The 72,089-nt window shown below is 40.6% G+C and overlaps 2 protein-coding genes across 2 annotated transcripts; both read left to right on the forward strand.

Annotated features, from left to right (window-relative positions):
* Nucleotides 1-15,031: 15,031 nt before the first annotated feature.
* Nucleotides 15,032-38,598, forward strand: sema3ab (sema domain, immunoglobulin domain (Ig), short basic domain, secreted, (semaphorin) 3Ab). The gene is made up of 17 exons (XM_054619181.1): nucleotides 15,032-15,149; nucleotides 24,695-24,855; nucleotides 25,297-25,359; nucleotides 27,979-28,098; nucleotides 29,192-29,282; nucleotides 30,081-30,200; nucleotides 31,121-31,263; nucleotides 33,064-33,178; nucleotides 33,298-33,367; nucleotides 33,465-33,609; nucleotides 33,730-33,949; nucleotides 34,175-34,266; nucleotides 34,360-34,401; nucleotides 34,985-35,142; nucleotides 36,516-36,583; nucleotides 37,646-37,791; nucleotides 38,065-38,598. The coding sequence occupies exons 1-17, from the start codon at nucleotides 15,032-15,034 to the stop codon at nucleotides 38,596-38,598; spliced, it is 2,406 nt and encodes an 801-aa protein (XP_054475156.1).
* A 24,654-nt stretch (nucleotides 38,599-63,252) lies between these two features.
* sema3e (sema domain, immunoglobulin domain (Ig), short basic domain, secreted, (semaphorin) 3E) lies at nucleotides 63,253-72,040 on the forward strand. The gene is made up of 16 exons (XM_054619364.1): nucleotides 63,253-63,363; nucleotides 63,673-63,732; nucleotides 64,087-64,206; nucleotides 65,802-65,895; nucleotides 66,180-66,296; nucleotides 66,708-66,850; nucleotides 66,948-67,062; nucleotides 67,786-67,855; nucleotides 67,940-68,084; nucleotides 68,369-68,594; nucleotides 68,851-68,942; nucleotides 69,372-69,413; nucleotides 69,648-69,814; nucleotides 70,175-70,245; nucleotides 70,769-70,902; nucleotides 71,511-72,040. The coding sequence occupies exons 1-16, from the start codon at nucleotides 63,268-63,270 to the stop codon at nucleotides 72,015-72,017; spliced, it is 2,199 nt and encodes a 732-aa protein (XP_054475339.1). The 5' UTR covers nucleotides 63,253-63,267; the 3' UTR covers nucleotides 72,018-72,040.
* The last annotated feature ends 49 nt before the right edge of the window (nucleotides 72,041-72,089 follow it).

A 72,089-nucleotide genomic window follows, 5' to 3' on the forward strand; every position in this document is an offset into this window, starting at 1 on the left:
AATGTTTGCTGGCAGTAAAATATGTCTCTTACCAGAAACCCTTTGTTAAGGAACCAGACAGAATCAGTCATCTGTCAATTCATCTGCTGGGTAGTTTCTAAAAGAGGTCGACAGAGGAATTCCCAAAGATGGCTTTTAAGCGTTTTTCTTAAACTGCACCTACTATACCTTATATAAATATTTTTTTTCAGCATTGGCAGTACTACCTTGAATGATTTCCAGAGAAAACCCAAATGAAATTAAATTATACAATTTGAGGATTGTTGGGGTAGTGAGATGCCTAGCACTGTTGCCTCACAGCAAGAGGGGTCTGGGATCAATTCCCAGGCTAGACGGGCCCTCTGTGTGGATTTGCATGTTCTCCCCTTGTCAGCGTGGGTTCTCTACGGGTTCTCCATCTTCCTCCGTCAGTCCAAAGACATGCAGCGTAGGTTAATTGAAGACTCCATTGCCCGTAGGTGTGGATGTGAGGGTGAATGGTTGTCTGTCTCTATGTGTCAACCCTGCGATAGTCTGGCGACCTGTCCAGGGTGAACCCTGCCTTCGCCCGATGACAGCTGGGATCGGCTCCAGCCCCCCGCGACCCTGAACAGGATAAGCGGTTACAGATAAAGAATGAATGAATTTGAGGATTGTGCATATAACCTATACTGCTAATATTTAACAGAGATCTCCCCTAAATAGATAGAAATATGACAGCACAGCAGTCTGATTTATATGTTTGCATATGTCGGCATTAATGCAGTATTATTGCAGACATCAGACAAGAATGTACTCAAGCCATTTAACAATTTTTTTAATCCTAATAGAACACACGTGTTTTCCTGTTATATCGTACTGATTGATTAGTTATTGTTGAAACATTATCCTCCTTTTAGCTCACATCAATGTGATAATGTTTCTTTGCTGTGTCTAAATCTTTGACCCTCTGTCAGTTGCTATCTCCAAGGTTATCTTAGAAAAACAACCCTGCTCTCACAAGCTCAGATTTCCTTCAAGTCACTGCCTCCAACTGTGAGCAACATAGTAGCTCTCCTTTAAAGCACCCTTTCATCTTGAAAATAACAGTAGTTAGATTTAGTGCAAACACATGTTTGTGTAATTTGCTGTAAGGTATTTGTTTTACAGTGTTTGCTAAACTGGAGTTTCCTCAGAGCTCCTTTGTTTTAGTTTTTTCTTGAACCTCCATATACATCTCATTCACTTCCCCATTTATTCACCTCAAAACTAATTTTTGGGGGATTATTTGCTGCCTCTTTTGATGCAGACGCTCTTTTTCCAGCGCTCAGCTTCATCTCAGCCGCACAACATCCTTCCCACCCAAAGCCTTTCCTGGTGCTGACACAGATGGGTGCTCTGCTAGTTCATGCTAGCTGACCCATAATGTGATCCCGTCTGCCCCACCGGACGCTTCTGTTTGCAAACTGTGACAAAGTATCAGATTTACCCTTTTCTGTAGGTGCAGGCAGCGTGGAGGAACAGGGGATCTGGGCATGTTCCTCCATATTACATATCACACCCCCATCGCACCACTTGGTGCACACATTCACTGACAGATGTAGACATGCTTGCACGTGCTCACACACACACACACACACACACACACACACACACACACACACACACACACACACACACACACACACACACACACACACACACACACACATTCACCAAACATACATTCCAGGAAAACCAGGTGAGTGAAACCCTCTGTGGTTAGACTCCTGTTCTGAATTAAAGTAAGCCTATGTCAGTGAAGGACAAAGCCTTATTAAATTAACGTAAGCGATTATTCGGCATTTGCTAAAGTCGCTCCAAGGCACAGAACTCTACACACACAGATATCCTAATTAGCTAAATGAGTCATTAATTTTAGCGGAGCGTTATGAAGATAAAGTTAATGAATGTAAGACTAATCAAGACATGATGAAGCGACATGTCTGTTGCACTCATTAACACAATATCTATTCCCTCTCTGTTATCACTCTTATCTGCTTTTACAGCAGAATGGCGCCTGGAAGTTAAACATTAAAGTGTCATCCAACTGGTTTTATCTTAAAGATTTATATTAGTAGGGAACTTTGAGGGAAGTAAGTTTTTTTTAGCTTACCGTGGTACTTTTACATATAATCATCCTTATTTCCATTCAGTAACAATGTCCTACAGCCCCGCCATAAAAGCAGAGTGCAGCTTGTAGCATTAGCTACATACAATAACGTATGTTATTGAACTGCTGCTGCCAGAACACAACAAAGAGGTCAAGCATCGTTGAATTCCCACTCAAGAAAGATGTACCTGAACCAGCTTGTGAACAGGTGACCAACACCCTTTAGCTTGCTAACTGCTGTTGAAGTGAAGCAACTCATCTCACCAGAGTTATTGTTTATGTTTAATTTAGTTTTAGAGATAGTTGGATTCAGGTAAGAGTTTGGTGAAGCTATTGCTGCAGTTTCCAGTTATTTATCATAATTTTACTGTGTGTATTGATAACTCCAAATGACTCAAATTATTTTCTTGGTTGGATTGACCCTGTCAGAGACAATTCTGCAATCAGCTCTCTTGTGGGCCGTGCAATCATCATGCTCCGAACGGGCACATGCACCAAACTGCTACTTTCCCTGACAATGCTGCAAGCGGCAATACCCGGAGCCAAGAAATCGTCTTGCTTCGAATGGCCATGCACTGTGAACAGCCATAAGGGAAGGAGGATCCCTCTTTATGTAAGTGTATCTGTCCTTCCAGTGTTTGGACAACCATTCATCCGATTGACTTTAACACTTGGCAGGTTTATTGCTGAGGACCCAATGAAATGTAAAATCGTTTGGATGAGCCGAGCCGTTCTTGACAAAGTACTGGGGGCCAAGTTATCGGCCAAATCAACCCTGCAGTAGTAGGATCATTTGACAATGCACTGACTTGGCCAATGCATGATGTGCAAACGTACATTAGTTGTATTTAATCTTTTCACCGTACCTGAAAGACCAGCAGTGGGACCAGTTGAGCGAGTTACCTGTTGAGTATGACATGGTTGAATGATAATAGTTATTGACCTGTTTGACCATGTAGAGATACCTTAAGTAAGTGATTGTAGACAACAGAACCTGAGTGGTATGTCATTTCCATCCATATTGTTCTGAAAGGAAAGGTGACTTTGTAGAGCAGAGTGTCATAATGACCCTGATGTCCTGAGGTGTGACTCACTTTGTCATTAATTCCCACTCCTCCCCCTCATACTGCTGACCTTCCTCCCCATGGAGTGCAGGGTGAAGGGGTGTGGCTGGGTTGTGATAAACTTGTCTGTGCAAGCAAGAGTGACAGCAGTCAAAGGGTCATTAATGTCTCCAAAAGCGCCGTAATACTTACATTTTCTGTCAATTAAAAGTTAGTCAGTGTTAAAGAAAAAAGTTAACAAGAATAGAAACCTCATGTTAAAGCCGTGGCATGAGGACATAATACAATTCATAGATATACATCATAAATAAGCGAGTGTTTGTGTTTGTTCATAACATTATTATTGTTCTGTGGTGTAATAAGGTGTTATGTGTCCCTCAAGCTGTTCTTTCCAGATAATATTGAGTTGGAGTTGAGCCACTTCTTTTCATTTACTGTTTACTCCAACTCAACGCAATATATAATGCAGCAGCATTGCAGAGCACATACCAGACAGAGAGGGAGCCAAGCATGGCAATACACTGCTGCTGGTTTGGTTAATTACTCAATTTAATAATGTAGCTAACATTGTGTTCTTAATTATGCTTAGTTGCATAATCAGGACCCTGAAGTTCACTCTGTCCCTTTCCACTCAATTTGATTGTTTTAAACAAACAAGCCAAAATATCCAGAAGTGGTACTAGGTGTGGAACTGTGCTAGTTTGTAATGCATCTCCGGATAAGGGCATATCATTAACAGCTGAGAGACTGCTTTATTTTTTATATGGAGTAGTTATTCACATACAGATGGCTTCATAGCTGCAGTATGTTGCAGAAACTTGAAACAGTGAACAGTGTACTGAAATAGATTAGAAAACTAAGCCCTCATTAGCAACCGTTTAAACCCATGTTTATCAGACCTAAAGTGGTCATACTCAATGGAGCCACCATAATGATGACAACAAAATAATGCATTTACACAATGTTTCCTATTTGGCAACATGAAAGATGCATGAAAGATGCCGAACTCTGTTGTATGATTGGAAATGGCAGCTTTGGCACTGTGACCCTGTTTGATCAGGGGCAGTGGGGCAGAGCCATCGAAGATAGAGGCCGAGGGGGCACAGGCAGAAAAAAAACAATGACTGTACATGTGTCGGCATGGTTTTCTTAGGTCCTTTGTTTGTTTTTGTATGCAATCACCAGCATTCCCAGTATGTGTCCGCTCACTGTAACAGTGGCTGCCTTCATCTCCCTTCACCTGTGGGTCACTTAAGGCACCCAAGCACAAGAACATGAGGCTTGGATGAGGATGAGATAAAGGGATTAGGGAAAGGAAGGGTGGATAAAGGAGATTTTGAACTCGGAGAGCAGTAACTGCGTTGTGATTGATGCCTTGGCAGAGACTAGTGCCTGACTAATGTGGCGTGATACACTGCGTATTGAAAGCAGGGCCAAAGGTTCCTTCCTGGCCATGAGTTTCTGAGTTGGAGCTGCTGCTTAATTGGACAGCTGGACCATTTTTCCTCACATATTTTCACAAAAGAGGATGCTGTAAGCTTCTTTTCTCCTCCCTAATGATTTCTGCACTCCTCTTTGCTCTTACCCAGGTTTGCCGGCCCAATATTGGCATTACTTCAGCGTAGAGTGCTCGCTATCAGAGCTGTGATCAGAGATTGAGAGATGGAAATGTGTTGTTTCTCTCTTCCCCTCAGGTAACAGCCTTTCTCACTCAACCATGACAAGCTCAGCAGTTATTGATACTTTGGTTAAGAGGGTCAAACAATAATACCCCCTTCTCTTTCTGCAAGTTTCAGAGGTTCTCCCTACCTAATTTAGAGCAGAAACTCTTGGTATTCAGTGAGTGACCTGTATTAACTTACAGGAATGCAGGCTTTCTACTTAGAAGTGAAACTAAACACACTGTTCTTTCATGATTACTTGTTTGTGTCTGTATGCCACTCCTTTTGCTAAATGCTTTTTATTTAACATGGAATTTGATCCGTTAAAAACATGATTATCAGAAGTGTTTGCATCAATGAAATATTAGGGTAAGTGCAGGGCTCTGATTGTGGTGAGGCATTAAACAAATGGAACAGGACATCATTTTAAATGGTACTTGGCACAAGATTATGAGACGGATGTTAAAAATCTTGTTAAATTTATAGCTGCACCTGGCACACTGCAGCAGAAGTTAAAGCACGTTTGTCTAAAGACATACCTGTGAGGGAAAACAGGGACAATATAGGAGGACGGAGGTGGAGTGAAGGGTGGAGTTGTTAGTCTTACATGGGGAAAAATATGCAAAATATTCATTTTAGTGAAAAATATATATTGTTCTTTGAAAATGCAAATGGGAATGTACCATGGCAAGTTTAGAGTCAACACCTGGGCTTACTGGGCAGGATGGAAGACATGTTGTGTCACATTTCTGCTACGTGTCCAGCAATAAGCCAAAATTAGGTGCAATTTCCTCTTGACTAATTAGTGTGGAATTGGTGCTGTTTTATCAGCCTCCCCGGGGCCTCAGCGAAGTGAGCTTCTAGCTGGAACTACAGAACGCTGGAAGTTGTCTGGATGAGTGAAGACAGACACAGACAAGACAGGGGCAGAGGAGTGTGATCAAAAAAGGGAAGAGCAACAGAAGACATCAGCCAGAGGTTGTTTTATGTAGGTTCTGTTATCCTGCCTGAAACATAAACCCTGTCTTTGGTCTCATAATGACCTGAGAAAGATGTTTCTCACTTTACATAATGTTAAGAGTACAGATGGAACCGTCAAGCCATGCAGTAGGCCAATAATGACCCCACTCTAAGAAACTTTTGCACAGCGATAGAACACAGTCTTAATTAAAGTCAAAAGCAGATCCTTCTATTTCCTAAAACACATCGGTTAATGAATGATCCTGTCCTCTGGTCCTTTTTTATTAATCAGCATAATTTAAGGGTTTTGAATTTACTTTTTTCTCTCCTTTTTCACACCTTTGCTTCTTTTCCTTCAGTTTTGTTGCTGCCAATGTTTTGTTCTCCCTTTACGCCTTTCTCTTCCTTCATGTTTTGTTGGCCACAGTGATTTAGAGTAGGTAGGGATGGTATTCAGTCAGGACAGAGCAGTCCAAGGCTGAACAGAGATTATTGGGTTTATGTCAGAGTCAAGGTTCCGATTGAAGGTGTAAATCTAGGGGGAAGGACTGAGCTCATGGATCCCTTCTGTTTGACCTCAGCTTAACACCAGAAGCCCCATTAAAAGATATGCCCCAGATCGATCGATCAAGCCCCTCCTTCACCTAGTCTCCCTTGCTATTGACAAGGTCAGTTAATCCATCGGTAAATGTCAGAACACATAATGTTTATGGGCTCAACTGACACTGCTGATGTGCACATTCAGGGGTCAGCTGTGGTAAGCGAGGCGATTTGATTAAAATGCACAAATGATCATCACAAAGACATGTAAAGATTTTGGGAAGAACAGTAATCAATGCACTAGTGTTCTTTTTATTCTTCTCTGGTATTCATTTAGACAAATATATGTCCAAAAAAGTATCTCTGACATTGGTTTCAGCTTACCATGACCAAGCAGTTTATGGAAATGGCTTATCAGAAACACTCAATAAAATTTGTAATGGTCTTATGGACAATTTTGAAGAGAAAAAACTAAACAAATGTTTGCCGATTGGGGGGAAATGTCAGAGCTATTCTTACAGATCTAGCAGGTTAATTTTAACAACTTAACAACAGGTTAAGATGTTAAGCTTAACCTCTAACACAGGGACACAGGGTGAGGCTGGGTTAGATGACCCCCTTCAAATCAAAAACTCAGCAGGGATGTAATCCCAATGCTCCAGTATTGTTTTTTAATTAAGTCTGACATTTGACCCCCCTAAAAAGCCCCAGCACACCATGACAGTAGTCACTGAGTTTTCATGTCATGTTGTGTATAATAACAGTCAGAGAGTAAAGTAGCTCCCTTTTAACTCTCACATTTTTCTTCCTTGTGGAGTAAAACCATTTGAAAATACTGAATGTTGATTATTATTTCTAGACTTAATATGAGTTGGCAGGAGCGGGTTGGCAGGGAAAGATGCCTCTGTCCTAAGAATAGTGTATCAGCAGGTTGGAACTTTCTGAAACTGCAGAGACAATAGTTCCTGTGTGTCTTATGAACTACTTAGCCATTGGCACTACCCAAGTGGAAAAAAAGAGGTTTGAGTCGCTCACATGTTTGCCTAGAAGAAGTTATTGTTATGTCTACTTCCAGAAAGTATACCATTACATGCTGGGCTATGGTTTAGTGCTTTATGGTTCTACTCTCTTTTTCCCCCCCCCCCACACACACACACCTCAAGCTATACAGAGCTTACTGTGGTAACCACCAGAAGTGTGACAGAGACAGAAAGTGAAGTGTATGGATCACATCAATTCGGTTTGTTATAGCATGAAGCGAGTGAACTGTGTGATGTCTAGACCGCTGTCACTCCGTTGAGCTGAGTCAATAAACAGCATCAGTGATGAGTTTCAGCTTGTCTGTCTCCACCGCACACACAAACACCGACACACGATGTTAACTGAAACAAACTGGTCTTTCTCTCTCATTATACCCTCTCCCCCTCCCTGGAAAGTGAGACTGCTTTGCCACATGAGCTTTGCAAACGTAGGTGTTTCACTCTCAAGGTCTTTATTATTATTATAATTGAACTGTAAATCTGCGAAACTGTAGCAGTTTTACAAACCTTGTAAAATACACAAATTATGTGACAGATGCTGGATTTATCACTGGAGTAAAAATGCCAAAACAACATAAGATATGGACAAAGCTTCCAGAAAGTAAACACTATGTTTTTAGGTTTGGTTGTGCAAGTCTCACTGTTGTTGATTTGCTTCTTGGTAATAAATTGTATATTTGTTGTAATCTTGCTATTTGTAATAAAATACAGGGCTTGCTTTGGTTTGATAAAATCTGATTTCAGAATATTTAAGAAAAATCATGCATATGTCTAAACTACGTCTTCATTTTTTGTATGCTGTTACGGTTAGTGCAGATAATGATCACCTAGCCATTCAGCAAGAGGAAGAGTTTACAGTTTCCAAACTCAGTTTATGAAAGAGTATTTGGAAAAGTCCCACAGGAACAAAGCAGAAGTGTGATGGTTTATTTCTAAATAAGCAATAGCACTAATACTATTCTCCAGTTGATGCATTAAAAGATAGCTAAGGCAGTAATGGTGTATGACTTAAGCTTCACTGGATGTCTGGTTTGTATCTCCCAACCATAATAGCTCAGTTGGGACACGTACAGTTTAAAACAGGAGCCGATTCACCACGATAGCAGATTGCTACAAAGGGAACACCTCCAGAAGTTTAAGCATGGAAAGGACTGTCAAGGAAATGAAATGTGTCTGCCATGTGGTGCTGAACAACTTCAGCAAGGAACTTGGAAAGGTTTTGGTGATGATCACCTCTGCTCATCTACAAATAGCATTCATATATCTGAGATAGGTTGGAACTTTAGAACTTAAGGGATATTTCAAACTTTTGGAAATGGGGTTGTATTTATTTCTCATCCAGCCAGTGAATGACCTACCGTAGATGGTGGTGGGCACAACCCCAGTTTGGAAGAACCTTACAGTACTAGCACAGTAATAAGGCAATGGACTGCTGTGGACGGACGCAGCAACAAAACATATGTTAGCCACCTAAAAAAGGACCACAAAAACAAAAAACATCAATAATAGTGTACACTATATTTAGAATGTTTTCATCAATTTACCTTGTCATCAGAGAGCCCTTTTGGACGGGGAACTGAGATTGTTATCTATTCTCTCTTCAAAGCACCAGACTCTACCAGTAATGTCACATAAGAGTTCAGTTAGTTAGTTAGTTTGTGTAATTGTATGAATTTGGTGTTGTAAAGGGGTAGTTCGGATTCACCAAAGTCCCACAATTACATAAAGAAACTATCCAATCAAAGCAGCAGTACACCAGCAACTTCTATGTGCTGCTAGTTTTTTCTCCTCTTACAACCCTTCATGTAACTTCACTAAACTAAAACTAAACTAAAAAAAATCCAAACTATCCCTTTAAAGTGCTTGGAGGCGATATCCTGCATTGAGTCCACACTAATAAAATGTTAAACAAGACTCCTGCTCCTGGGTCAGTGTACTGCAGCTGACCCTGCACTCTAACCTTCAAGAAGGAAGGCAAATAAAGTTTATTTTTCTTTATATTAACAGTGGAGCTTTAAGGCTTTTCATAAAGTCACCAAAAGTTCTGCTCACAAATGTATTTGGTTCATATTTCACCCACTTTACTCTCTGCTAGTCTGTACTGTTTTCCACATTGTAACATCTTACTTTTTACACCAAAACGTCTTGAATTACTTGAAGACATGCCTGCTGGTTGGTTTCTTTTCTCTGTATAGTTCTTGAGTGTATGACTGAGCTAAGGAGCTGTCACAGCCCCTGTCCTTGTTCGTGTAATCTCTGGCTGGCTACATGTGAGTCGGAGAGCGACTGTATGTTTTTGTTGTTCCCTGTGGAGGTGAGAAGCAGGTAGCCTGAAGGTTGAAATATTGATGGATGATGATAAATTAATGTGGCTGGTGAAAGAGTGAAGCAGGTCCAAACAAACGCTGGGTCTTTTGATCTTAGTGTTAATGCCCATCTGTGAAAATGGGTATTGTCCTCTAGAGGAGCGATGTTGTGAATGAAATTGAGTTTGCATTCTTGTTAATATATGAAGTGAAATTTGAGAATGCTGTATCGCTATTTTTCAAATTGTCATGGGCTTACAGAATGTATGTTGAGATGAACTGGCAAATTGCATCCTCTCAGATTTGCTATAGTGGACCCTCTGGTTGCCACAATGAGGGTGTGGTTGCTTTGGTGTTGAAGACGATGCTCAGTTTCCAGTAATTTATTCATAACTCTAAGGTTTTTGCTGTATTTTTCATCCATTTTTCATTAAGAAAGAGTAAATCACCAACAGCATGTGGTTTATTCAGTCATTAATTGTGCACAACATACTCTGTCTGTTTATGCCATACTCTCATGAGTCTGCTTACATAGCAGAGTTGGAGTGGAAAATATTTTTTGTTTGATGCAATGACAGATACACTCAAATATGATTTTACCCTGTCCTAACTAGTGCTCTAAATAATATTATAAGTTTTCAGTAGTGGTCGGACTTCATGTGTCTTCATGTGTCCCAGTGGCTGCCACGGTGAATTAAGGCCTTCCTTTTTTAATTTCATACCAGGACCTGCATGCTCACACAGCTGACTTCCATCGCTGCATGTGTGTGTGTGTGTGTGTGTGTGTGTGTGTGTGTGTGTGTGTGTGTGTGTGTGTGTGTGTGTGTGTGTGTGTGTGTGTGTGTGTGTGTGTGTGTGTGTGTGTGTGTGTGTGTGTGTGTGTGTGAATACCAATAATAACCACAATGACAAAACATCAGTCTTTTCATAAGCAGAAACACAATGTCCATGGCACTGAGGCAAACTGCGTCACTGCTTTGTATATCTCATATCGTCTGGGGCATTGCAATAAAATGACATACAATGGTATTTAAATTATTTTATGGTTTATTCCACTCAGAGGAACTGAAGGCAGATGAAATATAAAAGCCTTTTTCTAAAACTTAACAGGCTATCCCTTGAACCTGTAATATTACTCTTGATAGTTTTTATTCATGCACTTTCTCTTGTTTTTCTTGCATGCTGCCTGGTCCAATCACTCAATGCTGTGAAGCTAATCTTAACTACAGATGGGTGGGTGGATGCAGGGGTGAACTATGCAGGCCGGTATTGAAAAGGGTAGGTGGGCGGCAAATGTGGTTAATTTGCTTGTCTTTGGGCTTGTGGTTAATTTTGCTGAGCCAAATCCTCTCATTTAGGGGATTATGTTCCAAAGGCTTCTGGGGAGTAGGTGGAGGTCAGAGAGGATGAAATAGAGGAAAGGAGGAATGTGGACAGAGGAATGGAGAAAGTGATGGAAAGAGTTTTCAGTGTGGGGTATAGGTGTAGAGGGATGGAGAGACATGGCAGCAGATGGGGGTGATTGTATGTAGCGTAGTGGAGTGGGGGGAGGTGATGCTCAGAGAGCGGCAGAAGAGGGAAGCAGCTTGTGTGTGGAGAGATCTGAGGGATGGGGGTGTACTTGTGTGGGCAGGAGGCGTGGTGAGGTAGGGAGAGTATTGTTTTAGGAGAGCTGAGTGAACTCTGATGGGGGGCTCCAGCTTTGAATGGGTATTGACAGATACATTGCCATTTCTACTCCACAGGCCTGATCTGCCCCACTTCCAAACACACCATACCCCTCAACAAGTTAAAGAAGTCCCCCCTCTCTAGCTGCACTTGCACATATGAGTTGATGAACTCCTAGATGGTTGAAGTACTCTGGGCCCTCTGTCTTAGTGAATAGAAGAGTTTAGACGATGAGGCTGAGTTAGTGCTTCAGAAAGGGGCATTCTCCTTGAAACACACAACTCCCTTTGGGCTCTGTAAAAACCCACACATAGTCAAGGATGTGTCCCTCTTTTTTATTGGAGCAATGTTATTCAGTAGATTTTTAAACTATAGCTATGCTGAGAGGTAAGAGGCAAATAAAGTATGAAATAATTTTACAAGAATGTACAAGCTGAAGAAAATGTGAGAATCTGCAAAGTAACCCACACAGATGACCTGTCTCCTGGCCATTAAGAGATTAATAAAATGTTCAGGGTTAATTAAAAATGAGATGAGATCTTATTTTGAACATGCAAAAATAAATGTAAGTAAAAAACAAAACATGAATACCCAACAAACACACATGAAACTCCCAACAAGCAAATTAATAAGCTTAATGTTAAACATAAATATCCCAACTCTCCGTCCCAGTTTTCGACATATATTACTGAAATGAAAGCTTCAAAACAAAACAAGAATAATTCAACCCGAATAAAACAAACAAAACAACATAACCTACATATCCTCATGAAGTGCTAGAGAAAAGTTAGGGAGAGTACATGGAGTGAATGAGGTAGAAGAAGATGTGAATTGAGAGAGTTCAGTGGGGTTCAGTGAAGAGGTGGGGAACACTTGAGTTGGAAGCTCTGAATACCTCCCCTATGTCAGGAATGGGGACATTCTCACCACCATGTTTTTTTCTCTTTGAGGAGGGGGCTTCGAGGATTTACTGCCAATGTTCAAGTCTGTATATGCATTTTTTATTAGAATCATAGAATTATAACCAAGAATTATATCTGGCAGTACTTCAGGACTTTACTGATGTGACATATACTAAAAAAAAGTGCTGTTATCCATTTGAACATCCAATGAATGAAAACGCTTTGCAGTTATCAACATGCAAAGAGTTTGGCCACTAGAAGAGTGGAGTAACATTCTCAAGGACCCATTCACTCCTAATTCACCTCTAACAATTGCTCCGTCTGGCCTCAGTTATTGGCAGATTGTGTTACATGATCCTTGGAATAAAGAACTGGTACGTCAACACTGTCAATCCCACATAGCAAAGAAAAGGATCTGTCCGTTCCAGCCTCTAATCCAGTCTGTTTGGGAAGCAGAGACTGTGGCGTGACACTTGTTCCTCCACTCCCTGGAACCTCCAAGCGCCAGCTCACATTAGCATAACGCTGAGGCCCATCCACTCACTACAGGATTAGTTCAGCTCTCCTCCCACTGTCTGATGGCTCTTTATCCAGACGGATACAGCCTGTTAGAGGTCTTAACCACCCCATTGCCACTAAAGTCATTATCATTCACCACGAGAAGGAATCAGCTCACTGAGGGTCTGCTGTTTGGAGTGAGATTGACATCTCATTTGGGATGGTTTAGGAGAAAAGACAGGGAACTCCCCTTCAGACTATGATGGAGTGGCCAATAAATGCCCAATCAATCTGCCTTTATACTTAAATTACTATTTTAGATTATTAATCTGGTTTGCTAATGTTTTTTGGAACATTGTATTCATTTAAAATGTGAATTATTTTTGTTGGTCACATACATCTTTTTCACCATGAAAATCTTAATGTCAGTAGAGAGATTTATTGTTGTTAAGATATTTGTTCATTTTGAAATAGAACGGGGACGATGTTGTTTGCTCAGTACAAGAACATTTCTAATTTTCCACGGAATGAGATTTGTTACACTTTGACCCATAGAGCAGACTGTTTAGCTTGAAATTGGGTTATGCTTGAAAGTACCTTAATTCAAGGAACTTCTGTGTTCGTCCATGTGATTGTTGTAACTTAAGTGGCGCCATCACCAGAGAGAAGGAACTGACAAGATGTATTTGTCTGTTGTCCAGATTGTTCCATACATATCATGAGCTACTATACTGTAATGTCATCTTCACCACTAATCCATCAGACTCAGTTGGAGTAGATTGCTGATGTTTTAAATGGCAAAGGAGCCAGTTAAATAGCATTCAGTTGGTAGAGTCTCTTTGCAGTCCCCCTGTCTGGCTTGTTCACCAAGCAGAGAAAAAAGTGATTTTAAATGTAATGGAATCACTGATACTCTTTACTGTTAAAGTTTTTAACAGGAAACTAAAAGTGGATGACTTTTAACAACACAGCCCACTGACTCTTCTGAATTTACTTAGTAATTAGTGAGATTATAAATAATGTAAAATGTATTTCATGATAAAGATAGGCTTCTCATCATGCGCAAAAAACTGTATATATACATAAAAAAACATGAAATAAATGCTGTGCACAATGAATGATAGATGGAAGGAAAAGTGAGAGCTAAAGAAAAATGTCATGTGGTTAACAGTAAAATGGGTTTATTTGATAAAGATTCAGTGTACTGCGCACCTCGTGGGGATAGGACTCATGTGCTTTTCTTGTGCGTGTTTGGGTTTTGGTAATTGTCAGGGAAAGTTGCAAAATAGTGTGCTATATTTTGGAGTCTCATTTATACTGAGAACTGAATCTAAAATTGTTTCTAAGAATGCGTTTTCTAAGAATGTTCTGCTTCAATGTTCTGCTTCAGTGTTCCTCTTCCTAACCTCCTGCTTTGCCCTAACCTTGTTTTCTTTTTGTCTCATGCTTTCTATGACCCTCTCTCCCACCTGCACTGCACTTTCTTCTTTTCTCAATCCCGCTCTCTCTCTCTCTCTCTCTCTCTCTCTCTCTATCCCTCCCTCTCGCTCTCTGTCTTACTCTCTCTCTCTCTCTCTCTATGACTATGCTGTCTGCCTCAGCTGTTCTCAGTTGCACTGTGTGTCTTGTGCTGTGGGGACAGGGCAGAGCTGCGCTGAGTGGCGCTAAACTAGTCCAGAGCAGTGTTGAGTAGAGAGACAGAAAATCAGTGTGAATGGGGACGAGAGAGAGAGAGTCAGTGCAGATTGTGTTTACGAAGCAAACTGGATTAGAAGCTGAAACAAACTGGACCTGTTTTTCTCTCTTGAGAAAAAGAGTAGAGACTCAGTGACAACGTGGATGGCTGATCAGAAAGAGCTGCATGCTGGTTAGGTACCAGGACAGAAAACTATGGCAGTCGTAAACAGCTCCTCTAATTTTTCCTCGTATTTAGTACGGTGAAGATCTCTTATTTGTGCTTGGTTCGGTTAAGTTTACCTTGGACATTTTGGTGTGGGAGGCTAACTTTCAGTGACATTGACGGGTAACCCCCAACTCTGCTTTGCAGGTTCTGTGTCCTCTGGAGTTGGACTCTAATTTTGGCTTTTGACCCCTGGAACACGAAAGGGTTTTTGATTTGGCAGGGGACGAGACCTGCTGAGAACCAGTCTGGACTGACCCACCAGCATTTATCCATAATCGCTGGACAACAGGAACATTTCTTCTAGTACACCAGATCTGAGACTGACCGCACTGGAGGAGTGTATTTAAAGGACCTCTCTGGCCTCTGTTGCCCCAGGACCATGGGCTCTCTCTGGGGCAGCATTATGCTGCTGTGTGGGCTGTTTCTGCTCAGGATGGAGGGCAGCGTAGCCCAACAGACCAAGAACAACGTACCCCGGCTAAAACTGTCCTATAAAGGTAAGTTCCTTGTATTTGTGCATTCCGTCAAAAATTGTAAATCTCTAAATGTGTCTGCCCTTCACCTTTTGTCTGAATTAGAGTATATGTCCTAATGCCTTTCCTCTTGATCAAGTAGTTTCAAAACCCCAAATCACATGTGGTGTGCCAATGAAGTGACTAGAAAAGCTTTTCGAAAGAAGTTGCAGCAACTGTGAGATCCTTTTTCCCTCTGAGGCAGAGAGATAGTTTCTGTCTGATTATCTGTAAAAAAAAAATACCAGCAAAGCAAACTGGGATGAAACAAGATGTTCTTCACAAAACTTGTAAAGAATTATGGCTTTTAGATGTATGCTCCTTGTGTGTTGGAATAATGCATATCTGTTTTCTTTATCATGATTTTAGTCAGGTAGTTACAATCCCTTTTGTAACTTTAAATCTGTTTTATATGTTGTTAGATCACCTGCGTGTCTCTAAAGCAAGTTCTCATTTAATGTTCAGCTAAGTATTTCAATTATTGTATTATGTTCCATTCCATTTAGTTTTGCTGGAAAAAAATAAATAAAATATGTTGTTTTCATTGAAACATCATGTCAGTGTAGAAAAATAGTATTAAACTGGTTCAGTAAATTGATCAGCTGGGAATAATAAATTGCAATTAATGGGAATAATTCAGCACAATTACCACTATGCCAAAAAGAGAGCAGTTAAGTGGTGTCTGGGAAAAAAACTTGATTTGCCTAATGTATCTCAACTAAATTGTTTACTACAAAAGTCTTTCCCTGATAAACTCTCGCTTCCTGTCTCTCAGTCCCGGTTTTGATAAACTGCTGTTATCAGTTTTGCAATGAAAAGTGGTGCCTGACAAGGACTCCCTGGCAGTTGAGCATCATTTATTCCTCTCTCCCTTTCTTTTTTTCCTCCTGGATGTCAGTTTTTCGCTCCGTTCTTTCCAGCATGGTAATTATACTCAGGATGAATGGTGTAGGTCTGTTTCAGCAGATGGCTTTCCCAAAGAGACTTTTTTCTCACTCAGCACCAGGAGATCCTTAATTATACACACACGAATGCGCACGCACACACACAGACACTCATACACACATAACTACATGGCCATCTGTAGTTAGCTAATGATACCTGTGAGCAAATCAGTCACTTAAAACAACATGCTGTCAGTTTGGGGAAACACGCCCATGCAGTGATATCTATATTAAAAGTCAGGCCTTCAGGTAGCAGCCTGGCCAGCTTGGTTATTTGGCTGTCATTTCCGCATTCAATATTTCCATTAAACCTCATTCGCATTTTGGCTGGAGGGGACAATTTTGGCACCAGATCTGGCTGAGGAGTTATAGCCAAAGAATAGCGAACAGGTATAATTTCCATGCCTGGAACGTGGTGAAAATATGATTCATATAATACTGTAGAATTTTTATCAAACATTCCATTGTAGGTCCCATTAGGCAAGTGTCATGGGATTATTGCATTATGAATCATTTATATCATCATATACATTATTTATTACCCCTGTGACAAGTGAAGCAGACTCAGATTTACTCATGAAGAGGAGGGAATCATATGATCCACTGTGGTGAATTACAGAGCAGTACCCGCTTAGACAGACTGAGAAACTGTGCAGTCCTGAGCAGGGAATATTTGATCAATGACACATGGGACTGTGAGGTAAAGGAACTCTGACCCCTACAGGTCACTGGGAAAACTGGGGAAATCGTGGTGTGTGCAGGCATCCATGTTTATGCACACACCATGTTTATAACATGTTTATAACTCTACTGAATACTTAACTCATATGAACGCAGCAGGATAGTGTTTATCTCAAAGGTGTGAACCTAAGCGGCATCCTGCTCCCCCACAGAATGAGCCCCTCAATGATCACTGCTAGACTCTCTAAAGCATCCATACCAACTTCAGCCACCACAGACACACACTTCTCGCTGAACCACAGGAGATTCTAACAGATCTTTGAAAGCGAGGGTTGAGGGGCAGAAGGGCAGTGGAGTAGGGGGAAAGATCAAAATGGTACCCCATGGCTACCTAAACAAGAGCTAAGGTCCAACTGTATCAACAACTAAGTGACATGGTGATGATGAGATAGTGGGAGGCCGTGGATTTACAGTGCACCCCAGAACCATCAATTGAGTAATTTCACATCCTTTGACATAAATTGATATGAGATTGATTCACACAATCCAGGTTAGTGAATCCTCGAGGAGTAAACTTAGATTTGTATGGCTTTGCAAGTTTATGGGGCAAAAGAAGTAGAGCACATGTTGTTTGCTGTCCAGGGAAGGGAAATAGGGGTACTTAAGTTTTATAGGATGCGAGTGTGTGTACTGCCAAAAGTACTCCTTCTCTTCCCTTTTCCTTCATTTCGACCTGTCCACCCCTTTCTTGATCAGAGCCAACGGCTTGCACACACACACACACACACACACACACACACACACACACACACACACACACACACACACACACACACACACACACACACACACACACACACACACACACACACACACACACACACAACAAAAAAAAAAAACTGCAATAGAAAATTTACTTTTAAGGTCTTTTCCCAGAATATTACTGCAAATATAAACCAATGAGTGTTTTTTTTTTTCTTACAAAAATGGATAATTCAACTTTAATGTTATCAGTATTTAGACATTTCTCTGTGATTCAAATATTACTAAAATAATCACGGACACTTTAAATGAGAATTATGTTTTAACTGCAAATCAGAAGTCAATTAGCTGCATGCACTAACACAAACTGCAGTATTAGCAATATGTTTGCTTTATCTAATCTTTAATCATATAACGCATTTTGAAGACACGTACATACACTGTAATTTTCTCTCTTGGAAGTTCAAGTTTAGCTGTGGAATTGTTTGTCATTTTTATGACCTGTGTGGAAAGGCGAACAATGCATTTTAAAGGGGTTCCTTTTGTCCTGTGGATTAAATACATTTTTCATTTGCTCTTAATAAGTACAGTTTGTTGAGGCTGTTCTGGCATCTTCAGAGCATTCATTTTAAATTAATTCATGAATATAGAAAAATCTGATTAAACATACTGATTTGATCTTTTTTTAATATGGATATTTGCTTTGTAAATTTGCTCCCTATTCAGCCATTATTGCATATTTATGTTCCTTCAGTCTTAACAGTGAAAGAGGGGACCTACTAGTCAAATCTAAATTGTGTATAATATAAATGCTATGGACAATAAACATTATGTGGATATAGTCTTGCATTTCTGGAATATTCTACTTTTGTGAACCAAATAATTGTTCAGAAATATTTCCTAAACATGCACAGGTTAAATGAAATAGTAACAAACAATTTAATGAAAGAGGATCAAGACTATGTGTATGAATACACACAGACAAACATGTAGTTACTTGAAGCAAGCATTTTCTTTTACAAAAGCAAAACATTGTTCAGACAGTGAGAATTTTACTTTGTCACATGCAACAAAAAGATTGTCTAGATTTCTGTACTAGTGTAGGAGTGTGAACGTTGCTCCATACCATTTAACAGGGGACTAGTGTCATTTTGTTCAGGCAAAGAGCAGACTTCAGTCATTCTTTACGCTCCAAGTGGGGACCATCTTTCTATTTTAGAGCAAAATACACAACAACATTTTACACATAAAACCGTCTTTAAATGTCTGCATCTTGTTATGCTGGTTCTGATAGATGCTGTAGGTAACTGAAGGACAGATGATAGCAGGATGTAAATCTGTTCAAAGGCAGGAAACAGTGATTATAACATTTGAATCCAAATTTATATTGGCTGAATGTAAGTAATTAACTGCCCAATTGCAACAATAGCTTCAGGCTTATCATTCTTATTTCAAACCTTGGGCAAAAGCATTTTAATATCATATAATTTCCCTTAGGAATTAAATTTACTTTGTCACTTAGAAATAGCACAGGCTTGTCAAACTATGTATGGATGCTGTACTGTCCTCCCATTGCGACTAAAAACAGAGGTAGCCATTGCAATGTTCACAAACTTTTGCGATTTGTCCACCCTCACAGGGACCCGTGCCTCCAGTGGCGTCTGGTTGATGGAAAAAAGCATAATCCCCATTTGAGGAAAGTGTTGTTTTAGGATGTGAGTGTTAGTACTGCCAAAAGTACTCTTCCCTTCTCCTTCACTTCGACCTATCCACCACTTTACTGATCAGAGCCAACGGCTTGCACACACACACACACCCACACACACAGGCAAATGCATTCACAGCATTACAACACAATTCTTACTCTTGAGTACCAAGGAGGAAAAGATCCAAGAAAATTGAAACTACAGCAGTAACCCCTTGGTTTCAAAATTCTTCATCGTAGTAGTCATACATTCAGCTGTTTTTGTTTTCGTGTTATTCTTGTTTTCATTGTGGTGCAAATGGACTTTTAATCAGAGTTGGAGAATGGAGAAGTTCTCTTAAAGACCTTTAATCCATAAGCACTCTAAGAATCTTCACAGTGGAGTTGGGTTTCTTGGGGCGTGCACATGTAAACTCTGAATGGCCCTGAATGGCCATGGGAAGGTATCCTACACACTTAGAGAGCTGGATGTTTGGAGGCTTTCTCGAGTTCTGAATAGTCTGTTCCCCTCTAACTGCAGGCATGTTTGTTTCATAGCAGGATTTGATGGGAGTGTTCAGTTTTAGTTTGACTTGTTTCTCCAGGGGTTCTAAGAGGATCTTTGTAGTCATTTTTCTAAGTCGTCATCTGTACCAGCTGCAAAGTAAGATACGTCTGTTTACATAATATACACTGTTCACGGCCATTGGCTGAGACACAAGCATAATGTGTTGCGAATGGCTTACATCAATATCACAATATCAATAATAATGTTTTCCAATATCAATGCAAATTACAATATGGCAAATGTATGAATAAAATCACATTTACAACGTAAAACTAAAATGCAGTAAACGTGTTACCTCTATGATATATCACACAAGACAGAGCTGTGTTTAAAAAAATATCAGCAACTACTTTTGATAGGTTTAACTAGCATGAAATTATACATTTTAACAACAGAGAAGTATCATGCCATATGATGTTACATGGCAATATTGAAGTATTGCCCAGTCATAGATAACATAAAAGGGTGGCTGTAGCTCAGCAGATAGAGCAAGTTCTCCTTAAGCAACACGGATGGTGGTTCAATGCCTGCCTCCTACTGTCTGCACGGCGACGGGTCCTTGAGGGAGACACTGAGCCTAAAGTTTTTCCCCCGAGTACTTCACAGCAGCCCAGTGCTCCTAGATGCTTAGAATGGGTTAAATGTAGAGGTCAGTTTTCATGTATATAGGTTATGATTCGAATAAAGTTTACGTTAACATATGTAACTCAAAAATGTAATGCCTGAAAAATGCAAAATATCTCGTAAAGCAAAAACCTTTAACCCCAAACTAGGGAAGTGTGCAGACCGGCCTACAATATGTGAGAGTTGGCGGTTTGAAGGTGTTTGCCTGCATTTCTGCTTGACGCTGAACAAATTACTTGACTGATGAAGCTTAGTGGTGTTTTCCCTCAGGCGTGGATGAATCAATGACTGCATACACTTAAAGTGACACAGTGATACGTTGTGTTTTGTCAGTGTGCAATCATACACTCCAGCCATATGAAGTCAGTGAAGCTGCTGAACCAGGGCCAAATGTCAGCCTTCCCATATACAGTGCGGCCACACATGGGCTATTGTTAAAACGTGTTTCTGCTTTTTCTAAGGAAGCACTTAGATAACACTCTCTGTGCCCTCCAGTCGAGGGAGAAATAGAGAGAGAAAGACGGAGGGAATGTAGGCTAAAAGAGTTTATTTATATCAGTCTCACATGGGACTGTTGATTCTTTGCATCCATTCCATCTGCCCCCTTATCTCTCTCTCACTTTCTCTCTTTCTCTTTCACTTTCCATTTTTTCCTCTTCCTATTCCTCTCTCTCTGTCCCAACTCACAAATTCGTCATAACAGAATATAGTAGTGTTGAGAAAGTGGGGGCTGGGGTTGGCGGGGGAGTTGGTAAAATAGTTTTTTAAGGAAATAAATGGGGAAGGAAAATAATGGAAAGGGGAAGGGAGCAAACAGGATGATTCTTAACAGCCCTACCTCAACAGTTACGGGCTAAAAGAGAAAATTCGTAAAACATGGCAGGGCAGCAGCTGACACCTGTTATAGGCCACACATGTGCTTATCCAACTGTCTTTGTGTCTCTGTCTTTCTGCCTGATTGTTTGTCTATATCTCTTTTAATACAGCCAAGCATATTCTATGTAGCACAACATTAGAGACGTATTATTATAAAAAACTTTGTCACACAGCTTCCAGTGTATTGAAACCATTTTGCAGCAAAAACTTTTGAAGTTGTGGATAAATGGGAGAAAAGCAACATTACTTTATCCATGCACAGAGTGTCAACCCATTGTTTATTTAACCAGAGGGCACACCAGTTCAGACATGTATAGGCTACTGCCTCTGGCATGGCTTGGAAACATCCTGTTTCTTTCCAATAACACTCATCAGAGCATGCCCCATAAACACACAGATCCACACACAATACCCATAGAGTATCTGTCTCTGGATGAATAGCTTTTAATAACTTAGCAGTGGTCTCTGTTGAATGGTCTGTTGCCATGGACACTACTCACATAGACAATTTTCACAAACCAGGGAAGTGTGTGTGTGTTTCTGTGGTGGGTGGATGTGGTGATTCTGTTCTCCATTCTCTCATACAGGGATGTGGTTTTAGGCAAAGTGAAGTGCAGTCATTAGGTCTGTGCAGTTTCCCTACAGCTCCTTGACACCTTGCTGTTTATAAAACAAGTGTATCATTCGGTGGGCTATCACTTATTTCCTTTAGATAAACAGATTATATACAAATTACACAGAAACTCCATTGTTTTCTGTTTTTTTCTCAATGTGCATTTGTTTGTGTGTGTGTGTGTGTGTGTGTGTGTGTGTGTGTGTGTGTGTGTGTGTGTGTGTGTGTGTGTGTGTGTGTGTGTGTGTGTGTGTGTGTGTGTGTGTGTGTAATTGTGTGTATAATTACCTTGCGGGATGTCATGCACTAAGTTTGATTTTGCTACAATATGCAAAGCCAAAAGTATCCCCTAGTTCTATGGAGCTAAACTACTGTATGTGAAGGAGGTCTTCTCTCTGTCTTCGACTTTCTCTCCCGCACACAAACGGAGCACTGGTGCAGGTGAGAAAGGGTCAGAGGTAGCAGTCGAGTGTGCTGTCAGTCCAGGGCTTACACTAGTGATTGATCACCAAGGTTACTAAGGAGCATAAATCTTGGACACAGCATGGACTGTACTAAGCAATACTTTCACTGCAACTTTTTACGACAGCAAGCTTCTTTCCGTTCTTAAACAGTGGCTGTGTTAAATGTAACCCAATTATACCTTGAGAAAGGGAACTAATATTCCAAGAAAATCCCCCCAATAAAATTAAAATAGAGTGATCTAGTGTAAGTGTGTCTGTGATTTACAGACACATAAATAAATATACAAGATAAAGTTGATACTGTAAATGTGTGGACACATTTATTGGATCATAATTAAATTGTGTTATGTATTAATGGATAACGCTGCATCGCTACATAATGTCTTAACCAGCTTTGGGTTTGGAAAAAGTCTCATTATATATCTTAATGACTACAGACTAGAGCTCTTCTTTATAACTTTAATAATATTTTTAAATCCACATTTACAATTACTAAGTCAGGTTTAGACATCAACTTCTCTGGCCGGCTCACACAGTACCATGAGTTTATACTTAAATTTGTCCAGGAATCTGCACAGGAAACAATGACAATAAAGACCCAAAGTCAACCCATTGTATATTACCATCCTGTGTGTACAGTTGTTTGCATGTGTGCGTACATGTGAACACGGCATTCACATGAATGTACGTGTATATTCATGCAAGTATACAATGTACGTCAGGGAACAAAAGGTTTGTGTTTGTCTGAGTGCCAGAGCCAAAATGTTACACGAAGATGAGGACGTTTGTAACTAGAGCCAAGAGGTTCTCTATTTTTTTCCTTTTGTCTCCCACAGCTGTGTTTCCTCAACTTTGAACACATTTCCTTTTTCAAATCCAGCTTTTTTCCATATATTGAGATGCTACAACTTGTATTACTCTTCTCATTTAGTTTTTAGCTGTTCTTGTGTATCTTGTACAAGATAATTAAGTGGCCTACGGATGGATATCAAATTTATAAAAATGCATGAAGACTTTAAAGCCTTCTCAGATTAAAACTACCAATGTTTTGTTGGGCAACTTTTAAGACCCATGTTTTAAATTCTTATTAAAATGTCAGCATTTATGAATGAGTAAGAGCAGATGCCCCCTCTTTCCAATTTTTCGTTTCTTGTACAGCTTGTGTCTTCTCACTCTCTCGGGTTCTGACACACTTCAGAGAGGGGGCATTCTCCACGCTAAAACATTCATGAACGTATTTGCTATTTACTCCGAAGAAAGACTAAGAGAGAGAAAGAGAGCACAAAAAAGAACCAGTTCTCCTTTGCTCCATAACTCTCCACTCTTTTGTGTGAGTGGTCAATGGGAAGCCATCATAGTGTGGTCAGACTTTGTGGGTGAGAACAAAATGTGAGAAGGACAGAGCATGAATGTGTTTGTGTGTATGTATATGTATGCACATGTTACACAAAAGTTGTTATAATGCCATAATTATAATGCCACCTTTAGAGGTTGTTACGGTAATGAGATCCTCAATGTCTATTTGTGACAAGTTTGGCTTTCCGCTGTGAAAGCAAATGTTCCTTTGTTGCCAGACTTGGCAGACCATTGCATTACATTGCAAAACGTGAGCTGTAGCCCATGGTAACGTGTCTGGATAGTTCATGTGGTTTAGAGTAATCCTGCAGTTTGGACTAAAAAATATTAGCAGCTTTATATAACATTATATATTCCTCCCAGTTTTCCACTGAAAGTGTAACAAGTTCTGCTTGGCTGCTGTGGTCAAGGTCACTTCCCCATGCAGACAGTTTGACCATTGGCTCCCAGTGTTGGCATTACCTGCCCAGTCCAATTTGGCTTGGCAGTGGTTCTTCACTATCTGTCAGTTGCCTTGCTTGGCCAAGCTTTACACTTCTAGTCCTGGGATCATTTTGTTAAGGGAATGGAAGCTACAACATTTACACAAAAAGTAAAAGAAAAAAAAAGCTCTGAAGGAAACTGATAAAATAAAGAAAAACAGTCTATAAGGTATTGGCCAAAACAACCTTTTCTTTTACTTATTCAGTGCATGTGGAGCACTACAACAGAGCAGACACACTAGTGAATGGAGAGGTGAACTTGTGGTCACAGAAATTCAAAGTGGTTGGAAATGTTGAAAGCTTTCTAAAACCAAGGCTGTGTCTTTCAGACACCCGTGGAAATGTCATAAAATAGTTTAAATAAATATTGACCTGGTGGGTTTCTTTATTTTTTGCTGCCCACAGTTGCTGTGATTTTCCCAAAATGATTATCATATTATGCTGATCGTAACTTTTCCTTCCATTTTTCTCTGCAGACATGCTGGAGTCCAACAACCTTGTGACGTTTGAAGGCCTCGCCAACAGTTCAGCTTACCACACCTTCCTGTTGGACGAGGAGAAAGGAAGACTCATTGTGGGAGCCAAGGACCACATCTTCTCCTTCAACCTCCTCAATATCAGCAGAGACTACGCACAGGTACAACCATTGTTTGAGTGTCTGTCTAGTGGCTTCATACATTTATTAATTCATCATGACTTTAAGATTGTTTTTATTTCTGACCGACTTAATATCTGCCTTGAGTGTACGTCTCCATCCAGAGTGCCAGTCAGGGGCTCAGGTATCTCGGGACTTTCTTTTCTGTTTCTACAAAAAAGAGCCTCGTGAATATTTCAGACCATGGCTGTCGCACACGATCACACGCTGTGCCAGGCATGTTAGCTGCTCTCTGCACACCTGGATTAATAATGGAGTAAACTGAAACAAAGTGGATAACAAATCGCATTGTGACCCCTTCAACCCGCATGTATACACATGCGTGCACACAAGCAGCCGCTGTATTGAGTCACTATGTTAAATTGATTCGAGGAGGGGGCTGATTCTTCTCTAACATGCACAGGAACTGTGTCTGTGTTGCAGATCCCTTGGCTGGCTTCTCCCACCAGAAGAGATGAATGCAAGTGGGCAGGAAAAGATCTCTCGGTAAGAGCTAAAACTATCCATCTGGCAAGTCGGGTTTCATCATTTTGCCCCTCCACTCCAACAGATGTTTTGAGAGGGACTTTGTTCTCTTGAGCTTTGAAAGTTTGGCAACTCTGCAGGTCGGGGAGTACGCTGGGATGACTTGGCATGTGTGCTCCATATATATGACATTTTAATCATAAATGCTATTATTTATTTTTTTATTTCACTGTGTTGACATATTCAGTCTGTCATGTAGACAACTCACAGCCTATTGTAGCTCACCATAGGTCTGGTTATAATCTCAGAGCCAAGATCGACACCGCCATTTGTCCAAAATCACAAGCCTCTGGGCACTCCATTTAATAGACTGAAGCCTCGGAAATTGCTGTGCTCTCTGCCAGACCTACTGGACCTATTAGAGGTTTAGTCTTCAATCTCAGTCAGTTTAAATAATAAAGTTAAACCTTTCACTAAGCTTCATAATGATGAGCATTATTCTTATCCTGTGCCCTACAGTTATATATTTGAGAATAAAACACACACACTTAATCATCTTGGATTTCCAAAGCTGTACAGTGTATCTATGTGTTTAGGCTAAGAATCTTAGAATAAATCGATGAGCTTCGAAGATCAAGGATCTGAAACAAAAGAAAAAATGCTGTTGTGCCATTTAGATGCAGGGCATTTTCAGATTCCTTACCTCACTCAACCTTTGCATGACAAGCCAAGCATCACAACTCCTTGTGGCCGAGTCCAGTTTGAATGCATCTTGTATGGTGTGGTGAAACTCTGTGTAAACACACTGAGAGGTTGTCTCTGCTCCCTTCAAGCTGTGTTATGAATTCTATTTTCAAAAGAGCCTAAGGCAATATGCTGGAATCTAAAATCATGGCAATGCTGTTTGTGCCTCAGTTGGCTGCCTGGGCCTTGGCCAAGCTCTCCTGCCCTTCTGTGTGGCTGATTTGAAGCACCATGAAATCCTTTGTGTGTTTTCTGTAAACATTGTGGCGTGGATGAATAAGGCGCCCGGAGGGGTGGTCTTTCTGTTATAGAGTCGAAGGAGAGTGAGAATTAAAGAAAGCTGGAGAGAGATGGAGAGTGAGTCTGCTGATGTCCCCTGATATACTGCAAGCAAACACTTCAAGAGATAAAGCTGAGAGGAAAGAAAGCGATTGATGGGTGTGAAAGGTGTGACCCACAAGAGAAAAAAGAAAGCTGCAGCTACAAGTCATTGCCAAACATAGCAATCCCTAAACAAAGTGTTAACCTAGCAGAATAAAGGAAAAAATAATGTTCTGTTTAAGTTTAATATTCATATTTTGTGCTTTCTGTTGCACATTTATCTTTAATCCTTGGGCTCACTTCTTTGGATCTGCAACAAAATCTAAAATTAAACAAAATACATTTTTTAAACAAGCTATTTGGATAACATAGGTTAGCATAGGTTGATTGAATTGTAAGTGTGATTTTTATACAAGGTATAACATGTTGGACACACCTGTATGGTTTTAGTCCTGTTGCCTACATCATCTTTCCAAATATTCATAGGTATGAGGAGTATCAATGTGCAGAGAGATCAAGCAAATACTTACAGTAGTGTGTTATTGTTTGGAACAATGATGTCCATTACTCAGATATACCCATGCACGCGGGCATTTAAATCCAGGCAAAGACAGCTGCTTAGATGACAACAAAAGCTCAGCAAACAGAGGCTGCTATGTGCAGATGACCTCAAGCCAGATAAACTTAGTCATGCATAAATTGTTGTGCTATTTTCTTTTTTTCCTTTTTGAATATGTGATGACACATTCAGTTTTATTTGAGGTCAGGTCTGCTCAGGCACGTGCTCCCATAGCACAAGGAAATATGCCATATGGCATCGGAGCAATGCATCCAACAAATACAGATGCCTGTTGTGATAATTATGCCTATGTTCCTACAATAATTATAAAACAAAGACATAAGAGGTCAATATAAAGCAGAATCAAGAACATCCCTTATGTATTATCCACTGACAGAATAAACGTAAGCCGACGTTGGCCTGTATTAAAGTGATTGGTAAACAGAAGGATTATTGTGGTTGACTTCTGTCAACTGCCTCTTTTATTATTCTAAGGTCTAATTCCCTCATTTGATTTCACAATATTCCATGGGAAATTACAAAGCAAATATGCATAAAATCTCTGAAGCCAGCAGTTAGAGATTTCACTGAGTTCAGAGAGAAACACTATAGCTTGTGTGATCGTAGATGAATTGAAAAAGATACAGCGTCATGGATAATAAAGCTTAGTCTGGTCTTAATATAATTTTCAGAAATATTATTCAGCACACTGAAAAGGCCATTCTCTGGGGAATTACAGTAGATTACAGTCGGCTTTGCTCTCTGTTTTCATTACAATTTTCTCTCTTTAAGTATTGGATTTTTCTCTGTGACCTGTGCTCTTAGTGAGGTCTGAGCTGTTTATATATGCAGCTGTTTCACAACTTTCTTACTGACCCAAATGTCAGTTGCTATCACAACTAGCTTTTGGACGACCATGGTGCCAAAGACTGTGAAAACTGTGAATTTAATATATTTTTTTGTCAAAGGTCGACTATCCATCCAGCTTAATCTTTTCTCTGTCTCTGGTCCATCAGAGGGAGTGCTCGAATTTCATAAAGGTGTTGCAGACGTTCAACCAGACCCATCTCTATGTGTGCGGGACAGGAGCCTTCCACCCTGTTTGTTCCTACCTGGAGGTCGGCAAGAAACCAGAGGTAGAGGGGCACATTTAGTTTTCTTTACTGCCTCCACTTCATATCAAAGTTTCATATCATAATAAAGTTTAAGTATCATATCATAATAAAGTTTAAGTATTTAAAGTTGTGAAGGACTATGTGCAGTCGAGTGTGACTGCAGTCTCTGATGATTTGCTAAGCACATAAAAATGGTTTAATTCTGCAAAATGAGGTGGAAAATCACACACAGGGTTTCATCACTCTAATTTGGAACTGCTGTGTCTTTGTGTGTGTGTGTGTGTGTGTGTGTGTGTGTGTGTGTGTGTGTGTGTGTGTGTGTGTGTGTGTGTGTGTGTGTGTGTGTGTGTGTGTGTGTGTTCATTTCAGTATGAGCAGAGGAAATTGCTCTCTTCTCCTCCAAATGTCACCGAGTCAGACTTATGTGTGTTTCCTATTCATTAGACAGCTATTTACAGACAATTAGAGGCAGGAAATATCTCTGATGAGATCCATTTACTACATATAAGTCATGACTTAGACATTTTCATGTAATTCTTTTGATGGATATCCTATGAGTGTCGAGATCACCAAATCCTAGAGAGTGATGGGATTTATTGTTTTCATTCTCAATCCTTTCCTGTTAGACTATATAACGGGGGAAATGTGCTCCAGTCTCACACATTCTCTCAGATGTATCTATTTGTTTATAAAACATGTTTTACACACTACATGGCATGAAATTATGTTTTGTATTTGCTTTATAAGCAAACTATTTCAAGTAAAATAACACGCATATTAAGGTTAATTCCAAACCAAAATGTTGCACTTTTGCATCACATTTTTCTGTGATTCACTATGAAATATTTGGCAACCTTTTGGACTAAAATTGTGTCCAAATTCTGTTCTGTTGGATTCTGTGTGTTGTTACAATGCTCATTTTCCTAAAATACCATAATGTTCTCCCAATGTGGATGTCACAGCAAAACTTGTTCCCTTGAGAGAATTGCATTCAAACTGAAGCAACTCTTTTTTTCTCTATTTAATTTGCCTCCTTAATGCCTGAAAATAATGTGAACCCCTGTATTTGACAGTTTACTACCACCCGTGTAACTTTCTGTCTCTCCATGTCCAGGACAGTGTGTTCAAACTGGAGTCTCTTGTAGAAAATGGCCGAGGGAAGAGTCCCTATGATCCCAAGTTACTCACTGCCTCAATGCTAATTGGTGAGTTAAAGACCGGATACACTTTGCTGTTCTTCTGTGTGTTAGAGCAAGGTCATATAAAAACGTGGGAGTCCTGAAAACACCCTCTACTTCACTCTTTCATGTCAGAAGATATATAGGGTTTAGAGTAAACTTGAAAAACAGAACGGGGCATTACTGTCATTCATTACCAGGGGATCAGCTCTGTGGTTTGTATTTACACACTGGGAACCCCTCATTGGCAGGACTGCAAACTCTATTTCAATCTGAATATACCTCCTTTAAGTGCTGGGCGTGCATGGTAGATGACGCTTTATTGAGCTTTCTTTGTACTGAAACCACATCTTTTGCAAATAAAGCAGAATAATGTGAGCATGTCTTTCCTATTTACCCCCAATTATGGCCAGTCACATTGTGTTATATCATACCGTTTAACCCAGCAGATGGCCATTTTCCAGCCCATCACCCTTCATCTCCTCTCCCCTTTCTCTCTCTCCCCTCTCACCATTATTATGTACTCCCCCTGCCTTACACCTCTGTCCTGTCCCTCCTCATGTGTCGCTCCATCCGTTCACCCTTCCCTCGCCTCCCTTCTCAGCCTGCCTACTGTGTTAATGTCAATTTCACACTCCTGATGTTCATAACGTCCATCACTGTCTATGTTTTCTCAGGACTCCGCGTCTAAACCTGTACAGCTAAGCCCCTGAACAATTCCTCAGACTTTTACACATGGATCACTGTGGGGAAATCAACTCATTGTTTTCTCATCCAGTGGTACAAAACTAACTAAAACTAACACTTCATTCCTCTTAATTTCAGATGGAGAACTGTATGCTGGGACATCAGCTGACTTCATGGGACGGGATTTTGCCATCTTTCGCACTCTCGGAAAGCATCACCCGATCAGGACGGAGCAACATGACTCCCGGTGGCTAAATGGTGAGAGAAAGGAGGAAAATCACTGGTTAACTTTCATTGTAGCCATGAGCAGTTTTAATTATGCAACAATTTTTGGGTCCTTGATTTTGCAATCAACTAAAATGTATTATCATTAGAATCGTAAATGGCAGTTGGTAATGGCAAGACTGATGTTGTAACATTGGATTGCGCCTTTTGTTTTCGGTATGCTACCATAAGGCCTCTACATTAATAGTTTTAATATCGCTGTCCACTTTATGGGGATGACACTCAGCTGTACTTATCCGTCAAATATGATGGTCTCAGCAAACTAACTAACCTAAAAGATTGCCTGGACTCAATGGACAATGATATATATATATATATATATATATATATATATATATATATTTTTTTTTAATAGAGATAAAACAAAGTAAACTTGGTGCAGTATTGTCCCAGATAAATCAAATGACCTTGCAGCTGTCTCTAGGAATATTTTTTTTCTGCTGATATCAAGAAACATGTCCTCACAACTGTCTTTGTAATTCGTTATAATCCTGCTTTTTCTACATGGCTCAAAATATTGCGGCCTGTCTTCTAAAAAAGACAAAGCCCAAGAAGCACATTTCTCAAGTGTTGGCTTCTCTCCATTGGCTGTAGGTGGAGTTTAGAATCCAATAAAACTTTTGTTATACCTAACCGGCTCTACAAGCATGAGCCCTTGAGTACCTCTCTTAAAATGAAGGCATACCGATCACTTGCTGTCCTTATTGCTCTTGTGTTCACTACAACTACCTGTCTGTTTGATATTTGATACTAAATGCTTTTATTGGGAGGCACATAAACTTTTTTTTGAAAACTGCTAAATAAATAAACACTTTGAGATATAACGTTAACACTTAATTGATACATATCTTGATTTCCTTCATCTCAAATGTGAATCTCTCTATGTGTTGCAGATCCCAGGTTCGTAGGCGTTCATCTAATTCCAGAAAGCGACAACCCGGAAGATGACAAAATCTACCTGCTCTTCAAAGAGAATGCTATGGACGGAGAGCACGCTGGGAAGGCCACACATGCTCGCATCGGGCAGCTCTGCAAAGTACGCATACACATATTAACACACACAGACATGTCCATTCAAGCACACACTCTCACAGGCCGGCTCTCACAAAGGAGAATTCAGACAAAGACACACACACTCTCACACCGACATAATGTGAAATAGCTTCTGTATCTGGAAAAACACTTGACGGGTGTCTGAGTGGCTTTCATAATGGCAGGTTTCAGGGGCTGTTATCTGTGATTATTTTTAGCCTGGAGAAGAGTGGGCTTTGTTGTGTATGGTACAATCAGCCCCCGAAGACAGAAACCTGAGAGAAATGTTAAATGTCACCAGAACCTGAGAGGCAAAGACGCTTTCAATGGCAGCACTGTTATCCTAATGCCAGGCTTTGGCACTGATTGGGTCTGCTACACCCTCTAGCTCAGGGGGATGGTCATGTTAAATCACTGGCCTTGTATCAGCTTTCACATTCCAAATCCTACTCTTGTTCATTTAGCAGAACTCCACCAGGCTGACTGCAGATCAGCGAGTAATGTCCAGCCTCAACCGCCTATTTAGCTGCATATCGTGCCTCTGTCATAATCTCTGATTACCCAGTATGTCAGGAATCTGCTATGCTCGACGAAAGACAAGCCATCCATTTTACAAGATGTGGTATTAATTTTTGGCCTATGCATATTTGGACACATTCTAATTTACTGTCATAAATCAACACCAACTGGGATACATTTTTATGAGCCAGCACTTTGTGCCTCTGTGTTTGTGTGCTATGATCTGGAAAACAAACACATTACTGTGAGGCGCAGAGGCACATATTTTTAGGATGTGCTGGGACATAGAGTACTTTAGATAATAGTTTCTTCACAACATCTAAAAATCCATTATTTATCATGGGAAATTCATGGGATGTTTGGTTGATTGACAGGCCTCTTGAGTAATTAAGAGAAAGCACATCCTGCACTGAAATATTTATATCACAGTAAATGTAAAGTTGATGTTTCATATCGTCTGCCTAATCTGTTTTAAATAAACTGTTTGGTGTATGTGTTAAACACTGATTTGTCAGTGTGTCGTGTGTAAGGCTCAAATCTATTTAGTGGAAAGAATCAGTCAATGTAAAGACTATTGGAGACAGTTAACAAGCATCCATAGTCATTTGACCAACAAATGCAAACATTTATCATAGAAACAGTGTATTATCATAGCGATACTACCTCATGATCAGAGCAGGTAAGACTCTGCTGTTACTTTGTAAGGAGGATGCAGTTTACCAGACACCGAATCTGGTTTCTCAAAAGATTAATTGATAAGCCTTGACATACACTACAAGTTCTACAAGTTTAACGTATTACAACTTTGAAGGGCTTTCTCATTTTTTCCGTATCTGTTTTGTAATATGAATGAAGAATGACGAATGAAGTATCTACAGTATGCTCTAAAAGGCGTAAGAGGGAGAGAATGAGACCATCCATTGCATAGGGTAGGCAGTTCTCATGCTCCATATGCAGCCAGCTAAAGAACGCCACACCTCATTTAACAAGAGGGTAATGAAGCATATATTCTCAGCTCAGCAGTAGGAAATTCTGAAATAAGGCAGTGCAAGTACCTCCATCAACATCTTATAGCCAGTGTTTGTATTTTTTATTTTACAGACATATAGCAGCATATAAAAAGAAAAACTCAAGGAAGGTTGTTTAAACATGCTATGATATATTAGTATACTCTAAAGTAGGGAAAGAAACTGTATAAAATAAAACAACAATTGTCTCAATATTTCTGTGAGTTCCAAATAAATGAATTTCCCTGCTGAGCTTGTGCATGTGATCTTGCCAACAGAACGACCTGGGAGGCCACAGGAGTCTGGTTAATAAGTGGACCACCTTCTTGAAGGCGCGACTTATTTGCTCCGTGCCTGGCAGTAATGGAATAGACACACACTTTGATGAACTACGTGAGTGATTGCTCCCGCAGCTTAAAACGTGTTACGCACATTTTTTGCTCAAGATGAAATGCAATCGTGTCAGTGGTGAATGTGTCTGTAATATACATTGTCCTCTCTTTGGCTTTCAGAGGATGTTTTTCTCATGAGCACAAAGGATCCTAAGAGCCCGATCATCTATGCAGTATTTACCACTTCCAGGTACAATGTCTGACATGGAAATAAACTTGGCTGTGATCACTGATTGCAACAAGAACCTGACCTTTCCTTAACCGACTCACTCTTTCTGCCCCATTAGCAACATCTTCAAAGGTTCAGCTGTGTGTATGTACAGCATGACAGACATCAGGAGAGTGTTCCTGGGTCCTTACGCTCACAGAGATGGACCCAACTATCAGTGGGTGCCATTCCAGGGACGTGTTCCATACCCGCGGCCCGGCACAGTGAGTGCAGTTCACTATTAACTGGCACGTCAGCGTGTTATGAACTGAGCTTGACAGTTAATTCTACTTCATGTCCTACATCATAATTCTTCTAACACTTAACCTTTTTTTTCTCAACAGTGCCCAAGCAAGACGTTTGGAGGGTTTGATACAACCAAGGACCTTCCTGATGAAGTCGTAACCTTTGCCAGAAGCCACCCAGCCATGTTCAACCCAGTATACCCCATTAACAATCGACCAATCATAGTCAAAACAGATGTGGACTACCAGTTCACCCAGATAGTGGTGGACAAAGTAGAAGCAGAAGATGGCCAGTACGACGTCATGTTCATAGGCACAGGTATACATTTACATACATACTTTAAATTTGACCTTTTATTACCTACTATTCTATGTTTTATTCATGTACTAGACTATATATTATGTTATATTATATTACTAGCTCATCTTATATTATATCTCATATCCCAAACAATATAATAATTTACCATATTATGTAAAAAAAATTCTGTATATATTATTCATTATAATATATTGCATCATGTGTGCTTCCTTTGTGTGTTAGACATGGGGACGATTCTGAAAGTTGTATCCATCCCCAGAGGCTCCTGGCATGACCTCGAGGAAGTCCTATTGGAAGAAATGACTGTCTTCAGAGTAGGTTATTTTCTTAAAGGATAAAGAATGACCATAGCATCAGCGGGTGTTGTTTAATCAATCTACTCTATTGTCATTTTCTGTTCGTTGCAGGAGCCAACAGCCATTACAGCGATGGAACTTTCAACAAAACAGGTATTAATTGTTGTTCCTATTGCCTGTAAAATAAAACGATAGCGGCACCCTAGCCAAGAGGAGATCTTAAGCTGATATCAAGATTACTCTGAAAAGAATATTACTTCATTAAATGAGCTCAGTGAAGGCTGGAGATAAGCCTCTTGGACTGCATTGGGGAGAAACATACGGAGATATGATACATAATGAAAAAGGGTTTTTTTCTTGTCTGAAAACTCTGTCTCATAGTGAGTTAGAGCTTTTCCTCATAAGTGACGCACCTTGCTGTTTGGATAAAATACAGAACAAAGACGCACTTGTTTTGAACACTTGGAGATGATCTCAATTAGCTCGTCAACTTAAATAGCAGGGAGAGACAAAACGGGACAGCTAATTTACAGGTAAGTGGGTGCTTAGCAACTGTAGGAAAATAGTCTGTCCACATTCCTGACTTGTATTTTCACTTTGCAAACACACAAGCTGTGCCAAACATAGGCATATTACTCAAAGCACACTGCTCATCCAGACATAAAACCTAAATTGAAGCTCCTCAGACATAAAATATTGTATATTTAAAGTCTCTCTCTCTCTTTTATCCTCACAGCAACAACTGTATCTGGGCTCAGACATCGGTGTGTCCCAGATGCCTTTGCATCGGTGTGAGGTTTATGGGAAGGCTTGTGCTGAGTGTTGCCTGGCAAGGGACCCTTACTGTGCATGGGATGGCACCGAGTGCTCCAGATACTTTCCCATGGCTAAGAGGTACTGAATGCATACTCCCACATTCATGTCATGTCGCCACCCTGTCATTGTGTTTTACAAGCTGCCTGACACCTTTTACACAGCGACTAATCAGAGCTTCAAAACACAGAGCACTTATTTTTTGAAAGTGCAATATGATACTTTCAAACAGCAGCATTACTTTAATGCATCTGGCAAGTTTTAAAGCATACTTTGGATAAATCAACACATTCTCAAACTGAAACACACTGTAAGTAGCACAGTTAGAATGCCCTTTTAATATGAAAAGTATAACATCAACATATGTGTTTTCCACACAGTTAGAGCAACCTGCTTTGGATGTTAACTTTCACAATGTACAACACATGTTTGAGTAATGCTTATTTAAGAATTACTTTAGTTTAAAATATTGACTATATTTAACAGAGGTACAACCAGATTATAAGGCTTTTCACATGGTGATTCAGGACATATGCAGTCAGACCGCGATTCAGGGCTGGCGCTAGGGCACACTTATAGTGCAGGCTTTGTATATTTGCCAAAACCCCCTAAAGGTAGAGGGTCGTGTTTCTACCAGAGAGACAGAAATATAACCTGCCTCATGTGTTTACCGTAAATGAGACCCAATGTCAGTGATGTCTGGAGGCTGTCTGGGTGAACCAGGGGTGAGGTCGTTGGTAGAGGTTCGGTTGTAGTATAGCTGTCGTACTGGACTGATCTGTATGTGTTCATGTATGTGTGTACTTGTGCTCTTTGTGCAGCCTCCCACTCATAGCTCCGTGGGGCTTATTGATTTGAATGCTAGCTGCACAGTATCCTGTTCTCGCTGGTAGTTGGACTCCAGAGTGTTACGGTCTAACATAAGATAGCCAGCACAAACTCTTATCTACAATTACCAAACACACCAACGCTGGGTCAGGACAATGGGAAGCAGAGGGTAGAAGATATCAGTTTGCTTTGGTGTCTCCATAGTTTCTTATCCTTAGGGTTATGTTTCACACTTTATTTGAAACTCCATCTCTTTTGCATCTGCAACCCAGAGGAATGACAGGCTGGAATGATTGAGTAGGTTTGAATTCCTCCGTCATACACACCCTATAATTAAAGCTTTTCTACGATGCTATGGGCTGCCTGCTCCTGTTAGTTTATTTATTTGTGTTGGCCTATTGCTGCACATCGAAACCACATTCAAATACACACCTAAACACAAACTCCTTGCACACATCTTCACACACACACACACACACACACACACACACACACACACACACACACACACACACACACACACACACACACACACACACACACACACACACACACACACACACACACATACAAGGAAGCCGGTTTGTCTGCTGACTCATGAAGGGTTTATATTTGTGTTTCTGCAGGAGAACAAGGAGGCAAGATATCAGGAATGGAGACCCACTCACACAATGCTCAGATCTGCAACACCATGGTACATAATTGAAAAGAAAATGTATTTCACTTACTATTGTATAATCAAGGCAATGTGTAATAAAACATTTTTATGTTGGGTTTAGTACCGCTTTTATTGCTCTGACTAGTAACATATGTTTTTTTATTTCCAAATGACATGTTGAGCTTTTGTTTTAAGGATTTATTTCTTCTTTGAACATAAAAATGGTCCCAAAGCGGCTGCTGGCCTTTCCTTATGTGATCAAAACAGTAGAGAAGCCAGTTGAATGTGTGTGCTTTATGTGTATCTGGTGGTGTGAAGATTAGAGTGAGTCCATGTGTAGCTTCTAATTAACATGGTCAGGAATCCACCAAGTCTCCTCCCTGTCGCCAAGCCCTCCACTCTACTGCCCTGTTAGTGTTCTTAGTCCAAAAGCAGGACTCTTACTGGTTTCTAATACACCAGGATTATACATTTACACACAAAATGAATAAAAATGTTAACGAAAGCTGTGGATTTGAGGAGTAATTCAGAAACACAAAAAGTATCGCTACCTGTTACTACCTACTCAGTAGGCAGAACATTTTTTGATCAAGCACTTTCATTAAAAAACATCACTCTATAAAGTAAGGATTAAAGAAACAAGAGAATGAGGGAGAATAACAATATTTTGTAGCAGATCTCACTGGAAGCTGCATTTAAAAATTTACATCAAGTTTTAGGAAATCATTCAGAAGAACACTGACCTGACTGAATAGCATTGCACCAACTTGACTGTATTAAACCCATTTCTTCCAGTGAATGCCTCTGTGGTGGGAGCAAAATGCACATGATTGAGTGTGATAAAAAAGAGACAGGAAAATGAGAGACAAATGTAATGTAAAAGACAGTCATTGACACAAATGGAAACTGGGCTCCTATCTCAGGCATTATAAAGAATTTTACATTTCAGTCAGAGAAAAGCAGAAATAATTTAATACAGAAATCAACTAATGATCACAAAAACTGGTCTTCCATTATACCAACTGATAATATCTGCAACAAAATCATATACTTTACTGCTACAAACCTGCTGACTAACATATTCTGATTTCTATCCAGATGAACTAAGTGGGCAGACGACTCTCCTGGATAAAACTGTGTATGGGGTGGAGAACAGCAGCACCTTTCTTGAGTGCAGTCCCAAATCTCAGAGAGCCCTGACATATTGGCAGTATCAGCACTCTACTGATGACCGCAAAGAAGAGGTAGGAATTACCTCAGCACACACTTAATCTATTGTGTGATAAAATCTGAATAATGATGGATGGTACTTCATAATGAACAAAACTGTAGATAATACAGTATCATATTTTATTAATATTTGATGCCATAGTTGATTCTTGTGAAATACATTTGTGTAATTAAAACAGCCACACGGTATAGCGGAATAGATATATGGAAAATGTTTAATCTCATATCTTTCTTATCTGTATCTCTGTGCCCTTCACTCTGTCTCTGTCGCTGCCATCATTCTGTAGATCAAATCAGAAGAACGTTTCATCCGCACGGACCGGGGCCTACTGATTCGCACACTCAACAAAAAGGATTCTGGGATCTATTTGTGCCAGGCGGTGGAGCACGGCTTCATGCAGACGCTTCTCAAGGTGACCTTGGAGGTCATTGACACTGAACGCCTGGAGGATCTGCTGCATAGGGATGAAGCTGCCGCAGCCAGCGTCCCTGCCCAGGGTCTCTCCCCACCTCAAGAAACCCCCAATCAAAAGCTGTGGTACAGAGACTTCCTGTCTTTGGTCAATCACCCAACTCTGAACAGTGTGGATGAGTTCTGTGAGCAGGTATGGAAAAGGGAGAGAAAGCACAGGAGGCAGAAAGCTCACCTGGTGCAGCAAGCACAAACACACCAGCAGCACCAACAGCAGCAGAAGGTTGTGAGCCCTCGTGCTCACACGCATGCTCAAGGGCTGGCAGCCAAATGGAAACACCTGCAGGATAGGCAGAAGGGACGCAACCGCAGGACCCATGAACTGGAGAGGGCACCCCGCAGTGTCTGACCTATAACCCTTGACTTTTACCACCCAAACCACAACCTTATTCTGTAACCCTGAGTAACCTACCCACCTTTCTCCTTCATACTGAGATACAGACATCTTCCACAAAGACTGGATAGAAAAGTTAAACTGGTAAATGGTAATACTATTCTGATCAGCTGGCTGGTGTCTTCTGTGCGTGGGTAGCCATGTTTACAGTACGACAGTACAAAGGACTGCAGGAAACAGGATGCCGTATCACGCCAGACCATTTGAGCATATTATCTCAGCTGGCCTCTGTGGCCCAAACACTGCAGAAAAACAGTGTGGAGCAGCACAAGAACTGGATGCACATACCACCCAACAGACATGACTGATTCCACATTGAGATGTCAATGGCATTGTCTCATGGCATGCTAGTTAGGTGTCTTTATCAGTGTGAAACTAAGTACCTAAAAATACCTGATCTTTTCTTTTTTACTTCACAAATTTTGAGTAGGTGTGATTATAAAGGAACAGTCTAGAGGGTAAATGGACTTGCAGTGGAATTACAAGCACAAATAAGTGGAGTTCATGGAAAGCACAAATTGGGAGATTTGGTCATTTTCGGTATTGTGGATGGTTAGATCAGTCAACACGCGAAATAAAAACGCCCAAGCACTGCAAGAAATGAGGAGCAACTGTCACCATTTGTCAACAAATACAACTATGTAGCTAAGATGTTTAAATACTGTATTCTATGGTGTCTCCTCATACTAAAGGGAGTGGCTCGCAGTTGTCTTGTTGTTTTATGTTGTTTCCCCAGATAAACATTTATTTAAGAAAAAGTCTGTAAACAGAGAGATTTTGTTCTAGTTAGTGTGTCTACGCCCTAGATAAGCTTCCCAAATAAAGTCAGGTTTTATTATTTTACATCATATCAGTACATGAAATGTCAAACTGTATACACTTTGTTTCCACTATATGTGTATTTATTGATATACAATTATGTACATTGTGAGATTATTTTTCGTGTAGGCTTCTTTTTCTCTTTGGTTTGATTAATCTGATTTACAGGACCAATCTCTTAAAATAACTGTATTATCAAAAAACGGTAGTGAGACAGGAATATATTTATCATTAATGGTCAATATTATATGCATTACATATCAAATGCACTGAGCAACAACCCAGTATCTATACTTTATTTTTCTTCCGCATTTATTGCCTCATAATCATAGTCTTCACAGGCAGCGCAGTGTAACAACTGAATTTCACTGCATGAAACATAAAAACTCTAATTATAACAATCCTGTATTTGATTATAACAATCCTTTATTATACAATGAACACACAAACCTGGAATGTAGCTGTGAACATTATGTAAATATAAATACGATAGTGTATGTTTGACAAGTATGACACTGTGTAGTGCATGTGAATACTATTGTAGTGTTCCTGTTTTGCTATAGCAATGATATACTAGTCTGGTGTTGTCACCGTTATTCTGTTGTTTGCTTATTCAGTACACAATATTAACAATTTCAAAGATGTACATACTATTTCTGTTAGGACTCTTATCTGTATAATTGATCATTCCTGAGCTAGGTATTCATAATTAAAATATAAAGATTGAAACAGGATCTATCTGTGGTTTTAAACCGGTCCACAGACCCGTTAACAACAATGAACAACTATGTCAGTTGAGCATTGCAACACATCAGTATGTCAGATGAGCTTTTCAAGTGAGTGTTTGCAAACCTCATCTGCTTTTGGAAGATGAGAAACAGCTGGAGCCGTCCTCGAGAAAGCAATTTTAGGCTAACAAGACAAACTCAACACCAGAGTTGTGGAACTTTCAGTAGAGATGGGCATATGATAAGATCATCATTATAAAAACAAAATATAGAGTGCCTCACTGCATCCGTCCTGGACATACGGCGAAAGTGAGGAAATGAAGTGCTGCTGCTGCTGCTGCTTTTTGTCATGATGATGATTATGATGATGGTGGTGGTGATGTATTCTACTGATCTAATAAATGTCTCTCCATGAAGTGTTGGTTTCATTAAATCTATTTTTAATATTATCTTTCATGCTGCTATCATGGTATGTGGTAACATTTTCCTGTAGCATAGATGATCAGATTAGATTTTGGACTTGCTGCATTCATCACCATCTTAAGGAAACAAAACATTCATAAATTTGTATCTTATCCCTAAAATTTGGATGCTTATTTTATGCTGTACTTGATGTCCAGACAAGTAATTCATTTTTTAATTAGTGGAAGTTATTAACATAATGAATAACAAAATCAAAGTAGTTAAAGAAGAATATCAGTCAGCTCAAGTGCTTCTTACATGATAGAGTTTGAAAAAGTGAAGCTGCTTAATCTGGTGGGCCTCAGGCAGTAGAGGTATTACTGTGTGTTTTTATTAAGACCTTGATGTGTGATGCAATGGGAATAAAACATGAGGTCCCCTTCAGATTCTCAGTGGAACCAAGCTGTTGTATTTGTATAGCGACAGGATTTAGTGGTTAAAGATACAGAATAACTTTAGGTTTGTGACTGATGCAGAACCTATAAACAAAAAACAGATAACCAACATTGTGAAATCAAATATTAAAGGTTTGACAGACTGAACTTCATTTCCATAGATACAAAATATAAACTGTGTTTTACTACTGCCCTCTGGTGGCTATAAAAGAAAAGCACAGCTATCCATCAAATCAATTCAATTTATCTATCTATCTAAATATATCTATCTATATATATCTATGTATATATATATATATATATATATATATATATATATATATATATATATATATATATATATATATATATATACAGCCCTACATGGAAAAAAACATTTTCCATCTGTTTGTATAGCATACATGACAGTGTAAGCTATAGGCGCTTGATATAGACATGGCAGTCCTGGAGCAGCAGATCAAAACACAGCAGACTTGTTTTTTATCACAATAGAACTTCTGTTTGCACATCGGGTCACCTTTGATCCGAGGTCAAAGGTCGTATGAAAGTATGTCTCACCTGGGTTTTGACCTTGACCTGTCTAGTTACTTCAACTGCTGCTGTGGGAGCTCATGCGTTTCAGTCTTAACTTCCTCAGACGCTTCAAAAGGAACATTATTGAGAGGTGCCTGTGCTGTTCCTGTGCTGATAGTGTCAGCTCAGAGAACACACACACACACTCACACAGACATACACAAACACAAACACATACACACACACACACACACACACACACACACACACACACACACACACACACACACACACGCAACCTTTGTGACCCTGCTCTTGATCATGGTCTACATGGCTTATCTTTAATCTTATTATTCAATGGTTAGGCAGAGACATCCTTTAATCAGAGGGCAGGTGATTCCCGGCTCCACTAGTCCATGCAAGACACTTAACCCCAAATTGTAGTGTGAATAGTTAGTTAGAGTACTTACGGGCAGGTGGCACCTTGTCATCAGTGTATGGATGGTCTGTGAAAACGGTTGAATGATGAAACATGTAGTGTTTTGAGTGGTCGGAAGACTAGAAAAGCGCTATAAAAGTAGTCCATATACCACTTGGCATCACAGTCATACCTGTAAGATAGAGCCTGACTGCCCTCCGGTGGCTGAAGGGACCTGTTTTGATACGGTTCAGCTCCAACATCCCACTGTGGAAAAATAGCAGCTCCCACTTTGACTCCAAGCCAAGGCCATGGATGAGTGAGGAGGACCGCCCTGACACTCACACAAAGGACCACTACACTGAATGGAAAATATGAACCATGAGTGACAGACTGGGAGAGCGAGAATACAGGGATTAGAAGTTAATAACCCCGCTGTTCTTATTGCACTGAAATTGTTCCATTACTTTGGGGACTGTTTGTTTATGGAAATTACATCAAAGCTGATTTAGTTTGGCACAAATACGACAGTTAATTCAATATTCTTTTGGGAGCTCCTTTATATAGGTGTCACCATAATATATGTTCTAATAAACTGTAGAGAGTTTCAATGAATGTGATTACTCACCTCCTCTGTTTCATCATGTGAAACCCTAACATGGACTCATCGAAAGCAAAGGTGTGGATAAGGAGTCATCTGGCAGGCAGCTGAGTGAATATGTAAGATCACATGTTTGCACACACAGTGCATTAGAGTCTTTCCCTCAGACACTCATCATCTTTTACTGCCGCTGCATCCTTTACTGCCGCTGTGGGGAAGAGGCATCGATGTATTCCCTCCTATCAGGAGGCTTGGAAATTGTGAAATGGAGCAGAGATAAGGTCATTTATTTTACACTAGTGACAATACACTGGGTTGATGCTTCACTACGCCCAGTAGGCATCTGCTGGAGACATGTACACACATGCACATATTACTGGTGAATTCAAGCTGGTCTGTTCTGGCGCACCGCAAGAGATAGCACGCTGGTTTATCTGGAAGATTGCTGGAAAATTCCAAAAGCAGAAGAATCAGCACAAAGTTTGAGCGTGCACATCCACATATTTGTTGATGTTTGGAGCATAATGAAAAACCACAGAAATGGTTACTCCCAAGATTTTGGCTATTTCCTAATAGAGGACACGCCACACAGCTGGGAACTGTGGAGAGAGCTGCATCTCCCTCGGAGCCCCAGTGGAGCCAAACACGATGCACTCAGAGACAACATGTCTGATATTTTCTCAACTAAAGAATGACCCCACACAGCATCCAGCCCATTAGCCAGGCAAGAAATACCATTCAGATGTCACAACTTTGTTCTGCCATCCAATGGCAGAGTACGGCATGGTATATCACATTCACAAAACACTCAGAGTGAGGTAATGATCTATTTTTCCCCCTCCAGCTGTCACTTATGAAAGGCTTGTAGATTTCTGGCAGTGTCCCTGTCTGCGTCATTGAGTAAATACTCATGGTATAAGTCTCTGTATGTGAGTGTATGTGTGTGATTGGGTGGGGGGTCATAAACTTATTTATGGAAAACTTAATTTTGTAGGTTGGAGGGGGGGATTTACTAGATCATCGAAGGAAAATGCTTTGAAGCACGGTCAGGTTTGTGTGTCTGCGTGAGCTGCTTCCCATCAGACTTTGTTAACGTGTTAAAGTTGTGTTTGCATGCAGGGGCACATCCCTTGCCTGGGGTAAAACAGAGGACAGGGTAATTTAACTGTGGCAGCTTGTCAGCAGCGGTGCTGGTGGTGTGCAGCACGGTTGGCAGGAACCTCAAGTGTCTTTCTGCTATGAGTGACACCATGGCACAAGAGGTTTAGTCTAGCGGTATGACAAGACCTTTAACTCATTTCCTATGTGGAAATGACCTGCTCTAATTTTATTTTTATGACTGTGGTGTAGTCTACTTACTCTTATGGAATAAACATGTATTTTATCATGTATTTATTTTACACTGCATGCCAATAACTTTTAATGAAACAAAGTGTTATATTTAACTAATGAAAAATATGTAGGAATTCTGCATTACAATGTATAAATAGGACACACAAGCTGAGCACACACACACACACACACACACACACACACACACACACACACACACACACACACACACACACACACACACACACACACACACACACAACATACCTCTTAAACTTTTATAAATTGCGGCGGCAAAGCCAGACATGAAAAAAAATGTCAAATACAATTACATAGAATTCTTTAAGTATTTTATTGGTTTCCCTCCAGTACAAAATTACACTGTAATTTGTGGGCTGTCATGTTAAGCATTATCACAATTTAACAGTTCACAAATTAGTTTTTTAAGTTTTTTAATCAGATCTTCCGTTCCTTTCCTTTTTTCATACCACCAGACATTTGATGACTTGGGGCAGTTTTGGAACATCCCTTAGATCAAGTAAACAAAAGAAGAGGGAAGTCTCATTTCTTCCTTCACCTTTACTAGCTCACACTTGACAAATGGAGCACACTCATAAACATACAATTACATTGGAGTACACTCCACCATAATGGGTCAATCACCGTAAGCCTGTTTGTAAGCTCCTTGAATTGTTTATCCAGTTGCAAAGATGTTCAGGCCCAGTAAACCAGTTGATGCGCACAGTACTGTGTAATGTAGTTGTCTAGACAGTCCAACATTGGCATCGGCAAGAATGGGATTCTGGGTAAATGTGAGTGTTTATCTTCAGGGAGGGAGAACAATGTGGGCATACGTTTAAGTTAAATACAATGCAAGGAAATTCACAGTTTCCAATTCCAGTTTACACATTCTTATTATGTTGTCTGTAAAATGTTTCATTGGTCTTAATAGAATAGTACAATCAAAGTAAATATCTGATTATTATCCAAGACTGCAGGGGGAAGGGTGTAGGTTAGGCAGATGTAAGATTAAAGGTTCAAGAGGGGGCAATGTAGAGAAAAGCATGAAAGATGCTCGAAGTAGCTGATGAGATAGGATCAGACAATGGATGAAAGAGGCCTCAGGGCTGACCTTAGCTGACCCTGATATGGGTCAAAGATCTGTGCACCAAAGAGCAGAGGTCAATTTATCCAGAGAAATGCGTCTAGGTGGCCTGCCGTGCGTCTGACTGTTGCCTGGCTGCTCCCTTCCACACGTCTAACCTGTAAATGATTGGGGTCTGCAAACGAGGTTTGGCTGGAGCTCCTGGAACACATCACCCAGTTGAGGGCTTAGCTCTGTGTCATTCTGGCTCAGCCCTGCTTTAAGAATATTAGGAAGATCAAGAGACACGGAATCTCCATTTGAAAGAAGACAGAGCCTTACTAAAATTTATAAAAAAAAAGGTCTGATTCTGAGTTATCAATGTTAACATAACCATGAGCGAAGACTTACCCTCAACTAACCAAATTTGAACAATTTCCAAAACCTATACTTTAATACTTAAAGTATACACAAATAAATCCCAATCTCCATCCCTGTTCCCTCCCTTGTGTAACCCTTCGCTCCATGTTAAAAATGTGTAGATGTAATTTCATGATAAATTAGAGACATGAAACTTAAACACTCACCACCCAAATTCATCTTTGTCAGTATAGATTAGCCACTGCTGCCATATATTGTAGAGAATGTGCACTATACAAGCTCCTTATCGTTCATGTGACACACTGTTATTCTATCTCAGTCCAGCTGTGATTAAAACCTTCTGCAGATAAACACATATCTGTCAGACTACATTTGCATTTCTGAATCTACTGCACACAGAACGGTTGTGCTTACAAAGCAGCAATAATGTGCTAGGAATAAGTAATGCACATTTGTAATTCATTTTCTTAATGGTTTCTTCTGTGTTCATTTTACTCTCAGGCTGGGAAAGGAAACCAACATACAGGAGCAAAGTACCAGACTGTCAGCAAAGTTTTAGTCCTTTAGCATTGAGCAACCAAACTCCATACATTTCATGTAAAATACCCTTGTGCTTTCTCAGTTTAGTTGTTGCTGATACAGCATATATACCAATATTTTTTGTTCTGTTTCAAACACATTTTCTCCAGCAAAGTTAAAAAACTTGGCGTTTCTTTCCTGTTTCACAGTAACAATTAATAGTATGCTAAAATTGATCCTGCATGCCAACTCTCTTTACTTTGCAGAACAGGACAAAAATGACTTGTACATTTATCATTTACAGGTTTAAACAAGACGAATGCTTAAGGCACAAAGTACAGTAAAAACATAAAGTATACATGACACATGCCATCACACACATATTTGACAGGTAGATACAATTCAGGTGCTTTGGAGTTTTCAAAAAGGTTACTCGGCTTTAGGTCCTCTCTTTATAGCTGTCAGTATGTGAAGATAATTTTACAGCAAAACTGGTGTTCACCTGGAGCTTTAGTTGCAGGTGTTACCTTTAAGGTGTTTTCTAAATTTAGCCATTAGCTTACCTTTTCATGTGGTGAACTCATGAAAATAGCACATCTGTTTTGCGCTGTTGCCACATTGTCCAATTAGTGGTTGAGCAAAGAAATTTTCTCAGCCACCGCAGTCTACTTTTCACAGTTCATGCTGGCTGTGCGATACTTTGTTCATGAGTACACACTGAGGCTCAAAATATGTGACCGAAAACAAGTGTGTTTTGTTCCTGGAAAAGTGTTTGTCAGTTGACAGAAAGTGTTGATTTTATTGACTTTGAAAACCCCAGTGTTTACCTCCAGTTCCTCTCACACAGTAAAAGCGGATCTTGCCATGGTTTTTGTGGAATTGATGGTCCAGTGATTATAGACATGTAAAGTGACAAAGAAAGGCGGTGAAGGTTACAGAGGCATGACACATTCAGACAAAAGCAGACACAGGCTTTACTGGAAACTGTAACTTATTAATGGGTCTAAAGCTTACAGGACATTCTTTTTTATTTGTAAGAAGTAAATGGTGTGAATGTTTTAGTTGGAGCAAGGCACATGTTGAAGTCAAAGGAATAATATGACATTATGCAAAATTCTTTCTAGCACTTTCTAGAGTCAGATGAAATAATTGATACCCCTCTTCTGTCTGTACTGTAAATAAGAAGCTATTGCCAGCAGCCAGTTATCTTACTTATCACACAGACTGGAAACAGGAGCAATATAACCCCCTGTAAAACCACAACGGGTCTTTTTAGCACTTCAGATTTTGTAGAGATATATAATGGTTCAATTAAATCTTTAAAGGTGGATTTTGTTACATTCGATTATAGCCAGACTAACTGTTTCCCCCTGTTTCTGGTCTTTGTGCAAAGCTTAGAAAGCCATCTGCTGCCTGTAGCTTCACATATTTTGTACATACATGACACTGCTAGAAAACAGTTCTCCAAATGTCAACTATTCCTTTAAGGTGCAGTGTATTTGGTCCAGCTGGAAAAAAACGCAAAGGCTCTATTTTTTCCAAGGTTATGATACTGCCTTCAACATTCTTGTGTGTGTGTGTGTGTGTGTGTGTGTGTGTGTGTGTGTGTGTGTGTGTGTGTGTGTGTGTGTGTGTGTGTGTGTGTGTGTGTGTGTGTGTGTGTACATATACATCAGAATGCTTGTGTTTCTCTGGAAAATGTCCCATTGGGATGTCAACGATTGGTAAAGGTTATATATCAGAGTTAGGGAGACATGTAAACTAAGTGACGTGTGCAAATGGGTGAACAGGAGTTTTTGACACAGGTCACTGATTGTGCCATTTCAAGCAGTCAGAGTGATATGGTGTAGGTTAACAGGTCAACTGATAGTTCTGCCAAAACGAACGGGACATCTGCAACAAGCATTAGCCCTGATAGATTCCATTTAATTCTCATCTGCCCACTCACATTCTTACTCATGCTTGACAATAACACATGCTGCGTGTAAATGTGTGAGCAATGTGTACAACAGAGCACAGTGAAATTTAGAATTAAAGGGCTGTCTCACAACTCTCTTCTTGATAAGTAAGGCCTGGGTTCAGACAAGGACCATGTGTTGATGTGAAGTGTGTCTGGCATTTGTAGGAAGAGTAAATGCAGAAAACAACAGACACCATAATTTACTAAGAGAGACATACCAGCAATCAGATACACCCAAAGTATGACTCACACTCTTAATTCACGGATGTGGATACCGTATGCACTATTTTTTCAAGCATTTGGCCTCAATTAAGCTAATTTTGTTTTCAGTTTCTGTCTGTCTACATCAAACAGCAGTTTCCTTTTCCCCACCTATTTTTTTAATGGTTGAATGTTTATTTGTTAGATTGGTTGAGCAATTAATGTCAGGGTTTGAACACAAAAGCGGCCTTTATTGGTCACGGACAATCAATCCATACATTTTCTTGCAGAACTTTTTCTGCTTCTGAGCCACTTCAAAGCAGGCTGTCAGAAAATGGAGGCAGGGTGAAAGTGCCACGATATTTCCCTTGTTGCTGCAATGCATGGTGGTCCTGCCCTGGAGCAGGATGGGAGCACTCTGATTCAATTTACATGTAACCATTCATATTTCATAAACACAGAGGGCCACGCATAAACATACGAACGGCGTCGCACACACACAAACTGGCATAGGGAAAATTTACACCCAGAGTCACACTGAGGAAAAAGTTGTCTTGCCAGATTGTTTGATTCTATACAGAGAGGTTTTTCAAGAAGTTGTCTGAATTGATGTAATGTACAGCACAGCACAGCACTGTATTTTCCCCACAGAGATCCAAATACAGCTGCTTTTTCCACATTTCCTTATTTTTTAGCTTTGGTCCTGAATGAAATGTGTCATTTCTGTGTGGGAATAAATCACAAACCAGTGAACTAGACAAAAACAGCCATAAGTACATGTTGAAGGCAGATGTTTAGTCTATACTTTTCAGTCATTATTTGTATTATATCAATCTTTATTTAGTCTGTTAACAGCGACAAACAGACAGAACTAAACTACATCAAAAAAGCATTTCAAACCTGTTTTTTCAATCTTAAACTTTTCTACATAAATACACTCATGTCACTCTGCAAAGCATGACGGTTAACAATGCACAGGAGGATTAACGGGCACTTCCACATGTCTGTGAGCTTTTTCGTCCTGCAGGGCTCATGTGCAAAAACACGACTAAAATTCACCTGAAAGCACATAAACACATGCACACAAGACACATGCAGTCAGCCCCACCTGCGCAAACACCTGTAGATTATGTGACGGTTACCATGATGATGGATGAGAATACACATGAGGCCAGATGGTCATTTCCACATATCACTCCAGAGGCGTAACCCATTCCTCCTCTTCACCATCTGTGACTGTAGAACACTGGCCTGGACTGTATTTCCCATTACTAACCCTATAACTAAGAAATATGCCCCAAGAGCTCAATCACAGGAAGCAAAGAAAGACAAAATGCAGGCCACATAGCATCTTTGTTAGCGGCTTCTAGATGGATGATACATTGTGGTTCCTGGCATTATATTTGGCACAGAGAAAATGTATTTACCACGCTTTGTTGCCATGGACACTCATGCGAAACGCGCACATACTTAGAACCTCACCTGAGGGTTAGCAGCCCTCTGTAGGAGAGATGAGAGGAAATAATGTGTGACAGAATGTATACGGCTTTGCACTTCTCTATAAACATATGCTAAAAGTGATTCCAAGTTTGATTTCATATGCGTAGAGGGGTGCACATATCAGTTTTATACCATAATGTTCGCACTCAGCAGACACAGCTTGGCCAACCATAATACACCTGGCTTCCTTGTCCGAGTAGGCCTACACCTCTTCTCTCCTTCCCCTCTCCCAGTTCGTTCATTTTGGGCTTAAAGAGACTCCATCTCCCTGCGTGGTATCATACACAATGCAACATGAGCTCTCTGATAGAATCTCCAAACCAAGCACAAGTTTTGTTAGCTGGCCACTCAAGTTATATCGTGCACTGTGATCGCTGATGTTAGCAAGGAATCAAGGACGGATACCTGCCATGAAACTCTGACTGATGTCTCTGTGGTCAGTGTGTGCCGTGGGGACAAACTTCGCAGGCCATATGATAGCCACCTGTGTAAACGGTTGGAGTATCTAGTGGCTCTGAACACTGGATCCTCAGAGTGCTGCCTCTGTTGCTGCGGGAGACCAGGGAGCTGACCTCTCTTAAGCCCAGCAGGCAGTCAATGGTAGACTTACTCTAACATACACACAGTTTCATGCATAAATGCATGTACACATACTTAGTCTATCTTGCTTTTAATCTCTTTATTCATCTTTTTTTCTTACTCTCTTACACTGTTACCCTGCTGTTCAGTGCACATAACTATTTAACACTTGCATGGGCATAAACAGTGTGTATGTTTGAGGGCAGGGGGATTGTCTGTCTCTGCGGGTCAAAACAGGAGGTGAGGGAGGCTTCTGGTGAACACGAGCGGATATTGACACAGCATTAAATTGAATGAAAATATTTTTTTGTGTTCAGAGAGCATGAAAGGAACGCCGCCAGAGGTTTGGACATGGCTTATTCAAACAAACGCTAGACATCATCACTCAATCAAACAGTCTATACACAAACACACACCAGCTTCCTAAAAAAGCAGCTAAAGGAAGGAGGCATTTAGTGAAGTGGCAGGCTGCTGGTCAGATTTTATGACTGCTACCATCTTTGAAATTCCACGCATTCACAGAACTTAGATAGTGCATAGAAAATATCTCTGCAGTGCAGTACATGCTGAACAAATATTCTAGCTATTGTTGGAATCCCAGGGACACACATATGAGGATTCAGTCGAGGTGTAAAGACAGTGTGTGTATGGCTACTGAGTAGGAGTGCTGCATGGCTGGGCCTTACAAGCTACTTGCATAGTCAGAATCATACTAATGGAAACATCAAGGGCGGAAAGTACAACACAAATCAAGAAAAGGGGAGGGGAACAGGGACAGAGTGGTGGCTAATAGGAGTGGGGAGGTTGGGGATTGAGCTGTTGTTCTTGCTGTTGCTGTTTCTGGTCTGAGGCAGATTTCTGACAGATTACTGCCATTAGAAGGAGAGACCTATTCAGTCACTGTGGGGCCAATGTGAGTAAGTGGAAGCTGTGCCCACTGGCCTATGCGCATTAGCCTCCCTAAATGGCTATCAATCTGAGGTAGGGGCTTAAGAGATCGGAAATGAAAATCTTCTGGCGCACCTTTCAACAGGATGCAAGGCTCAAATATGCTCTTAGGTTCAGACTGATGAAATTGTGTGTCACAGACAGTCAAATAGTGTCAGCTCCATTGGAAGCTGACGTTGAACAGTTGTCTCACCCTCAACAACAGATGAGGGTCTATAATTGCTCCAGGCAATGGAATAACAGAGATAGTGTATGTTACGAGACTACCACAAACACAAAGTCTTTCTGTTCTGAAGGGAACAGGTGCAACGTGGGAGTTGGAGTCATCAGATCTCTGGGGGGGTGCAAGAGGGTGGGGGTGCAGCTGCTACAGCCTAATGGAATCATTTCCAATTCCATATTACTGTATGTTTCTTAATTTATAAGCTTGCCATTTATAAGCTTTTTCTTAGTAAACTGATGGAATGCCTCCATGTTAGTGATAAGTGTGACTTCATGTAGGTGTCACCATGCAGCCATGAGAAAGAGACAGAGAGAAACAGATGTATTACAGAGGGCTTTACTGGAGAGAGACAACACTCAGCTCAAGTAACTGGACGCCTGTGGGACTTCCCTGTGGGATATGTGCAAAATTCAATAATGAATCCCGTCACATCTTGTACATTTTTTGTTTCCTCTTTTAGGTGTGTGTAGGTTCAGAAAGCCGTGGACCTTGAGACAAAACACAAGATTACACTGACACAACATAAGACTGCATATCAATATTCAACATTAATATTTTACACAGTGCTGACAATACCTGCATATCTGTACTCACAAAAAGTGTACACAAACATATGTAGACAGTTAGTCATTTAGACAGAATACAGAAGCAGAGAAAAGCAAATGGCAGACAAAAAAAGCCAGGTATGGTGTGATACATCGAGGAAGGACAAAGTAATAACTAGGTTTTGCAGAACTGAGGAGTGGGAGAGGTTGGTAGATACAGTAGATAAACAGAAGGAGATATTTTAATGGGCAGGGCATGAAAGAAACCTTGTACATGAAAATCCATGGTAACAGTGATAATGACTATCCACATGGAAACAAACACAAAGAGGGCAATAATTGAAAATGAAAGAAGAGCCCGAGTTAAGAGGCTGAAAACCTTGGCTCGGGTCTATGTTAATGCTGTGGAGCTAGGAGCAAAAAGAAGGTGGTGAAGGAGGACGGCAAGGGGAGAGGAGAAGCAAGGGGTGGTCTGTAGAGTGACATGAGAGGCAGTATTTCTTAGAGGAGAGCAGGGGAGAGTCATACTGAGGCTGCCTGGGAGACACAGCACACTTAATCCAGCTGCCTGGGAAGGAGAGAGATCTCAAGACGATCTAGAGGAAGGAGCAGGCAATTTTCAGCCCTTCAAGCTGATACACACTCCCCTCATTACCAACCACACACACACACAGGCTTTTACTCAGACACACCACACCAAGGCAGGTGGCCTCTGCCCAGATCAGTAGCCGTGGTAGAAGCCATCTTAACTGCACTCACTGAGGTTTGAGGTGAGGTTTGGATCCTCCCTGACCGTTGGAGCGTGAGCAGAGTTAGGAGAGCCTCACTTTCTTGCCCAGTGCAGGGAGACTGCACGCCAGGCACGAGGCTCACCACTCCTCCCCTCTCCCACTCTGCTTTTTTCCTGGGCTTCCGTCCAGAGAATGACTAGCTCCAGTGGACCCAAGAGGAGGAACGCAGCCTGAGGATACAGTAAAGCAGCTCCAGCCCTGCCTGCCTGCCTGCCTGCTGGGACCCCAAAAAGGCACTGAGGTTTTACAAATCAGCTCCAACACCTTTGTGGGATTCATAGGATTTATTTATTTTTATTTTTATTTTTTCTGTCATCAGATCAGAAAGACTGGATCTAAGCTGGGCATACAGACAGACAAACAAACAGACGGACAGACATATGGACAGAGAGCAGTGGGCACTGCGGCGTGAATGTAGCAACTGGACTTCTTTTCTCCCTGGTTACTGAGACCAAACAAGGATAACAGCCAGAGCACTATCCTGTCCAGTGAGGTAGTGGGTGGATGCAGCTTTCATCAGGCTGCTATAGGGGAAAGCAGAGACTGTATAGAAGCTGCAGATGCTCTAGTTGATCTACATTGTGGTGATAGTCACCAAGTAGACTTCTGTTGGATTGCTATCTCTTATTAAACATTGTTTGCAGGAACTTGCAGCAAAAATACTTTCTTTTTTTCCCATGGACTTTGCTGCCCATATTGAGTGGACTTGCAGGATTTCTGTGTAGATGAACGTGGAGAGAGTTTCTCAATGAGGATGGCAGAGTGCATACAGACTGTGTATCTGACACTGATGCTGCTGTATCTTGTTCTGCTTGGCACGGCTCACAGCGTCTACCCAAGGATACGGCTTTCACACAAAGGTAAGTAACACCTAGTGCGTGTTTCTTTATTACTTTATTCTGCTTCAGCAGAAGATTGTTATGTTGCACAAATTAAAATGCTCTGTTGTGCTGCATCAGTATAAAGGCAAAGCCAACCTTTAGGTGATGCAGCATATTGTGTTAAACTATCAGTAATATTCAATACAGCCACATCCAAAACTAGCATTCTGTGGTCAGTGCCTTCAGTGCAGACGGAGAACAAACAGATGTAACAGAACTGAATCTTTCCGATTTTAATAGACCTCTGCTCTTAATTTATAGCAGTTTTCATTGCAACATTTCTGTTGGTACTACTAAAATGAACTAAATTAATGTTATCAATTGTATTTTTTGAGCTAATTTAACAAGTTAATTACATATTTCTCTTCAAGATATTGTGTTAAATACAAGTTACAACAAAAAACGCACAAACACACAAAGTGTGATACAAAAACATGCGGCATCCTCTGTGAGGAAGCCGCAGGTTATCATTACCATGTAAAGACGGTGTCATTGAAGATGTATGTTCCAGCAGGCTTGGATGTTACTTTTACTCTGACTTTGTGAAGTGCATTCTATTTTCACTCACTGCTGATGATCAAGGAGCCTTCTTGTAGTTTGTTTTGATTCCTCGGCCATGTGGGCTGAGAATCCACAATGTGGCTGTCTCTCATGCCATAGCGGCAGAGCGATGGTGGTGGGTTTTTTTGGACACGGGAATGGACGCAGCTGCGTAGAGAAAGTGTTTGTGTGTGCCTGTTTACGTGTGTGGGAGTGTGTGATACGGATGTGCATGCACTGGTATGCAGACTGATCGTTTTATATCTCTTGGACAATAATGGTGGTTTTATCTCTGTAGATAAAACTCTTGAGTAAACGTTGCCTTTTTCTCACAGTATCTTTGATCTCGACAGCAACAGAAGGTGATGATTCCACGTAAACCTGTTAGTCATGGTTGAATATAGGTGTGGAATTTGGTCAATATATCATATATAAATACGGTGCTGTGAGTCCGTTATTGACAAGCCTGGTTCCTCTGTGAGGAGGGTTTGCAAATATTATGAATAATGTTATGGATATTTACTATAATTAATAAATAAATACATTAACACACTTTTCCAGTGAGACTTAATGGAAATTGAAATATAAACTGAATGAAATTGAAAGATGACTGACAGAAGACTTTTTTTCCACAGTAATGCAAAGCTCATATGACAACAAAAGTGAGCAGATCAGTGCTGATGTGCTTAGTCATCAATGCCACATCAATAATTGTTATGATCGTGACTAAGGTGCTGATGAATATCATCCAATTCCTTACTCGCCTGAGGGGAAAGCTGCTGCAGTGATTGACATCCTCTCTCTCTCTCTCTCTCTCTCTCTCTCTCTCTCTCTCTCCCTCTCTCTCTCTCTCCCTCTCGCTCGCTCACCTTTGAAAAGCTACTACATGTCTTGGCTAGCACAGAGCGCCAATGAAAAGGCTACAGTTGGATCCTATCATTATGGAATGAAAAACATCTAAGCCTTAATATATACCTCATGGGTTTTCTCAGTGATTTTTTCACACACCCTTAAATTCACACAACCCCCCCCCCAAACACACACCCACCCACATACACACACACACACACTGACAGACACATACACACTTGCACAAGCAGAATAGTGCGAATTCCACACACGCCATTGACTTGAATGCAGTTGAGGGAGACCGAAAGGTATGTGGTTTTAACTGCCCCCCTCCCTTAGGACTGAGAAAATATTACCATAACATCTGGTATCAAAAACTAGATTCTGTACTTTGACATAAAGATTGATAACTGGAAATAAAAGTTGATAATATAGGTACAGAAATATTTTTACCAGCTTCTGGTCACATGGACAGATACCAAGTCGATAGAAAGTCAAAATCAATACACATCTCAATACTATATCAGATCAACTTTCTCCCAGCTTCTGGGAACAAATTCCTTTGAGCACACTATCATGTGTTTCAAGGTCGGCCTTGCTACCATTGTTTATGGATCTTTGCATGCTTTGATGTTAACCAAACCTCACACATGGTCTGGAATCGTTATTCACTCTCTCTTTCATCTATTCCCCATCTTCTTGTCTAGACTTCTGGACCAGTGGAGATTTCGCCATATGCATTTGATTCGCTTTCATCCCATTCATCCTTCCATTTGCTTACTCCCCAATTAACTGCAGTTCCAAAAGGTTATTACCCACATCACGTGGAGTATTGAGTTACAATCACAGACTCACAGCTGTCTTTAGAGGGAATTGGCCCTAATCTTTCACTGCACAGCTTAGGAAGACCTTAAACACAAGCTAAAGATCCGAATTGTTTGGACTTTTTGCCAATCAAATGCCCTAAATCTTGACGTCTTATACGTAGAAATACCCTGCAGGGAGATATGCTCACTATAGCAGAATAGAAAGTTTGTTTTGTTTCATTTGTGTGCCTTTGGACACAGATCCATGACACTTGGATCTGCATCATCTAAGGCCTGTGGAGTGAAATGAGCTCTTCTTTTACGATGACCATCAATTCTGCTGCTAATGAAGCTAGCATGTGTCAGAGCCTTGACAGGCTCCAGGTAGGTGGCCAAGCTAAGACTTATTTTGCTGCCTCTACAGCACTGTCATCATGCTTGGCTTGAGCTGCAGAGAGTGTGATACAGCAGTTTTCGTAATAGTAATGACCTAATCAGTTCAAAGACTCTGCACGTCTGCATAGTTTGATATGTTTGCCTAGTTAACTTTGCACTTAATTCTGAAGGTGAGGTTGTGTTGGACATTTAGATCCTATTGATTCAGTCATTTCAATTAGGCAGTGCTTTTAGACGGATAAAGAGAATGCATTCCTGATTTAGTGAAGCTTAAAACCCATATAATAGTACCTGTCTATAACGGCTCTGTTAATGGGCCCTTACAGAAATGACTACCTGATAAAGAAAATGAAGTAAACTGCGATATTACAACCAAACGCTTCATAGAGTCTGCATGCTCTTGCTTCTGTTTCGAGCAAATAATCTAGAAAAAAGTCCCTCATAAATTCTTCACAGGTTATTGTTACAGTCAAGCTTGTCTCTCCTAAAAACATGTGTGAGTCCAGTAAAAGTGTTCATGAAAGCAACGATGCAAAAAACACGGAATAAAACTTGGCCATTCCACAATAATTAAATTGACCATGCATACCTTCAGCATGTCTGCCAAAGATGTGTTTACTTGAAAGTCGTAATCGTTGTGGTAGATATAAGCAGTTTTCCTCAGCAGATCTTTGAAGGTGAATGAACTTGTGTGGTGATGCAGAGCTGTTCTGACAGTATTTAACATCATACTGTACATGTTCGCCTATATAAATAAACGCATAGGCTTACCCATTTTCAACCCAACCTTTACCTCATAGAAAATGTAAACAAAAGTTGGTTAAAGCACTTAACAGCTGGATTTACTCATACATGTATGTGTATATAGTGTTCAAAAACTGAATGACTGAAAATATAGGTAAGCAAGTTCAACAAATACTGGACCTATTTCTTTTCTTCAACATTTACTGTAAAATTATGAGATTAAAGCAGAAGGATCTGAGGTGCATGTGTGGACACAGGGATTACTCAGGTAGCAATTACCGAATGCATGAAAACCCCCTTTGAGCTGTAATTTTAAACCTTCCTCTTCAGACAAGAAACCACTCTCTCTGTATATTTTACAGCCTTGAAATGATGTGGCTGTAGGTGACTGTCTTCAGAGGGTGGGATGGGGAATACCAGTATGGCCTCAAGTTGTGTCTGACTGAACTGAAATGAATGGGGGAGGGGGTTCTTTTTTCAATATAACTCTAATGTGTGACTTTCTTCCACCTACATGTGCACCCTATAATTAACATTTACCACATTGGATCATGGCCATAGGGCAGTCACAGACCTCATATATAAAACCACTGGAAAATGGAGGTTAAGGCAACGATTAGATAAATCACACCTTTAAGGTCAGCAAAGGAACAGGGATATTTTCTCAACTGCCTCCGCTCCAATCTCACATCGCTCTTGCTTTCTCATTTTGTCCGTGTACATCTCAGCATCCTTTTCTCTCCCATTGTGTTATGTGTGTGCTCTCCAGTTCATTAATGAGATGTCCAGAGGGGAAGGCAGCTGGTGAAACTCTAATATCCTTTCTGACCTTTTCCCGATGTAGGGATCAGGGAGAGGAGATGAGTAAAGTTTGTGAGCTGGGAAAAAAAGAGAGGGCACAAAGATTGTTTGAGTCTTCAGAGAGTATGTTGCAATATTCTAAGAGATTGGGAAACAAAGAGGACCGCAAATTACTTATTATGCTTATTGTAGGCTGTCGGGTAAAAGCAGAGCTTGTTATTTTGTTATGAAAACTAGTGGGAGACAGAGAAGAAACAACAGAATATGGCTACTCAAGTTGTTGGTTAAACTTATAATAATGTTAAAAGGGGAATAAACGTAAGTACTACTCCACTAACAAATGTAGCAAAGAAATCTATAAGCAAGTTTAAATTTGGTCAATGTGTTCTGCGGCTCAAATAACTTTTTTTCTGTATTGACATTGCTTTAGATATTCCACACAAAGTACAGCACATATCGAACTCTGGTTACATTTTTTGCTCTAAGGTTATATACATGTGTGTTTAAGGGAGTATAGTTTGTAGCTGATGTAGATGGACTTTTATTAAATGTCTTTAAAATACAGCAGACTTGTGACACACATACTTGAATACGTGAATACTGCATAGTCCAATTCAGAGATATATACCTGTACGGGTCAATAACATCTAAACTGTCAGTTGTAAATGTGTTACCCTTTTTTATGGCATCAATCAGGTCACAGACTTACACTAAGTCTTTATTACAGAGAAACATACGAAGCTCTCTTTCTCTCTTTCTCTCTCTCTCTCTCTCTCTCTCTCATCCAGAGCAGACACTCCATGTGGCTTTCATTTTGCTCTGTGACATCATTACCCCGGCACACACATTAGGATACGTGAACACAAGGCTGTATAACAATAATGGCATTACACCCCAGTTCTCTGGCTCCTGACCCAACCCCCAGTGGCTCCACGGTCTCAGAGAACAGACACCCTCCTTATTCTTGTCCCCTTTAACTCCAGCTCACTCCAATCAGTCTCTTTGTTTCTGTTCCAGCACAACTCCCATAACTCAACATGTAAATCTATATAGGCTTATTTCACTGGAAATATAAAGCTGCCTACCACTACTTTTATTTCTCACATGAAATGTGAGTATGAGTAAATATAATTTGGGTTTTTTAGTTTCCTGAGGAATGTTTTATGTGAACTCCTTTGTGCATTTATCTTTGACTGAACATGAATATTTACCATATCTTCTCAGGCATCTCTCAGCACCCCTCAGACAACCTATGAAAGTGTCTGTCTTAAGGGAGTCCTTTTTCCCTGTGTTTTCCATTTGAAGTGGGATCACAGTAGGGCCATGTGTCTCCCTGGCTCAGTTGCCGATAGAGGAACACCCTCCTCCTCTCGGCTCCTTAGCCGTAAGCTAAGGAGCCCTCATTGGCTGCAGATGGCGAGAAAAACTTGGAGAGAAGATAGAGTGAGAGAGAGAGACAGGGGAATTGCGGAAATCCCCCATTTCCCTTCTTCAGTCTGCGCTGTGGCCTCAACTGTCTACAACTTGTGCACATATCACAGAGAAGAAACAGCATTGTGATTTCCGAACGATCTCTCTGCTTGTCAGTGTAAGCGCAGCCACCAATGGTTGTTAATAGTAATCTCTGTAATCCTGTATAAACTGATTAATCAACATCTTATTATAAATTAGATTTAACAACCTGGTCTCACTCCCAACTCATTAAAAATACTGAAGCTTGGTCAGAGCCCCTCAGAGTCTGATACACAGAGCTTTAGCGTGTGTATGCGATGCACAGTGCTTTCAACTAACTCCAATGTAAACCATACTATGTAATTATTAGATGCTCAGAGCAACAGAAGTAGTATAAAGTGTGCGATATTACACTAAGGGCGGGTGGAAGGGGAGGTAGATGGGTCGAACGAACACAGGCCATGAAGCTTCCAAAACCAATGCTAGAGGGGAAGCTAGAGCGCCATAGTTTGAACCTTAGGGTTGCTGACTAAGTGTTGGTATTTGACGAGTCTGGATTGAGAATTTGTTGGATTATAGTTTCTTATCAATAGTATTTGCATACTTGTGGGAATAATTGGTATTTCTATCTTTTTTTTTTCCTTTTTTCTTTCTTTCTTTCTTCTGTCTCCTTTTTTCTTTTATTTAAGAATTGAAGTTGATTATTGTTAAAGTTTCCTCCTTTTGTTCAATTATATGAGCATGGCATGGAAACATTACAGTTTAGAGTTGAAGACTACACATCTAAATATCATAATTACAATTCTACACATGTAACAAAATTATGGAACGAGATATGTCCGTATTTGTGTTTGTGTGTGAGAGACAGCTTGGGCATCTTTATCTTGCTGTGTGTATGTGACCATAAAAATCAGCTGCCACTCTTGATTATTAACAAAGACAAGTGAAAAGTAGATGGAAAAAAAGGGTCTGGCTCATGTTGACTCCATCACTTTAAATAGCCATCCACGTCTGTCATCTAAATAAGTGTTAGCAGATTCAACTTCACATAAAGAAGGAGCTGATTGTTTGAGAGCTCGACATGACACTTGTCGAAAAGTGGAGAGCTGTTGACTATCCTTGATACAAGTTCAGCTTAACTCAGAAAGGACTCTGAGGAAATAGAGATGAGAGACAGTGTGTGTGTGTGTGTGTGTGTGTGTGTGTGTGTGTGTGTGTGTGTGTGTGTGTGTGTGTGTGTGTGTGTGTGTGTGTGTGTGTGTGTGTTTATGTGTGTGTGTGTGTGTGTGTGTGTGTAAGAGAGTAAGACTGAGAGGGAAAGAAAGAGCTCCAAGCGTGTGTGGATTAGATAATTACAGGAAGCATGTCTGAGCCCTGGCAGAGCGTCACTGCCACATCCCATCAGTCTCTGCCACCTAACCTCCCGAGATCTAATACTACTCAAACAAACAGTCGCTTGTCTCCAACGAAGAAATCTTAATAGCAACAAAATGTACACAGTCACCCACTCCTTTGTGGATACCTAATCCCATGTTAAACAAATAAAACCTTCCACAGAGTCTATGCCATGGCTATGAGTAATCTACAGAAATTGGATAAACACTCTCTCCTTCTATCTTGGATATCAAGTATCACTTAAAATATACAGAAAACTAGGAAAACAAATCATACAATTAACCCCTGCAACCCCTGTATTTAAAGACATCTCAGCAATATTTGAGGTAGCTGTAACGTCGGCATTTTATTACAATCATGCTGGTGGTCGCCATTTTTTTTACTCTCTCTTCATTTGAAGGGAGTTTTCTGAAGAGTAATGCACGGATAGCCTGATTCGGTGTGGTGGGGAATGCTCCCCAAGTAATGAATGCAGCATCGGGTGTAGTGTTGTGAGCTCCCTAACGCCCAAAGGCTGGCTCCTCCCTCCACCAATTCCCTAATCAGGGCCAGATTATAAAAGGCACCTGTTGGCAATGCCTCTGTTATTTTGGCCCTGTCTAGTCTCTGTGGTGGCTGGTAGTGTTTCGTGTTACAGAAACTCCATTGATGTCGTGCCTGCGAAGAGTGCCCCCGTATGTCAAAACCCCAAATAAGATGTGGTTAAACTGCTGCTGTTTGGCTCTGTTTCGCCTTCGGTGTTTTGCTATCATTTTCTTCATTTAGTGTTGCTCTTTGTCGTGTTGTTAGATTTACATCCTTAAACCAACTGTTTGTTTTTTTATTCTTTTTGGTACTAGTTCCCTTTTTGATTAGGTGCTATTGTTGGGAGTCTAGGCACCCATGGTGAGGTCCCTACACCTTATGTATTGACGTACAAGCACTGGTATACGAGTGTAGACTTCACAATTGTTTTAGTTACCGGTAGCACCCCTGAGCACTCCTCAGTGTAGTCTGCCTCCCCACCAGTGGTCTCCACCTAAATCCTGCAGTTTTGCCTATTTTATGTTGGACAGGACATTTTAGAATATAAAAGATTGTGATGAAGTTTTAGATATTTTTAGCTTAGCTTGTAAATGTTTTTCTCTCTTATTGGTTTCAGAAATGTATTTGACCATTAATATTCTTTCCTCCCTTACAACTCCCGTCCCTGCACATTCGATTACTTTTGATTCCTTAAATAAAACCTTTGGGTAATTTCACAAAAAATGTCTCCGCCTCCTACCGGTAACAAATCAGTGAGCCTTAACAATTCTCAAAACAATATCTTAACATTCGTAAGTCCATATATCCTGGGGTGTAAACCCCCAGGGGCCACATGTGCATGTAAGTGAAACCAAATGAGGCAATACAGCCTGTGCAATGCTAGTGCTATAAATTTGACGCAAACCCATGGCTTGAATCTGTCTGAGGTGCTAACACACTCCAGATCCCCATTTCGTCGTTTACAAGGACACCCGGTCTAACCCGGTCATGTGTTAATGAGGTTTTTCGGGCCAATGTGTGCCTGAGGAAATGCACACCTCTGGGGCCTCAGCACTTTGTTTAAATCCTTCACCCTCATCCTCTCCAGAAGCTCACAAAGAGCAGGTATAGAGGAACGGCTTGTCAGTTTCAATCAGGTAGATACAACTGGGTGTTGTATTGGGTGTTGTTGTATGGTATGTTGCATGTGTGCATGCAAACTGTCTGTGTCTGCTTGGTCTGTAATTATTCTGATGAGTGTGTGGTTATATTTTCTGACATATATGTCATGGTCCATTGCTTCCTTTTAAAGTAGGATTTCAAAACACCTAAGGCAAATCCGACAGGGAGTGGCAGCTGATCTCAAACTAATGCCTGATAGAGAGACTGGTTCAGTTTCCTGTCTGATAAAACTGCTTCCTCCTGGTAAAAGAGTCCATCCATCCATCCATCTTCCGTAACCGCTTATCCAGTTAAGGGTTGCAGGGGTGCTGGAGCCGATCCCAGCTGTCAATGGGCGAAGGCAGGATACACCCTGGACAGGTCGCCAGCCTGTCTTGTACATCAAATGTCCCTTCAATTAATCTCAACATCTTTCCCAGAACTCATATCGCACTTCTTCCATCCCTGCTTCTGCAAAATGGGTATGGTTGCTCTCAGTTCTCCTCTCAGTAGCAGTTTATTGGCACATACTGGTGCATGGGAGGTTGGCTTTGAGCTGCCGTGACACTTTTATGCCATGTGAACCTTTACTGATGGTAAAAACGAAATGCTTTGTAGCTCTATAACCAAGACAATGACACATAGAAGCGTAGCTGACTTGAGTCAGAGGCTCATATGTGCCACATGAGAGGTGAGATAGAAAGATATTTCTGCTGCTGCTCTTTGACCTCCTCTTGGGGAAGCTACGAATCAGAAACACATGTTGCAATGTGCCCTTGGCCATTGGGCCATTTGGGACTCAGACGCAGGTTATTGGAGCAGTTGGTAAATCCTTTGGTAGAATTGAATCTTGCTGTTTAGTACAGGCAAGAAAAAAGACGAGGGTGTTTGAAAATGGAATGAAACTCTGTCTATCTTTCTACCTGTCTATATATTTCTTCCAGAAATGGCTTATTTGCAGACCCTCTATTGTGCTGCTTTTGTGCATTTTTTTGTATTAATCTCTATAACACTTGTGTTGTTGTCTGCAGAGCTTTTGCAGCTGAACAGGACCTGGGTTTTCCACGGACATGGAGCGTCTCTTCAGCCCCAGACCATGCTGCTGGATGAGGTCAACGGGAGGCTTTATGTTGGGGCAAAGAATACTCTGTTCTCCCTTAGCCTGGACCGGGTCAACACACACCACAGAGAAGTAGGCCTGTTTTTATCCCTCACTCTCTGTTAGGAAGTAAACATGTTAAACTCACACACCCATAGGGCAATAGGTTAGCCAAACTATTTGTGATGTGTACATCTTCATAGGACTGTTATCAGTACAAAACAGCACTTTGACTTTGAGTCTTTTATCAAGTTAGAAATTCAAAAGATGGCATTATTCCCCTGTGAGATTATTAGCAGTGAAGATAATATACACCTAACTATAGTTATACAAATTATTTAATGTATTTGTATTTATTTATCTTTTTTTTGTAAATATGAGTACAACTGTGTTTTCCCGCAGATCCAGTGGGCCAGTACAGAACCTCAGATTGAGGAGTGTTTGATGAAGGGAAGGGAAAAGGTAAGGGCACAGTCTACATGACTGCATACAAATACATTTTCTCAACTGGGCATGGGTAGTATGGATGAGATTCATTTTTAAGTGCAAAGCACATTTATAAATAAGCAGAATAATCTATTTCATAAATGGGTAGATAGATAGATCCATTATAGAGATAGATACTGCCAGAATGAATCAAATTATTTACATATCTCACTGTGCTCATTAACCTTTGTTTAACCTCAAGTATTGATGTTATTGATGAGGCTGTGAAAGGCCTGGAATTTTTCCAGTACACCTTTTTCTCTGCTGTAACCCCTCACCCAACCACCCTCCTCCCCACCCACTGCTTCATCTCTGTATCTCTTCCAACAGTCAGAGTGTGCTAACTACATCAAGGTCTTGCAGCAGTACAACCAGACACATTTGCTGGTCTGTGGAACAGGAGCTTTTAACCCAATCTGTGTCCTGGTCAGAGTGGGACACACTTCGAAGGTGAGTCCCAAAGACAGAATTATAGTTTGGTTTACCAACCAAATATTCAAGTGCTCCTGCTTTTTATTTTAATATTAAATAATACATACAGCCAAATTTTGCATCATGCTCCTCTGCTCTACACTCTTACCTCCTTAGTTAGAGTAGCCAAAACCTTCTTTACACTGTTTTGATGTTTTAGCCAGGAGCTCCTACAACTATGAGTACAGCGTGGAGTGTTGAGATTTTAATCTCATGCTACTGTGATTGAGTTTACCCTCCTGGCAACAAGAAGTGATGTGAGGTGGAGACGGAAAGACAGCGAGTAAGAGAGGGTGAAGTTTTTGTTTTTCTTAGAGGGAGAGAATTGTTTTAAATAAGGTTCTCAATTCTAGTGAAGAAAGCTGACACAACTACTGTCCAAATAAACAGGGAAAGCAGGCCAGGTGTTTCTCTCTGTAGGAACATGTTTCAAGAAGTTCGTGTTGACTAATGTTCTGTCTTACTCAGGGGTCAAATGAAATGTACGTGTCAGCTGCCTAAATGGGGTTTTAGGGTGCACAGGAGCATTTTGCATGCATTTTGGTGTCAATGCAAATTGCTTGCATCCATCTGTGCGAGCATGTTTTTCTACAGTATGACAAATATCTCCCAGATGGTGTATTTAGAGTGCGAGGAGGGGAGAAAGTTTCCAACCTGCATTCCAACATTGGTCCAGTAGGTTGACCAGGCCAGTTACACCATCCAAACAGGAACCACTTTTAACCATCAATCAAATCATTGGAATGCTCATAGAGCGAGCAAAACTGTGTCCATATAGATTACTTAATCTCTGTACGAGGTTGCCTCACAAAAATGTTATACTTGTTGTATGAGATTACAATTACCCTTAAGCATGATCTGAATAATACGGTCATCTATGATAGAAAATACCTTTGTTCTGCTTGGTAAAAGCAAATATTAATGCAAATATTAATGCACCACTAGCCTAGACTTAAAAAAACCCAAAAAAACCAAAAAAAACAACAGCCCATATTTCAAAGTATTTAATATAGGGTTATACTGTATCAGCCTATTTTACCTATTTAACGTTTGATTTTGTTATAATATGATGGATGAGTTTAACCCAGAAATTGACTTCTGTTACAATCATATGCCGGGAGCAGTCACAGCACACTAGGGTTCTGGGGCGCCTCGTAAATCAATATATGACATCCCCTCTGTTCTCCCAGTGACAGTCATAAACACTGTGGTGGCCCACAAGATATAAGCTGTGGTTATATAGGGAGTTCTCTATGTACGTTTTTCAGTGCGTTTCTGCCACCTGCTGTGGGGTAATAAGCGCGAACTCACTATGGTGGTTATACAAACCCAGACAAAAATCCTTCATTCAGTCATCCAACACTACTTGTCTCATCTGTCTTTCTTCCTCTTTCTCATCCATCACTTTTTGATCCCCGCTTTCTCTCCTTCACCTTTATCTCTCTCTCCACACACCGCCTCCCGGGGTTTGTCTGGATGTTGTTAAAGCCTTTGCAAGGCTACAGCTTTTGTGTGTTTCACGCATGTTTTTGTATGACTAACTATGCCTTTGTGTCACGTGTTACTGTTCTTAGGACAGACTGTTTGCTCTTGAAGAAGACAGCCTTATGAGTGGCAGAGGACGCTGTCCATATGACCCAAACAGTCCCTGCACTTCTACGCTCTCCAGTAAGACACTGCTCACTCTTTCACTCATCACCTCACCATCAGCTGAGCTAAAAGCACAGTTTGTCATGTATGTTTTCACTCATACAATGCAGTTCCACAGTGAAGAGATGTGCTTACATTGTTGACCTATGACCAGTCAATACTGCCATCTTGTGGTGTTCTTTTTAAATGTCTGTATTTTAATCACAGTTGAAGGGGTTTCACATTTAATCTCATTTATTTTTATGCATTGTTGTTAATTGTGTGTGTGTGTGTGTGTGTGTACGTGTGTGTGCATACATTAGGAGGTGAGCTGTATATTGGCCTGTACACAGACTACTGGGAGAATGATGGTGCGTTTTGTCGACTTAACAACCAGACCTACACACGGACTGAAAGAGACGACAAGCAGCAACTCAATGGTTTGTGTATTTTCCAGGAAACAATATCCATTTAAATGCAAGGGGAGTGCAAATATATATAGAATATATGGTTACAAATTCAACAAAGCATGTTTTCAAAAATATATCTGTTACAGTTAAATGAGATGGTATTCATATGAGATGGTTCTTGTCAGCACTGGTTCTATTTGAGGATTCATGAGCTTTAAAAACTATATGTTCACATGCATATCATTTTCTCTCAGACCTGGCTTGGGAATTATTTAAATGTTTTCAAGAGAGACCATTCAACCTTATGGGGATACATTTAAAATGAACACATTATAAATAATAGGCATACTGTTTGCACTATACCACTTCCTCCACTACCTTACCGTTTTTTACCTTTATGTTTCATTCAAAGCCTATTGTGACAAATTTGTCTCCCTACAGAACCTAAATTTGTGGGGTCTGCAGTTATTCCTGACAACGATGACAGAGAGGATGATAAAGTTTACTTCTTCTTCACTGAGCGAGAGATGGATGCTGAGGGAGGGAACAAGGCTGTGTATACTCGTGTGGGCCGAGTCTGTGCGGTGAGAATGCAAATGCTGTAAAAAGATGTCTGGCCATCATCCAGCCGAAGCCAAAGTACAGCAGCACTCACATTCTATATCTGCCTTCATCTCTCAGAATGACCAAGGAGGACAGAGAATGCTGGTGAATAGATGGAGCTCCTTCCTGAAAACTCGTCTCATCTGCTCTGTTGCTGGACCAAATGGCATTGATACACACTTTGATGAACTTGGTGGGGCTACAAGGAAACTCTTTGCATGCCATATCATTTTTTTATTGTTAACACTAGGTTTATAATGCTTGACACTAATAATGCTTATATGTTTATAATGCTTGACACTAATCTGCATCCCTCAAGATTTACTGTGGTGGGAAGGATTATTGTTACATTGTGGTTCTGACCTGCAGTAGTGGTAACCAATATTTATTAGTACGCTAAAGCAACACATTTCAACACTCTGGATTTTTTACATACGATGCACATCCATTAGCCAATGTGGAGAGTGACAAAAATGAAGTAAGTGCCTCTCATGTATGACCTTAGGGCTACGTTCTAGTCACACTGATAAGTTTTCAATTAAAATATGAAGAACTTTGGAATCCGAAGAAAGTAATTTAACCACGCTTCCTGCAGTTCTAAAGATATATTCAAAATCAACAAGATTCTTCTATCCATCTGGATGAAAAAAATATCCGTCCGTCTGCTGCAGGATAAAAACTATTTTAACCACTTTCTCAACCTGTTCGGAGAAATGTTCAGACCAAACTCTCAAAAGACTATCTGTACAGGTCTGCATGCTAACATGATCACAATGAGTGCAATAGCTGATGCTTAGCAGGTATTAAGTTTGCTTTATTCACCATGTAAAAAATTGTAGAGACTTTTCATTAAAACAGAAAAATGTCAACCTTGTATGGCAAACAAATAACAACTAATTTCAACATTTTGTTTCAGAGGATGTTTTTGTGCTCAAAAACAAGGATGGGAAAAACCCTGAAATCTTTGGCCTATTCAGCACAACAAGGTGATTGGAGGATGATATCAGCATTTACATTTACAGTCACAATTTTTACCATCCATCAAATCACAAATGAACCTTCTTTTGCAGTGCTGTGTTCAAAGGCTATGCAGTATGTGTCTATCACATGGACGATATAAGAGCAGCCTTTAATGGTCCATTTGCCTACCGAGAGAGACCTGAGCATCACTGGACAGCCTATGAGGACAAAGTCCCCTACCCTCGACCTGGATCTGTGAGTGTTAAAGTCTGATTAAAGTCATGGTTATAGGATGTAATATCCAAATGTACCAACATTATGGATTCACAGCACTCTCCACTAGTCTAAGTCCATGACAGACTTCCTTTTAGAGGAACAGTGGTGTCAGCACTACTGTAGCTACCTCAGCATGTCATACAGGGACAGTCTGAGCCAAACTAAAGCATGCCAGCTTTTTATTTTATTTTAATTTTTTATACTGTAATAATGGACCAATCTGTCTTCGTCCCTCTATTCCTGTCACACCCTCTCTTCAACAGTGTGCCAGTAAAGTGAACGGAGGTGGCTTCTCAAGCTCTAAGGAGTTTCCTGACGAGGTTTTGCGGTTTGTGCGTTCTCATCCTGTGATGTATCGCCCAGTCCTTCCCCAGCACCGTAGACCTGTCCTGCTGCAGACAGAGCCAGGCAGGAGAAAGCTGACCCAGATCGCTGTGGACAGAGTACAAGCCCAGGACGGACACTATCATGTTCTCTACATCGGCACTGGTAAACACACTGTGAAGAATGATAATGCTTTTTACAAAATGCCTTATGAAAGACAAACAGAAGATCCTCTGAACATTGGGGTGCACAGACACACTTGACATGGCATTTTGATGGTATAAACTCCTATATTAAAACAACAGGTGTCGATCATACTGAGACAGTTTTGAATCTTTGCACTGGTTGTGAAAAAAAAGTATTGTATCCCATTACCTGTAAACTGTATGCAACAGTGTAACATTGTTGTCTTCTTTATTAGACGACTCGGTGGTATTGAAAGTTATCACCATCTACAACAAAGAAACAGACACTATGGAGGAGGTGCTGCTGGAAGAGCTGCAAGTATTCAAGGTACTCATTTTTAGCTACACAATGTGAAAGAAATATAGACCCTGTAACCAAGCAAATTCTGTGTTTTAGTGCCACAGTCCGTTATTGCTGCATTTACGCAATAAGAGGGGGTATTTTGAAAACACTGATTGTTGATTTGCTTCCTTCCCATCATCAAAGGGACACAAGTATGATTGAGCAGCAGGCCTGCTGTGCGAGATCGTTCAAATGATTTGAAGATATCAATTCTACTGAGATCAGTTATATTTTAAAAGTAGTCTGCAAGCCATTTAATTTAGGCCTGATTTGGGATGGATAGAAGCATGACGGGAGGCCTCTAGTGACAAAGAACTTTATGTCAACTCTTGTTACTTTATTCTTATAGCATATGATGAGCAACTGACTCAACTTTATTTTTTTAATAACAGTATGATGTATCCTGTGTTGCAGGTGTCAGCACCAATAAGAGAGATCATAATATCGCCTAAACGGGTAAGAGGACAATCTGAATCCATTAACTGTTCACTTGTGCAATTCTGTTGTTTAGCCACAAGATGTTAACATTGCTACATCTTTCATTAACTTGTATTGACATAATTTAGACGTACTGTTTCTTACTTGTGGCTAGATAACCCATTTGAATTAGGTTGACAGACAAGCATATGTATGGATTCCAATTAAACTGTGTCTTGATATTAATGGTGCTCATGCTGTTGATGTCAACAGCAACAGCTGTATGTTGGGTCAGAAGTGGGTGTGGCCCAAATCAGACTGCATCAGTGTGACCTCTATGGCTCAGAATGTGCTGACTGTTGTCTGGCCAGAGACCCTTACTGTGCCTGGGACGGTATCACCTGCACCAGATACTACCCTGCTGGAGTCTACACCAAAAGGTAACAGAACCCACCCTCAGAGACAGGAGCATATTTTCTCCTTGCAGATGTGTGTGTTTGTGTGTGTGTTTCTGTGATACCAGCTGTTCACAACTCTTCCAGTAGTTATGTTCCATTAAAGTGTCTTGCACTGAATGTCACACTGCTCTGAGGTTGGATTGCCAAGTCATTATCACAGGCTGTGCAAGACATGATAGCCAGGTGTTGTTTAATACCTATCAGTGCACCTTTGATCAACCCTCCCTCTTTGGAGGATGGATGTCTTCCTTTTTTCTTTTTTTGTCTTTTCTTTCCCCCATCTCTTGCACTTTCATCAAATGTTCACATTTACTCCCTCTACTTCCCTCGCTTCCATCTCAGCAGACGATTCAGACGGCAGGATGTTCGCCATGGCAACGCTGTCCAGCTGTGCAATGGACTGCAAATTGATGGTTAGTGTATAAAATGACTGTGTGATGTGTTTGTGAGCGTATGTGTGTGTGTGTGGGTGTGTGTGTGTGTGTGTGTGTGTGTGTGTGTGTGTGTGTGTGTGTGTGTGTGTGTGTGTGTGTGTGTGTGTGTGTGTGTGTGTGTGTGTGTGTGTGTGTGTGTTTGTGCATGGGCATGCTTGTGTGTATTTACTGATACCAAAAAATGTGTCGGATAAATACTGTACACAAGCAAGGAAATGATGCAGTTCTTCAGAAGCACTAGACCGAATATTAAAACATGTAACCTCTTCATGTGTCATTGCAGTTAGAGGTAAGAGGTTAGTGGGCTTCTACTGAGGCGATAGATTGGAACAATCCACTCTATGTTTGTCAGCTAATGAAAGGTCGCGTCAGTTCGTTGCAATCTCTCTTGCCTCACTATCTTTTACGATCATTGTGTGTGTCTGTATGTGTGTGTGTGTGTGTGTGTGTGTGTGTGTGTGTGTGTGTGTGTGTGTGTGTGTGTGTGTGTGTGTGTGTGTAGATGAACAATGGCAAAGAGCTGAGGAGAGGCTGGTGTACGGTGTTGAGAGCAACAGCACTTTACTCAAGTGCGTCCCGAGATCACTTCAAGCCAAGGTCCTCTGGTTCTTACAAAAAGATGGTGAAAAACACGAGGTGAGTTGATGGACCTCTACTTGAAAAAAAATCCAAATGTTAACATACTAAACAGTATATTACACTAAAAACACAGATATGAGTACATACAATATACAAAAACAAATGAGAATCAGTTTACTTGAATTATATTTAATATTTATAATTAGTGGTGTCAGCACTCCAAAAACTAAATGTCCCTGTTGCCCATTTTGGTAATGTCTGTCCATGCAATTAGATTTGGTTTGACTCAGATTTCTGCTGCTACTTCAGTGCAAATAGGGTGAATGGAATTACATTTACATAGTGAGGTTTGGGTGCTAGATTTTTCAAGTAAGTAGAGTCCCACAAACCATTGGAAATTAATTTGATTGTGTAAGAATAGTGTAAACTACATCAAACAGAAACCTGGGATGGTTATATACTTCACAGAAGTCACTGTATTGAGTGCACCATTGAAGTTCTACTGTTTATTAATTTAACCTTCAGTTCTGTAGGTTTTTTAATTAAGATGTCTCTTGGAAGAAAAACAAATGCAGCAGAGGTGCAAATTTTTGTCTGAACTGATAGACTTTAATCATGGTTACATCAATGAATAGAAAAAAATATTTTGTCTTTGACCTCAATAGGTTCAAGGTGATGAGCGAGTTATCATGACCTCCCACGGACTGCTATTTTTACGAGTGAGAAGCTCTGATGCTGGTGTGTACGTATGCCAGACTGTGGAACATGGATATGTGCACACATTACTACGAATCTCTCTACACGTGCTCAGGGGGGAAAGGGTGGAGTCAGCGATCCACAGGGCCAATGACAGGGAAGAAGAGAAAGCTGCAGCTCAATGCCCCTCCTTTATTGGCCCACCACCAATCCCCAGCATCAGCCCCCGGGCTCTGGGGCCATCCTCAGTCCCAGGCCCCCACTCCAGGCTGTGGTACAAGGAGTTTCTCCAGCTGATTGGCTACGGGGATGCTCAGAGAGTAGAGGAGTACTGTGAGAGAGTGTGGTGCTCTGATAAAAAACGCAAAAAGACCAGAAGGAAGTACGCTCCTCCGAGTGGCGAGAAGAGAGGGAAAGGGAGAGGAGAGGAGAACTCCCACCGAGCGCCCAGGCACACCGTGGAGAACAGAGATTGACTACACATGCGCACACACACAGAAACCACACACAAACTCACTCTAAAGGTCAGACTCGATCCGTGTTTGCAC

This window comes from Anoplopoma fimbria, chromosome 19 (genome assembly GCF_027596085.1).
Source record: "Anoplopoma fimbria isolate UVic2021 breed Golden Eagle Sablefish chromosome 19, Afim_UVic_2022, whole genome shotgun sequence".
In the NCBI taxonomy this organism is placed as follows: Eukaryota; Metazoa; Chordata; class Actinopteri; order Perciformes; family Anoplopomatidae; genus Anoplopoma; species Anoplopoma fimbria.

Excerpts from the sequence above, each read along its gene's own strand:
- sema3ab (XM_054619181.1), top strand. The coding sequence starts at position 15,032 with ATGGGCTCTCTCTGGGGCAGCATTATGCTGCTGTGTGGGCTGTTTCTG. Across the intron at positions 15,150-24,694 it reads GCTAAAACTGTCCTATAAAG|ACATGCTGGAGTCCAACAAC; the intron begins GTAAGTTCCTTG and ends TTTTCTCTGCAG. Across the intron at positions 33,179-33,297 it reads CACACACTTTGATGAACTAC|AGGATGTTTTTCTCATGAGC; the intron begins GTGAGTGATTGC and ends TTTGGCTTTCAG.
- sema3e (XM_054619364.1), top strand. The coding sequence starts at position 63,268 with ATGCTGCTGGATGAGGTCAACGGGAGGCTTTATGTTGGGGCAAAGAAT. Across the intron at positions 63,733-64,086 it reads TGATGAAGGGAAGGGAAAAG|TCAGAGTGTGCTAACTACAT; the intron begins GTAAGGGCACAG and ends CTCTTCCAACAG. Across the intron at positions 65,896-66,179 it reads CTGCACTTCTACGCTCTCCA|GAGGTGAGCTGTATATTGGC; the intron begins GTAAGACACTGC and ends TGCATACATTAG.